The 72,089-nt window shown below is 37.6% G+C and overlaps 3 protein-coding genes across 3 annotated transcripts; 1 reads left to right on the top strand and 2 right to left on the bottom strand.

Moving 5' to 3' along the window:
• The first annotated feature begins 114 nt into the window (after positions 1 to 114).
• On the top strand, positions 115 to 1,625 carry LOC145138104 (histone deacetylase HDT1-like). Its single transcript, XM_079072250.1, has 4 exons — positions 115 to 220; positions 683 to 992; positions 1,098 to 1,155; positions 1,293 to 1,625. Exons 1-4 carry the CDS (start codon positions 208 to 210, stop codon positions 1,353 to 1,355), a joined length of 444 nt encoding a protein of 147 aa, XP_078928376.1. The 5' UTR covers positions 115 to 207; the 3' UTR covers positions 1,356 to 1,625.
• A 51,079-nt stretch (positions 1,626 to 52,704) lies between these two features.
• LOC145138822 (uncharacterized) lies at positions 52,705 to 55,225 on the bottom strand. The gene is made up of 3 exons (XM_079072844.1): positions 54,366 to 55,225; positions 53,358 to 53,461; positions 52,705 to 53,171 (listed from the first exon to the last, which is right to left on the bottom strand). The coding sequence occupies exons 1-3, from the start codon at positions 54,993 to 54,995 to the stop codon at positions 52,892 to 52,894; spliced, it is 1,014 nt and encodes a 337-aa protein (XP_078928970.1). The 5' UTR covers positions 54,996 to 55,225; the 3' UTR covers positions 52,705 to 52,891.
• A 1,408-nt stretch (positions 55,226 to 56,633) lies between these two features.
• LOC145136516 (B3 domain-containing transcription repressor VAL2-like) lies at positions 56,634 to 62,584 on the bottom strand. Its single transcript, XM_079070639.1, has 14 exons — positions 62,039 to 62,584; positions 61,743 to 61,944; positions 60,879 to 60,960; positions 60,675 to 60,791; positions 59,932 to 60,590; positions 59,718 to 59,820; positions 59,463 to 59,637; positions 59,297 to 59,373; positions 59,135 to 59,203; positions 58,800 to 59,054; positions 58,654 to 58,703; positions 57,782 to 57,895; positions 57,639 to 57,706; positions 56,634 to 57,555 (listed from the first exon to the last, which is right to left on the bottom strand). The coding sequence occupies exons 2-14, from the start codon at positions 61,856 to 61,858 to the stop codon at positions 56,837 to 56,839; spliced, it is 2,604 nt and encodes an 867-aa protein (XP_078926765.1). The 5' UTR covers positions 61,859 to 61,944; positions 62,039 to 62,584; the 3' UTR covers positions 56,634 to 56,836.
• Between the last annotated feature and the right edge of the window lie 9,505 nt (positions 62,585 to 72,089).

Below are 72,089 nucleotides of genomic sequence, written 5' to 3'. Positions count from 1 at the left end.
TTTTTTAGGACTGATATTTTTTCAGTGCGATCTCGGTCTTTTTCCGGGTTCGGTCCGAAACCGGTACGGGAAATTTGTATAAAAGATAAGAAAATTTTATGTAATAGGCCATTAGTTTTTTATTGAAGGATTCAAAGGGTGTGGTTCCGTGTAGGGTTTTCCTCCGGTTCGGTCACTTCCTTACAAATCTCTATCTCCTCTGCAACAATGGACGATCCGGGTAACGAATCATCTCTCTCCAATTTTATTTCATTATCTACACGCTCTGTATTTGTCTTCCTTTTCATTTATGTCGTTCGGGTTTGTTTTGGATGAAAATTTGGGCTTCTTTTGGTTTTGATAAGCAAATCTTCACTTTGATTTACCTTGATCGTTTTCTTATTTCTCGTCTCGTGGTTTCGTTCACATGTTTTTTTCGTTTATGTTTTCATGTTGATATTGGATGCATCATAAATATGTGATTTTCAGTTTTATTATATGTGATGTTCTATTGTCGTGGGAATTAACTTGAATGCAGCATTATTGTGGGTGTTTATATATATGCACCAGTGTGGAGTATATTATATCTGCATCCTGAAAACATAATGTGAAAAATGGTTTTTTGTTTTTATATCAATTATTTTTAACACTGAGTTTAGGAGTGTTACCATTTTCTAAGTTGTATATATATATATTTTGGCAGACATATTTGGTGATGATATAGATTATGAGGTTAGTGGTTGTAAAAAATTAAATGTAAAGGTTGATGAAGGCCACGTTATGCGTCTTTCAAAGGCTTGTCTCCTAGACAATACGGAGAAAATAGACGTGGCTGTTTGTTTGCAAATCAGTGTTGAAGGCAAACAACATGTTATTGGACACCTGAACCCTCTTAGCCGGACCCAACAAGATTTGGCCTTGACGATTCACAAGGACTTCAAAATATTTCACACTTGGAGTAATGGCATTGTCTGCTTCTCTGGATACCAAGTTAGAGATGATTATGATCTTAGATATCCTTTTCTTAAACATATTTTTTTTACCATCTTAGATTTTAATATTAAAGTTTTGTGTATTTGACTCCTTGACCTATTTGCGCGTGTGTGTTCCGTGATCACTTCCTGTAAAAGTGATACAGATGTTGATGATAATGAAGAGGAATGGCCAACAAAGAAGGTTAGTTTTGACATTTTCAATTGAGACAGAATTATGTAACGTGAATTTATTGACAGGAAACTCTTTTAAGAATTTTAATTACCTTGTTTTCCATAGAATACTACATCTAGTCAGATAATGATAATCTAATCAATTAGGTACTCTGGTATGGTACGAAATGCAAGAGATTGTTAGATGACATGGCAAAGGAAAGTCACTAGTGACTTGGAGGAACACCACCCCTGTCTTGTGACATAAGGTGGAAGAAGCAAGTCATTGTGTTGCTGAGTCTTCATATATGTTTGACTTTGAATCTAGTGAATAAAATGTATTTTGGGTGTTTGCAGAAACTGAGAGTGAGGTGCAGATTATAATATCATGGTGTTTAGTATGTTTGTACTTTGTTGTTAGTATGAAAAAGACATCATATGGTTATGCTCTATCTACCCATGAGATTTAGATTTATGTATGGTATTTTTGCCTTGGTCATCCTTGCAATTTGTCTTGTGTTTTAAGTTTTAGTTATAACTATTGCTCATTTAGCTTGTGCTTAAAAACTTGTAGTTGTAGAACCATAACATGAAAAATGAAAAATACAATGTTATGTTTGGGTAAAGTTTTAAAATGAAAATACAGTGTTATTATCGGGTGAGTTTTCCAAAGGCAGAGTGGCTTAACGAGAAGAAAAAATTACAATCCTATATTGGGTAAATATTTGACTAAACTGCACAAATGGTCCCTGTGGTTTGCTCAAAATTGTCACTTTGGTCCAAAAAGGTTTTGACTAGCACCAAAGATCCAAAGTTTTCATTTTGTTGATTGTTTGGTCCAATCTGTTTTGATTTTTTTCAAAATGACGAATTTGTCCTTGTTAATATGATTTTCTTTTTTTCTTATTTTTTTTTCTTATTTTCATATTTAAAAAAATAAAAAATAAAAATAAAATAAATCTCTCTCTCTCTCTCTCTCTCTCTCTCTCTTATTTATTTTGCTCTTTTATTTATTTTTCTCTCTCTTATTTATTTTTCTGATCAGATTTAAAAAAAATTAAAAAATAAAAATAAAAATAAATCTCTCTCCCTCTCTCTCTCTCTATACACATCCCAAGAACACATACCACCATCATCTTCTTCAATCTCAGATCTTCAGGTCACACCCTTTCTTGCCCGCATCTTCATATTCTCTCTACTAACTTAATGAAACTAATTTCTCTCGGGATCTTCTCCTTTCTCTCTATTTTGAGTTGGGTAAAAAAAACCAAATCGGGTTCATCTAGAAATGTAAGGAGAAAAGTTCATATCTTCGATTTCCATGAAAAAGAGCTGGAAACAGACGAGCAAACCTATTTGCTAAATCTGTTCACCTGATGCTCTGATGTGTGCCTCCACTCTCAAAGAGAAGTGATTTGAAGAGACGAAATCAACCCCGATTTGAAGAGCTAGAGAAGTGATTCCTAGAAGATTCCCATAGAAATACATAGAGAGAAAGAGATTGTACTCGTTGTTTTTACCTGATTAGGTTTGTTTTGATGTTGCATCGCATCTTCAATTTGGGGATTCCAGCGACCTCTTGACTGTTCCTATTTTGATCTGGAAGAAAACGCGAAGGGAAAGGGAAAGGCAGATCGGAGATAGAACAACAATAGGTGGGGGCATTTGGGTTGCTATGAAGCCAACGATAAACACAAGGAAAATGGGAGGGGGTTGTTGCCCTCCTGATAGCCGAAAACCCCCACCTCTGGTGGAGGGTTTCTCGATTAATACTGAAGAAGAAGAAGAGAGACAGTAACAACAAGTATGGGGGTGTTTGGGTTGCTTGTTATCGAGAAAGAAGACGGATAAATGGTTGGAACGGAGGGTAGCAACCTCCTTTTTGTGCTTGTGTTTTCCAAGAGAGAGAGAGAGAGAGAGAGAGAGAGAGAGAGAGAGAGAGAGAGAGAGAGAGAGAGAGATTTATTTTTTATTTTTTTTAATCTGAAAATCAAAAAAATAAATAAGAGAGAGAGAGAGAGAGATTTATTTTATTTTTATTTTTATTTTTTATTTTTTTAAATCCGAAAATTAGAAAAAAATAAGAAAAAAAAGAAAATCATATTAACAGGGGCAAATTCGTCATTTCGAAAAAAATCAAAACAGATTGGACCAAACAAGCAACAAAATGAAAACTTTGGACATGTGGTGCTAGTCCAAACCTTTTTGGACCAAAGTGACAATTTTGAGCAAACCACAGGAACCATTTATGCAGTTTAGTCTAAATATTTCAAGGGAACTACTATTTTTGTAAATATACAATAAATAATAACATTTCTAAATTTGTTCTAGAACTCAAAATCTTTACTAAAACAATATTCAAACATTCGGATACCTTTTCTGTCAAAATAATAATCATCATGGCAAAATTGAATTTGGCCAGGCTTCGGGGTTGAAACTTAAATTGTCAAAATCAAATTTTTATTCGGTGAATGTTGAGGCTGCTTGTATGGCCAAGGTGGTGAGATGTAGGCTGCTGGATAAATTACTATTTGTTTATCTTGGGATTTGGGCCATGAAAATATCCACAGAAAATAAGGCTTTGGGGAGTGGTCATATCCAACCCACCGAAAAAGTGGTGTCACCTGTACGCCACGTCACCTTCACCACCAACCCACTAAACATTGAAAATGGTTACCACTCCACAAATTCTTTTTTACTTTATTTTTTTTTAACATTATATTAAATAAAAAACAAAATACAAACCATAATTTAAATAAAATCCAAAATTTAAATAAAAAACACACATTACATTAAAATTAAAAACACATTACATTAATATAAAAAACACAAATTAAAATCCTAAAATTCTTAAAAAAAAACATAAAAAAATTAAAATCCTAAATTACTTAAAACAATAAACATTAGAACCTAAATTTCATATTTGTCCCAGACTTGTCGTTGAATTTTAAGAAACGTTGCAAGATTTTTCGGGTCGATATCCGGTTGGGGTTTTGTGTTTATGATTTGAAGATCGGTAAGAACTATATTTTGGCGACGAGCTTCCTCCGTTGATTCATATTTTTTTTTCTAGAAAAACTAGAGCTTTATCTATAGATGTCGCAAGCTCGCATTCGCTAGTTGCCGGTGCTTTTCCGCTTGAAGACGCTCCCTTTATCGCTTTGTCCCTTCCCGGTGGTCGACGAAGTTGGACGTCCGGTGGGCCCTCCCCCTTGGTGGCATCGAAGTCATCGTTGAGGTCGAGTCCACAACCCACGTGTGACTCGGACGTTCTTTCCCTTTTGTTGGAACTGGTGGTAGATCCCGAATGCGCCATTTCCGGATATAGAACCTATTTTTGACCGTTACGACAAACTTCCCACGCTTTTTGGTGGCCGAACGGTTTACCATTGGTGGTAATTTTCTATTCGTAGGTCACGGTTGCTAAAATGTTGAAATCGTTGCTACCACTTCTATGCATGTTTTTAAGTTTGTCCAATATGCCATTGAATTTGGTGCAAGCCGCTCGTAAATCACGCCATTTTGCGTTGATCAAGTCGTACGTCTGCTCCGTTTTCTTTCTTAATAACGCATGGAAATGATCTAAAATACGACACCAAAAACTTTGACCCGTTTGTGAGTTGCCGACATCCCCGTCATGCGATATGAAAATCCAAGCTTTCGCTAAAGCTTCCTCCTCGTCTTCGTTCCATGCGGTAGTTCTTTTTTTCTTGGATCTTTTGTTTTTTTTTTGCCTTCGACGAGTTGGTTGTTGTGTTTTTTCGACCCGTTCGTCGTCGTCGTCATTGTCGAGATTTATAGGTTGAGATTGAGATAATGGGACTTGAGATGGTTGAAATTGTTGAGGTATAAAAGAAGGTTGTTGAAATTGTTGAGAAGGTTGTTGTTGAAAGGCTTGGAATTGGGGTTGATTGAATTGTTGTGGTTGTTGTTGGTAGAAGTTTGGGGGGGGGGGGGGGGGGTTGAAGTGGTGAATAGAGGTTGTTGTTGGATTGGGGAGGTTAACAATTGCATTTGGAGTGTTTGGGGTGTTTGGATTTGAATCCATTTGGAGAGAAAAAAAATATGAGAGAGATGAGTGTTTTTTGTAGATGGTAATAAAATGTAGAGAGTGTTTTTTGAAGTGTAAATTGTAAATAGAATAGTAGGTAATTTATAGGTGAAGTTGAGTGTGTTTAAATTTTAAAAAATAATTTTTTTTATTTGTTAAACGGTCAAAAGACCGTTCCCCACCAAAATCCACCCGTTACAAAAAAGAAGGCTTCTCATTCGTCGTCTCGTCCCGTGTCCGGAGCCACGTCACACGCACCCCACCGGAGTTAGGGGCGGTGTTCACGCGTGGGGAGGCGCGCCACATCAGCCCAAGACGCGTGAAATTAATCCCATACCAAATAGCCTAAACTAATGACAACCTGGATAAAGAATCGGTCTGTAATATTCTTTTTTTTTTTTAATAAAAAATCTAAAAAACTCGATATTCAAGGAATAAATTCCAGAAATACCCGACTTTTTAGAGCAGTGGGTATGGGTCGCCTCCACGGCGTTATTGTCTACGTGGAGGGCCTATAACGCCGTTATAACGAAAAGCACACCGCCCATTTGCTCGTTATGGGGCTTCTCGTGGTAACGACAACCTAGAGCAACGACGTCTTCTTCTTCTTCTTTCTTCCTTTGCTTCTTCTTTTCATTACCTTAACGACGGTATAACATGGAACAACATCCCTTAATCTCGTTGTAGAGATAAGATGGTGATCTGGCTGTGTTATGGGTGGGTATGGGTGTTGCCCATACCCAATGCTCTTAGGGAAGAAGTAAACATCAATATCACCAGCCAACGCCATCCACATCTCCATAGATCAATAAGCAAACGTATGCCAACATTTTCCTGAAATCGACCATTATGCCCGTTGTTTTCTTCTTTACTCTTGCCCTCATTATTACTCCATAAATTTAAAACAATCTGGTCTTTCTCTATATCTAATAACCACCACCAAGTGTTAAGAATTAAAATAAAAAAATAAAAAAGACCAAAATACCCTTATGCATGCAACTTGAAGCAGTTCATGTCTCTATATCTAATAACCACCACCAGTTCATGTTTCTTTTATTTTTAAACTGAGTTTGCTTTCTATGAAACCAAGTAAATAAAGGTATACGAGCCCATAAGAACTTTATTAGTCCACTCCAGCAATTTAAGACCAACCAAATCCATCCATAGTTGTAAACAACAGACAAAATCTAGAAGATTTTACTATCCATCAAAACCGTTGATTTTATATTTTCCACTTCATGTCCTTCTAATTTCATTATCAAATCCCACATATCCATCTTCAAGACCAATGAGTTTGAGTCTAACATCTTCAAAGATATCTAAAATCACCTTGTTAGTAGAGTTACTCGAGCAGCAAAGGAAAGCTTTTTAATAAGATTCAATGAAGTCCGAACATCCACAATTAAGTGCGGGACAGTACCAAAATCAACTTTCGCCTTAACAACATTCCAAACTCCATTCGAAAAAGAGCATTGGAAAAACAGGTGATGATGAGAATCTTGCTGAGACAAAAGATGTAACGTCCCAAATTTCAAACCACAATTTCATTTAAAATCAAAGGAAATCATGCCATTCATTCATAAAAGTAAATGTTCAGTTGTTTCGGAAACATAAATCAAAGTGTTAATATTATAATGCGGAACATCTTGAATACATAACAGTTGATGCGATGCAATCACGTCGTGCTCTTCCCATACTGCCAAAATACCTACAACATTTAAACTTAAAACCTTAAAAACAAAGCTTAGTGAGTTCCCCAAGATACCACATACCATACATAACAGTGGGCCCTGCCATAGGGGTATATTTCAACCCATTTGAATGCTATGATCCAACCATAGTCTTACAGTCACTTTCGTTGCTACAGCCCATGTAACGTCCTGAATTTCAGAGCAAACTTTTAATTTTTATTTATTTTTAAATATAAGTCTTACAACCATTTTATTACAAAATCCATTGTCATACATTTATTACATGAAAAGAGTTTTAGTGGAAGTCTTAAACAAATGCCTTTGATGCGAGTATAGTCTTGCGTGAGCTTTTCCTCGATCCGAAGAACAACCTGAAAATCAATTATTCAACAATTTTAAGCTAAGGCTTAGTGAATTCCCTCAAAATATCACACACCACAACATATATATATATATATATATATATATATATATATATACAATGCATACACATATTGGACTTCAACTTATAGTTGGTCCGGACCTTGGACTTCATTATATAGATGGTCCACCTTATATAGCCTTCAGCAGGTAGCCGAACCGCTTTCCCTTGGCCTTTAGCATAAACCTAGTCCGTCCGAGTCTATTGGCCTTCAAAACAAGGCTGGTCTACCCTCAACTCCATATACATATCAACATACATATAGCAACAATCCACATAACATGCAACCAACTATCCTAGTCTAATTGCCTAAGTGCATACTACATGATAACTATATCCTAACATACAAAGGATACATACTGGAGTATACAATATACTGATATAGTGATAAGAACTCACCTTGGCAGTTTCTCGGATGGTTATCAGGTAACCGGGAAATCCAATTGGCGAGTACACGCCAAACATGTATTACCCTATAATACTAGAGGTTATTAGTCCCTAGGGAAATCTAGTAATATAGGCCAGATATATCACTAATGCCAATAAACACTGATAGTTCTATCAAATAAGGATCAGTCAGGCATGACAGTTGAGAGGCGGGATCACTTCGGCATATAACTTTTTCTGAAATGTAACAACCAAGCCAATGTGAACATTCTAGACACCTCTCCCCTAAGTAGATTAACTTAACTTACCGAGCGTTTCTAGAAAAAAAAATCGGGATTTACGCTGGCATAACTTTGATACCAAGAGCTTCTACTGGTTAAACTTAGATGCCTAGAGCTCCGCTAAGCTAAGATACTTTTGAAATCCCGAAGGAATACCTCAGAAACCGAGTTTATAGGTTGAGAGGGAGATGAGAAAAGTGTATGGGAAGATGGAGACAAGCGCTCTCCAATTACTTGCACCACTTTTTGACATATGTAAATCACCATGCATATCTTTACTTCATTATCCTTCCGTAAAATCTTCATTTCCTTATAGGAACCAATCTCCATCTTAGCTACATTTCTGTTTACATATGCTTCATAAGAGTTAATCCTCAGAAGTCCTCACTTTAGCTGCATCTTAGCAGGTTCTACAAGCTTCAATTTGGTTCTCTGTCGTTCCTGACACAACATCTCTACTCGTGCAATACCATGGGTGTACTGCTACTTCAGCTAGGTACTCTAACTTACTAAACAAGTAAGTTACTCAACTTTTCATCAACCAAAGACTATTTTCACCATTCCGGTCTTGTATTTTAAAGTCAATTTACGTATCAAGGAATTCTCGTAAGGATGTGATAGAAGTGAATCATCACTTAGTAATTCTAATCACTAAGTCAGATATGCAGATTTCTCTTAACACATTACTCCATCCACACTGCATACTACCTCATACATATAAACAAAATCTTGGTCTTTCGGGTCTAGAAACTCTGTAACCCTTAACTATTTTGTCCTTGAATTCTACACAACACCTTATATGACCTCAGCTTTGATACTGTTGGAGTACTCATCACTGTCTTCAGTTCTTCCAAATCCATAAGTATTGACTGTTTCCAATCCAGTCGATGGCAGAATCGCCCGACGATGGAATGATTTCATGGGTTATGCCAAAGTTTTATCATCCTGACAATCGTAAATGTACTTCATACGTACAATACTTCTTGAACGTACTATTGTTTAATTAAACACACTCAAAAGGTACGATACCACTCTATAGGTATTATTTACGATATCACTAGATAAGTATTATTCACTATCGTAAGTCTCCTTATCTCCTTGAAAAGTTATATGCCAGTTCTAATACAATAATTAAACATTTAGAAATTGCACACATAAAATTTCCTTCCTTCAACTCCAGGTCGGCAATAGACCTTAACATATCTTTTAATGATAGCAATCTAGGTAAGCACCTAAGGCATGCTATGCTATATACCAATTAGCACATATCAACATATAAGGCATCTTTCCTACAGTATGCTAGTCCACATCATAGCAAGTAAGGTATTCATCCTAAGTTATGCTATATAATAATTCTCGTTAGTACATAATGTTAATTAAGGCATATACCCTAAAATAACCTAGTGCTTGGGTCTATTTAGGTATATAACCTAAATATTTTAGACACGCCTCACCATCATATCTTAATCTCTAAGTTTAAGTCTAGAAATCCTCGAAATTCCTAGTTCGCATTAACTAATGCTCTGATACCAACTGTTACGTCCCGTATTTTCCAGAATCGAAAAAAAATTCTTTACGCTTTAAAAATTCATAACATCTTTATTTGCGGAAAATACCAGTATATTAAAACATTTTGAATGCAAATGATTGTTTCAAAATATAAAAATTCTATGGATGTCATAATCCATACACAACATATGTTATAGCGTAAAAACCTAACGGTCCTGAACACTATTATATGTCTTCTCTTCAATTACTCAACATCATAATCAAGTCTTCAGTAGTCTTAACACCGCTACCTGTGTTACATATAAATTGAGTGGATCAGATTGGGGAACCTGGTGAGATACATAGGATTTTCAATCCCATAATGTTTTACTATATATAAACCTGCAAAAACCAATTGTCATCAACAACACATATATATCTTTATATCTACTCATAATAAACATCTTATCAATCCTCACATCTTTATCCTACGACAAAGATCTTATGAGATCTAACTCGAGGAATCACTTTAAACTATGAGCTCACGATACTGCTTCGGAGATTCCTTGGCAGCAAACGAGGATCAGTAAAGACATCAAATGAGGGAAATGGAATAAGTCACCGTGAACCTCCAATCACAAAAAAATATATACCGCAAGGCAATTAAGTCAGGGGTGGTCATCTAGATGGTTATGCCTAGCAGTGGTCTGACTCATTGGGGTTTTATTTGAACATATTTCTACCCCCATACCCACTCTATCCGGCAAAACAACCTCAGACATACCTAGTGGCAGTCTACGAAGTTCCCTTAATTACAGCGTGAAAGAAAATGCTGACACCCAAAGCTCATCAAAAGAAAAGAGAGGGGAATACTATTGTAGCACTTTGATATGCTCCCACAACCTTCACACGTAATAGTGTCGAATAAGGACTTTGTACATAGTAGTACTTCTGGCACATTATGGTACCCTAGTACAAGTAGCACATGAGAAACAGAGTTCGACTCTCCGTTCCAAGTTCACACACACCCCAATGAAACTACCCAATGTCCAAACTTAATTAAACTAAGGATTTCCCTTAAGTCTTATTTCATTGCTAGGAAAGACTATAGTGCTTAATAACGACTTTCAGTACCAACTCTGTTAAAGCAACACTTATCCGTAATAATATTATATACATCTTAGCACATATAGAGCCATATCTGGTTCGCACAACATATATAATAAAATATATATCTCAGACAATAAGCATGTAATTCACATATAAATTTTTTACATATATTTAATACATTTAATAAATATTTGTATTAAAATATATCCACTCACATGGCTAGTTAGTGGAGACTACTTATTATCGTGACTTTAAGCGTAGCACTATTTTCAAACTTATTATTTTGTCAACTCGTTCTATTGGTTTATAAATAGGGATGATGTCACTATAGGTCAACGAACTAACTAGTTTTGGTTTAAAAGGTCTCTTATGATATTTTTTGACTTTCTGAAGGAATAAACTGGATTTTTATGTGTTAAAAAGACCATTATTCAAAATGTGAAAGGGTTAACCGGTTATTGGCATCTAGTTGGCATCTTAAACATCATATTTGGTCCACGTGTCTGTTAAGATAACTTTTTTCTTAAATTAAAATCAAAAAAGAAAAATGAAATTCAAACCCATATCTTGAACATATTCAACCTCCACCACCATGGATACGATGGATGAGCGATACAGGCTTTGTCAAATCCTTCTCCTTCACAACTTTGATACAATTAGAAAGAGAAGAAGGAGAAAAAGATTAACAAGAACAAGAACAGATGGTATCATATCACTGATACAATTACAAAGAGAAGGTGAATATGATGAATAAGGAGAAGAACAAAGGAATATATTGTTGAATTCTTGACTTACCTTCTACTCTTCTAGACATAATCCTTGGCTTTTAATAGCCTTACACACTAATAAACAATGAGAAATTAAAGGAAAAATAACTCCCCACAACTGGGTCGCCAGTTTAACAGCAACACAGAAAATACAAAAATCAGGGGAATTGATCCAGTCAACCCTTTCACTTCTGGTACCATGGTGGAGGACGTATCAAACTTCAAATCCAATGGAAGAACATATTGGTTCAGAAACTCGACGGAGAGATTGATGTTATAATCAAGTTGAATCATTAGGTTTGAAAGAAATTGCTTCTTCTTCGTGCATGCATCGGAAAGATGTTGTACCACACACTCACCAAGTTGTATCTTATTACTCTAGAAACTATGAACACATTATATAAACACATCAAAAGGGTGTTTCAAGAAGTGGAGGGATAATTAGAATAGATGAGCTTCTTATTGTTGGAGTAATTCAAAATCTGGGACAGTTTTAGTCCCAGGGGTATTTTGGGAAATTTTGAGATATCTTTCCTAATTTAAGGTTTTAGAATTCCTCATGTCTATTATAAGTAGCGCTATGTTTTTAATGTTTTAGTATGAACTTTATATTCACGTTTATCAATAAAATCTTAGTAATTAAGCAAATTTTCCCAGAAGATATTTTTCCCCTGTTTTGTTCTTCCACTATTCCTCTGTATCACGCTTTTCCCTGTGTTGCTTTGTTCCAGTTCCTGCTGTGATTTGAGTTTGATTATATCACATATACCTTGGTGAACAAGGTGTAATAAAAAACCTACCGTTCTTATTCCCGACTATCTCTAATCATGTTTCTGTCCAAGTTTCTTCTTCTTCACTGTGCAGATTTTTCCTCCTTCCTGTTCTGTTTTTCTTAAGCACTAAGGTATCACCAATTGACACCTTACGCTTCTTGCCCATTCTCCATTTATAAGGGATAATCAGAAAAGAATATTGCTTCTTCTTCGTTTCAGAAAACCTTACTGCCCTTTATGGATGATGTCCCTGCACTTGATCAGAATCGATAAGAACTGAAGAGGTGAAATCGGTGAAACCCTTATCGGAATTGAAGAGAACTGAAGATGTACAACCAAATTTGGAACAATGGAAGAAAGAAACGCAGCAGTCATGGTCCTGTTTAGCATCATCCATGGAGTACTTACTAGAAAGATGATGAGAGAGAAAGAAATATATATATATATAGAGAGAGACGATGCTTTGGCTTGGTTTGGGTGTGAAACTATGAGTTGGATTTTTTCATTAATTTTTTTTTTTTGATACTAAAAGAGAAAGTCATATCACAGGGTATTATAAGTCATGGGTCCTGTTTTCACAGGTGAATATGAAATTTATATGCAAGTGCAAAAAAAATAACATTAAGAATCTTTTAAACCAAAATCGATTAATTCATAGGGCTACAATGACATTTACACAATCTTTTAAACCAAAATCGATTAATTCATAGGGCTACAATGACATTTACCCAAATAACAAAGGAAAAGAATGAAAGATATTAAACTGGTAAAACCTTGATGCCCAAGACCAAAACAAAGGAGGAACAGGAAAAACTATGACAAAGGATTTTATTTCTATAAATCTCTATCTAAACTAAAAAATACATGTCTTTATTTATACTAATGAAAGCAGTAACCTAAACCAATACGTAATACTTGTTAAGCAAGTAGACAACTTCCTAATCTAAATCAAATACTTAAAATAAAAAAGGTTTTTCCCAAAAAAAACCCCTGCACTCATAAATCTGATTAACCCAACAAAGAAAACGAATCCTTAAATCAAAAGAGCTATACATGATGATGGATTTTCCTATGTACTCCCATGGATGGTAGTGTATGTATATGCAGACCTCTAGTACTTTTTATCTTTTTATTTGCTAAATAGGTGTATGTTATGCTTGTTTTATGCAAGTGAAGTCTATAGCAAAGTAAATGATTTGTATGGAACAAAAATTCTTTTTGCTCGTCTTGCTTCTTGGATAGTGTAACATCCATAAAAATCAAGTCAATTCAAAACTTTTTAAATATCCAAAATACCATTAATTATTACAAAGTGTTTTCAAAATAGTTCAAACATCAGAGTTCCCAGAAATCATAATCATCAATCGAGGAAGTGTACGGTCACGCCTTCGCCTTTCCGCGGTCATCCGCTGAACTTGAAACAATAAACTGAAACTGTAAGCTCGAAGGCTTAGTGATTTACCCCCAAATACCCATACATACAACAATACTCATACAATAACAAACAACATACTATGGGTCCAATCATCCATCGGGATGGAATACCCCAGACCCTCAACCATCGGGTTGGAATGCCAACATACTACGAGTCCAATCATCCTCAGGATGGAATACTCTCGGCCCACAACCATCAGGTTGGAATGCCAACACACTACGAGTCCAATCATCCTCGGGATGATATACTCTCGGCCCACAACCATCGGGTTGGAATGCCAACATACTATACATATATAACATATATTATGGGTCCAATCATCCATCGGGATAGAATACCCAAGGCCCTCAACCATCGGGTTGGAATGCCAACATACTATGGGTCCAATCAACCATCGGGTTGGAATATCCCAGGCCCTCAGCCATCGGGTTGGAATGCCAACATAACCAATCAAAGTGTGCACCTATATCAGATAATCATATAACAATCTAAAAAGACAACATACTAGGGTCCTATCATCCTCGGGATGGAATACCCTCAACTACCAATCAATCACGTGCACATATAACAGGTAATTTCCTACCAGCATACAGACAGACAGACCAAATATAGGTCACTAACCACATCCGATCTACCAGGATACCGATCTAACAGATCATACTAGAATATAACCATCCTATCTACCAGGATACCGAGCTAACATATCACAACAGTAAGAATCCCAACAAATCAAAGGGTCGGCCTTGGTGCCTTAGACCCTTGAGTACAGTGAGGATAACTCACCTCGCAACTGTCGACTCGAAAGATAAGCTCAAACTCTCGGATCACCGCCACAAACTCCACCACCTATATTCGCCATAGAACCATACTCATAAATTTCCAATCTCCCAAAATGCCCCATAAGTCAAATAGTCAACCCTTGGTCCAAGTCAAAGTCAACGGTCAAGGTCAACAGTCCATGTTGACCTCAACTCGTCGAGTACAACCAACCACTCGTCGAGTTCCTTGCATAACCCATCAACTCGTCGAGTCACTTGAGTGACTCGTCGAGTTCCCTAATGTTTGCGGCCGTAAACTCTCAACCGCAAACTCCTAACCGAAAACCCATCTAGTCGAAAACCCCTTGGCCGTAAACTCCTTGGCCGGCTCGTCGAGTTTCCCTGCAACTCGCCGAGTCCATGTGTGCCAAAAGTCGTGTAAACCGTAACTGACTCGCCGAGTCTACGACAATCTTCATCGGACTCGCCGAGTTGACCATACAACTCACCGAGTCCCTTCAGTCTATTATCCATTCATATGCTTTTTAAGCCATGATAAGGTCCCATATTGCAGATCCAACTTCCCAAGGCATGTTTATCATGTAAAGTTGCAAACTTTACATGCATGCAAGGCTCATAATGCCAAAACCAAGCTTGCAATGGAGTTTTACACTTAAGGATAGGCTCATATTTGTTAAAGTTGAAAGCTTTATGGAATTAGAGACCAAAGAGAGTTCAGATATGAAGTTACAACTTCAGATATTAGCTCTTACCCAAGAATAGCTTCATAATTTGCTAGAAAAGCCCTAATCTTTAACCAAATGAGATCTAGAGTGAAATGAGGTCAAGGTAACGAATTGATACCTTCCAAAAGATGTTAACTGAGGTAGATATCAGATCCCCACACGTTCCTTGTTTCTAGCCACTTGCTCTCCAAGCTCTTCTTACAAAGATCCACTTTCCAAAGCTTAAAACACACAAGAATGAAGCACACACACGGATTAGGGTTTGCTGGACTCTGAAGAGGGTGTAAGGGGGCTGAAGGAGGCTTATGATCCTTTAAATAGTGTGCAAAACCCCGGAAATTAGGGTTTCATCCTCCAGCTCCTACTCGTCGAGTCCTATCTTGGACTCGGCGAGTAGGTCACTTAAACACGTGGCCCAACCCGCTGCTACTCGACGAGTCAGGCATCCAACTCGAGAATTGGGGTGTTATAATTCTCCCCCACTTGAACTAGACTTCGTCCTCGAAGTCTGCTGCGGTGAACAACTTCGGATAGTGCTCCCGCATTTCTGCCTCCAGCTCCTACGTCCACTCGGACCCTCTTTGGTGCTCCCACTGTACCTTAACCAAAGGTACCTCCTTGTTCCTCAGAACCTTCACCCTTCTCTCCAGAATGGGCATAGGCCTCTCAACGTAATTCAGGCGCTCATCGCCCTGGATGTCATCCAACGATACTACCGCCTCCTGATCCATGATGCACTTTCGCAATTGCGAAACGTGAAAGGTGATGTGAAACCCAACCGAACCTTTTCAAAAGGTCTATCCTACATGCCGCTTTTTTAACTTGACAAAATCTTGATGATCCAAAGTATCGGAAACGCAACTTTCCCTCTTCCTGAAGCGAACCCTTTGTGCTGACAGGATAATGCATCCTTCAGCTCCCAAAATATCATACAAAATCAATCCATTAATAAACACGAACACTCATGCCTAGCCCAATCAGCCTCGGGCTGGAATACCAGGCATGTCTACGATGGGTCCAGTCATCCCTAGGATGGAATACCCTCGTATCCCACGCATGTTTGGCCCAATCAACCCTCGGGTTGGAATACCAAACATATCCGGTCCAGTCAATCATAGGGTCCGGTCATCCTCAGGATGGAATACCCTAGATTGGAATACCTCTATAAACATAACTCAGGTCTACTCATAATTTGAGATCCAAGGATCTATCCTTGCGTCACATCCACAATCCTCTTATTTGTCGCAACCGAGTGCAACTCCCCTGAATCTCAACAATACATCCAATCCGAACGCGCTCCTACCAGAGACATAACCAACACAATCTCTATGCCCACAGCCTATGACTGGAATACCCTCACATGGTCCTCAGCATAGGTCTGGATTGCCTCTGAGCCCACAGCATGAGTCTGGTATGCCCTCTCCGGCCTTCAGCTCATGACTGGAATGCTCCCGATAACCTATCGACACCGTTGTCGTCACTTCAGATGTCCATCACTCCATCCTGGACGTACTTACCTCCTCCATTGCCCAAGAAGGCCAAATCAATGTCCTTCACAACACCAACAAGTGTCATAGTGCTAAAACCTCACCCTACACTATCCGCTTGTAGAACAAGTTGCTACCGCATAACACATATATACTCAGAACCTGATCATATAACTAATAAAACCCATATAAAGTCTTCAGCATACTCCATCAGCATGTTCAATACTTGGGGACAGACCTTCTGATTGCTATAGCATAGCAGGATACTCAATACCCACACATAGATCCACAAACACATACAGAGTCTCCAGCATGACTGGACCGCCTCACCAGGCCTTCAGCCTGTCCGGACCACTATAAACTGTTGAGCATCCCCCTGGACCACCCCTCATGGTGATCTCTCCCATGCAGACTGTTCTCACCCACTTGGGGTTCCGAACTCCTGATCCATTCTGTGGACTTTATAACCCCGGCCTAAACCTAGGCCTCATGCCAATCGTCCACCCTCTCAGAAAATCGTAGTCTAATCCCTGACCCGCGTATCTACCACATACGCCAAATAACCTGCACACCCATGCTGAATGTACTGCCGAGCCCTGGCAGCTAACAAAACCCTCGATCTATCAATCCAAAAACCCTCAGAGTCGAGCACACCCTCGACCGAACACTCGAAATGAACTCAATTCATGACTAGAACTGCAATCTGGTTCCCCAAATTCTGCTATCAAGCACCAAGAGGACGTGTTTCTTATGTTGGGGAGTTTTACCGAACCCCCAACCAACACAACCCTCAAACCAAGCAGCCACTGGGGCCTCCATTCTCCCTGTCGGGTTGTGAAACTTATCCCCGTTTCAAAACCTCTCCCGCTTCTGCATCCCGGGGTAACTCTCCCCCACTTAGATTTTATTAAGCCTTCACAATACATGATAATTGGAGGATTCCCAATCCTTCTCACTTCCCAACGATCGATCCGATGACAACCAACTCTTTCCAATTAGTTCTCCATCATTAGCCAATCCTAATTGATCGCACACTTCTAAGAACCATATGAACACTTCCTGAATCCCAAAAGATAGATGCTCCAACTAATACCTTGGCGACGAGCTACTTCCCTTGGTGCTTTCGTCTGTCAATCACGAACGGTTGCTAAAAGCACTGAATCCTGATAACACTGAATAACCCTTCTGTGGGACCCTATCCGCAGACCTCCCACATAATACCCCTTTTCCAAAGGTGTTCCAAGCAAGTTTCCCGCTCTCAGGCTCTAGGAATCCTTCTCTTCAAGGTTCGCACCCTGACTCACTTACTAGCTCAAACGTCCACAGCTGAACTGCAGCAGCTGAAGCAACATCTGCCCTAAATCGGGCTACAAACTACTCCCAAGACATAGTCTCCAATCCCGAAAGCGCAAAAGATCGTACCATCAATCCTGATCTCCTGATACAAAAGATGCAAAGCGAATCAGATCTCACAAGATACTTATACTACATTGACCCACCCGCGCTCACTAGCGCCGACATGCTGTCGCCAACCATGGTATCCAACCATGATACCTTCCCTGACAAGCCTTTAAAATCCCCTGACAATAAATTCTCTTGACACTTCTAGTGACCTAACAACTCATGAGCTCTGCGACACATAGACCAGACTAAACAGGCAACCAACCCGAATTTACTGTTTATCCATACTCAACAATATTCCAAGACAAAATAAATACTGATCACAGATGATTTGACCATAATATTATTAAAGAATGGGGGTTTCCAATTACATACCAGAGACTTCTTGCGGCTCGACTTTGACCTCCTGAGGAACGATGAACGCTGGAATCTGAATTCCTTCCGTCCTCAACGCAGGACAGCTAGACCTGAAATGACCTGGTTGGTGACAATGAAAGCATATCTCCTGTTGCACATTCCCTCTCTCCCGCACTTGTAGCACCTGAATTTGTGACAAGCGAATCTGTGGGTTCCCCCACACTTTCCACACACCTCCTGACCCTCCTGACTTCCAGTACCCAGGTCAACAGCCTCCAACCCTTCGTCCTCTACTGAAAAGTCCCTCCTCCTCTTTCCTAGTTGTGACCTCACCACCGACACTCCCCCAGTAGTCATCCCGGTAGCAACATCTCTCACAGATTGCAACGCTGTAACTTGCTCCTCGAACTTGGCGATCACCCTGGCGGTTACCCGGTCCACGACACCGAACAATTCTTCTTGCAAAATCTGAGAAACCTCCATGAAAATCATCTCCCGTATCTGATCGACGGACAATACTGGCCTATCCTGGCCACTCGCTCCCGATCCTGATCCGGATCCCGCCTCAAATCGATTCGCCATCACCATACTGAACATATTCCAGGAAGATATCAGATAATCCACATAAACGACGGGGAACCTACTCCCGACCAAACCCTAGGGGTTGTGACTTCCTTGATACGCGTATGAGTCCTGTGCTTTCAGTAGTACGGGCCCATACTACCTTCCACACCTACCCATATTTGTCTCAAGTATCACCACAACACCCTAACAATATACATATACATAGCAAGCGCTCAATCCTCACTCCTAGAGGAATTCTAAATATCTCATAACTGGCCTCCCGGCCTCTCACTACCCACCCATCCACCAACTGCTACACGACCCTCCATTGGTGCCAGTTAACTATTGCATGAATACAATCACATACCGCACGGCTTAAACAATCTTAGACTAAAAGATTTAATCTCACAACGGTTGGACTCAGACAAGAGCTGCGCATCAGGACCAAATCCTTTACCCTAAGATCATTTAACCCATGTAGCATGTGACTTGAAGTATTCACCCAATAGTTATTTCACACACGAAAGAGTCATACAACAATCAATGAGGTACTCTTCATAAGATAAGGCATCAAAGATCAGACAATTATATCATAATGTTCCCAAAGATCCCTATCTTATTACTAGTATGTTGTTCTAACATATCATATAATCAAATAACTGCAGGGTATTTTGGGGTCTACTTACTGTCTCCGGCTGATCGTACACTTCGCATCCTCTTTTACTTATTTTGAAAACCATTAAAAAAATCATTTTGAAAATCTTTCCTTGATTTGAGACTGGATTCACACTAGTGTTCCTCCAATTCACTTAAACCAAGGCTCTGATACCAACTTGTAACATCCATAAAAATAAAGCCAATTCAAAACTTTTTAAATATCCAAAATACCATTAATTATTACAAAGTGTTTTCAAAATAGTTCAAACATTAGAGTTCCCAGAAATCATAATCATCAATCGAGGAAGTGTACGGTCACGCCTTCGCCTTTCCGCGGTCATCCGCTGAACCTAAAACAATAAACTGAAATTGTAAGCTCGAAGGCTTAGTGAGTTACCCCCAAATACTCATACATACAACAATACTCATACAATAACAAACAACATACTATGGGTCCAATCATCCATCGGGATGGAATACCCCAGGCCCTCAACCATCGGGTTGGAATGCCAACATACTACGAGTCCAATCATCCTCGAAATGGAATACTCTCGGCCCACAACCATCGGGTTGGAATGCCAACATACTACGAGTCCAATCATCCTCGGGATGGAATACTCTCGGCCCACAACCATCGGGTTGGAATGCCAACATACTATACATATATAACATATACTATGGGTCCAATCATCCATCGGGATGGAATACCCCATGCCCTCAACCATTGGGTTGGAATGCCAACATACTATGTGTCCAATCAACCATCGGGTTGGAATAACCCAGGCCCTCAACCATCAGGTTGGAATGCCAACATAACCAATCAACATGTGCACCTATATTAGATAATCATATAACAGTCTAAAAAGACAACATACTAGGGTCCTATCATCCTCGAGATGGAATACCCTCAACTACCAATCAATCATGTGCACATATAACATGTAATTTCCTACCAGCATACAGACAGACAGACTAACTATATGTCACTAACCACATCCGATCTACCAGGATACCGATCTAACAGATCATACTAGCATATAACCATCCTATCTACCAGGATACCGAGCTAACATATTGTAACAACCCAAATTTTGAAAGGAAATTTTTAATTTTTAATTAACCAAACCGTTTCCATAAACCCTGAAATCCCAGAACAAATGTTTTCAAATTCATTACAACTTTATTCGAAAACATCAGAGTGTCCCGTAAAAGGTTGATGAGAGAGTGCACACCGCGCCATCAAGCCTTTCCCTTGCCCTTGGGCTCAGATGTACCTGAAACAAATCCACAAACTGTAAGCTAATGCTTAGTGAGTTCCCCAGAGCATACACATACAACTCACATACAACATATCATGCTAGCTATAGTAGCTACGCATATCACATAATCCATGCATACAACAGATAGGGATGTCGTGGGCTCGTCCACAGGGTCTTACTCCAGGATGTCATGGGCTCTCCACATGGTCTTGTTGGATAAGGTGTCTAAGTCCATAACTTATTTGGTATATACTTGACCCGACCCGACATGGTCCATTTGGGTTGCACTTCACCCGAACTATTTATATGGATAACATTATGAGAAGAGTATATTTGCGGCTTATTAATATATTATAAGTTATAATATATTAATATGAAATTGTATTATTTAATTAGTATTCGTCTTAAATTAATTATGAATTAATTTAGTGATCAAATGGTGACTAATTAAACATCGGCTATTATATTTATATAGTGTGGGCTAACACTCATTATGGTAATGGGCTAAGCTTATATGGGAGTCCATGGATGATCCATGGAGCTCTTAACCCATGGATCCTTGGAAAGGAAAAGACATGGGTTATTAGGGTTTACCCTAATCATGTGCACTATATAAACAAGCTTGTGATGCATGAAATGACACCCTAGTGTGTGTGAAGAAAGGTGGCCGATTTCTAGAGCATAGATATACTCTCTCATAAGTTTTCCAAGTTTGTGGTGATTTGTGATTTCCATTTGAGGCATTCACATTATTGGTGCTTGGCTCTCAAACTCCTAAGGAATCAATTCACAAACAAAGGTATGTAATTCATCTAGTTCTTTTATGTTTAAAAGTTCCCCATGCCATGCTAGATAAGTTATAAACCTTGGAAAACAAATTTTGCATGTATTTTAGACAAACATAGATCCAAGGTTTATTAGGGTTGCATGTACACTTAGGAAGTGTTAGAATGCTCAAAACCCAACAGTGGTATCAGAGCCTAGGCTTGTTTGTTGATACTTGATGCAAAATGGTGTTAAAAATCGAAATTGTTTGCTGTCTGAACAGTGGACTCGCCGAGTCCATGGGGGGACTCGACGAGTCCAAGTGAAAATTCATCCTACTCGTCGAGTAGGTTCGTGCACTCGACGAGTAGAATGAACTGACAGCAGATTTTCGACGAGTCCAAGTGAAAATGGACTAGAAACATTACCCTAAACTGTTTTGGTGTTTTAAAACCTGTTTTAGATGGTGTAATGTTTATGCTAATCCATTTACAATGACTTATATCAAAATTCCATGATTTTATGTGCTCATATAATTCTTGAAATCTTGATGATCATGTTCATGTTCTTATGAGTTTAGAAAAATGATAGGAATTATTTGCTGAATTGTTTATCATTAATTCTTGATCATTTATGTGTTTTAATGGAGTCCATAATTTGTCCTCAAGTTATGGATATCCAAAGGTCACTTTCTTTTAAACACACATTTAAACACATAAGTTACATAAAAATGAAGAGTCTTCATTTTTATGAACCATTAACTCATAAGTTATGAAATGAAAAGTTTTGAAAAGTTTCAAAACTTGCCCACAAGTTTTGGAATTTGTAAAGTTACACACACTTTAATATACTTTAATTCCAACCCTTAGAGTTTTAAAAGTTAAAATTCAACCCTTATACTATTTATAACATTAATGGTTAATTATTATATATATGTATAAGATCAAGTCGTTTTACCGTTAGTAGGCCTCATTCACGAAGCCGGTCTATAAGGGGGGTATAAGGTTGTTGCCTATAAAATGGCAACTTAATGGGTGTCCATTCTCACCCACCGCTTCCTTGATCGGTGGAGGGTCGTTAGCCGAACGGGTAGGACAATGACTTTAAATTCTCATTAAAAGTATAATGAATATTATAAAGTAACTAAACCTTTTATAAATTCCCAATCTTAGTTACTTTAGGAAAATGTGAATATGGTGCTAACCCATGAAATTCACACTTTATACCTTACCAAGTCGTTGGTGGAGCGTGTGTGGTTAACCTGCACACTAACTTGGACTAGTAAGGATCACGAAGGGTAACTTAATGTTTATCATAGATCGGTGGAGCGTGTGTGGTTAACCGGCACATCGATTAGGTGATAATATTAAGGGTACCAAGTGAGTTTGCATGGTTATTCACACCTTGTTTTGTGATCCTCGGCATCCCAGTCACAAAACCTGAAGGGCACAATCGAGATTGAAACATGCCATTGAAAGTTCAATGAATCTCAAAAGATCTAGGAGTTTCAAATCCAATTAAAACTTAATAATTTATTTCATTTTTCATGGTAGAAATTGGTGAATCGTCATTCACCTACCTTCAAATATTTTATAGCTTGGATTACAACATCCCTCTTCCAAGTTATAAAATATTGTGTTGGGTCCTAGCCTTAATATTTCATATTGGGTGTTATATTAAGGACTTAAAATCAACTAACTTGAATATCTCCCATTGTAGATGTCTGGTTTAGACAACTGTGATCTTCCCAAATCTCATGGAAATCATACTTCTCTACCTCCACCTCCTCCATTTATTCTCCCTGACCCACAAGCTCGAAGACTTGAAAAATTCAAGGTCACTCAAGCCCTACTAGCAATGAAACATAAAGATGGAAGACCTGTGTGCACTCAAGTCTTAGGAATGAAGTCACACTTTGACAGGTTGAGAATGTTGGGTGTCGTTGTCCCAAGGAAGTTGGCTATTGACTGGGTTCTTCAGTCACTTCCAGAGTCATATAGTGAGTTCATTCAGAACTACTATGTGATAAATCACGACATGAACCTAATAGATCTATCTTATTTGCTTGTTGTTGCTGAGTCAGAAATGATGTGGCGCAATGGTCAAGCAAATATGGGTGGAAGGTCTATTTCTCAAACTTCCATGGACATGGACAATGGTAACATTGGAAGTCCAGAAAAGCCTTTTCTTCCCAATGGAAAGGGATCGGCCTTGGTCGACCCTGTTGACCAAAAGGCAAAGGGAAAGGCTAAGTCTGTGATAATCTCGTGTACCATTCCCAAAGAGTCTATATGTTTTTATTGTCATGAGAAGGGTCATTGGAAGCGAAGCTGCCCTGAATACCTAAAAGATCTAAAAGCAAGTAGAAACAAAAGGTTTGACTCTGCTTCAGGTAAGTCCACTATCTAACTCTGTTAAGTTCCTTATTGATGATTCTTAATACAAAATGTGACTCGGTTACATTTTGGTGTCTGGCAGGATCAAGCAAAGGGAAGGACACTTAATAAAAGGAGTATGTTGAATCTGATAGCGAATATGGATGGTTCGAAGATCGGATTCTTGAGCTGCTACATAAGATTTATGATAGATTGCTAGAAGATATGTAATAGCATAGTTTTCATTTAAAGTTGCATTGTAAGGAAAAAGTTTTTCCGTATTTATAAATAAATAAAATTTTGGTTTATTTTATTATATCTCCTTGCAATGGCATTTTATGAAAAATTGATGTTTGTATGGTTCTAGCAATAATGGAAATGTGCATTTGATTCTTTCATTAGTGGTAGTGTTTAAATTTATCAAATAAGGACAGATTCTCATCACCCAAGGTTTCAATTGGACTGAAACTTGGAATCATGCAGGTTGTATTGCATGATGAATGAGAATTTTCATTTTTGGAAAGTTAAGACTAATTCCCTGACCACATGTATATGTGAGACAGGTGAAAGACTAAAGGATCGGGTACACTGGGTGTGTGCAAGTCAAAGTCCACCACAAAGATCGATAAGACTATTCGTCATGATTTACTAAAGTTTAGTAAATATGGTTGTACCTACAAGTTGAAGTACAATTCTGAAACATTGGAAAAGTTTCAATGTATGGCAGGACGAATGGGAAGAATCAAATTGGGCAGAAAGATAAAAGTTTCTCAAATCTAAAAAGATGGGAGAGTACTTTAGTATCTTGTTTTATGATCATCTTAATGATTAAGAAACCATGTCACAATTCATCCTCTAAGGACATCTTAGTGAATTTTATGGCTAAGAAGAGGATTCATGAATTGTTGGAATGGTTAAAATCAAGAAGATGAATCATACTTCGTTCCAAAAACAAGTCTTAGAGTCATACTCCAAGATTGTAACTTGAGTGACACATCTTGAATAAGGTTTATAACACTTGTCAAATGTAAGAGTAAAATGTTTTCTACTCTTGCACATTTGAAATTGGTAAGTTGTGATGTTTTGGATAAAACAAAGACCAATTGACACCAATTGTGTGAAGTGTTTATCTTGATAAGGATCCGCACTGACTCTTGAATATTTGTTTGGTTGTCAAGGAATGGTTCTTGACAAAGAGAAACTTATATGTCAAGAGGACAGTGGGAGTCTTAAAGGTCTTGAAAGTTTCAAGAGCTAATCAAGGATAAAACCTATAGTTTATCACTAGCACACAGCTTGAGGTTTGTAACCTATCGTGTTGACATAATTCTTGTTTATGTGCCTATTCCGGTAAAGTTGACTATGTTTGTGAGTTCTGTGAGTTCTCAATTGTATGCATAACAACTTGGAAGAAATGGTGGGCCCTTGGGCGACCAAGAGGTAAGAAATCAAGATTGAACAAGTTCAATCCATATGATTTTGAGTTTGTCACTAACCTTGTCTTGTGATTAAGGTTTTGAGAAATTCACATGGATAGGAACACATACATCATAAAATCTAAGTGTCATAAGGTTTCTTTCCGATTCATGAAAATGATGGTGAGGAAACGCTTTCACTAAGTAGATTTTAAGTAGATAGCAATTGTGTTGTTTGCATTCTCAAAGTCATTAGTGGAGCATGTGTGGTTAACCGGCACATTAACATGGACTTGTGAGAAATGGCAAACAGGTCTAAACATTATGATTACGGCATCCCTCTTCATAATTGTTTAGACACACATGTGGGCCATCTAAAGAAAGATATATGAGTCTGAGAAGCTTAGATAAAGTCTTGTCGAAGCATCTCGTATCAAAAGTCTGAACTTTGGTGATGAAAGTCAATAAAGTATTGATTTCTAGAAGTCGATTTCTGAGTACATGTCAAAGCTAGTGGGAGCATAATTGTTGTGCTAAATAATTATTATGCTAGTGGGAGCATAATCAATTATGATGAGTATTGTTAATTATAGAAAACAAGAATTTCACCTGGAAAAAGGTTGTTTTGCTATAATTAAGGGAGAGGAGATTATACTTCATTTCAATCCTAAAAGTTTAGATTGGGATTTCAATCATCTTTAGTCAAGGATATATATATGAATTTTATGGTTCAGCATAAGGAAATTCTATATATATTGCGTTCTCAAATTCGATTATGATTACGACATCCCTCTTCATAGTCGATTTTTGAAAACATGGAAAATAAAAAAAATATTGTAGCAAAAGACTGATCTAGTATCAGGTCTTTATGTGAGACATCGTGAATCGTGTCCCATATGCTTCAGGTATAGGATCGGTCACATGTGCTATAATATTCATCCTTTCTAAATTTTCCAAATGCTCAGAGCATTAAGAAGGGAAAAGTCTAGAATTGGAAAAGACTAAAATGATTAAGCAATTGTCGAGGACAATCTAAGGTTCACCAAAGATTGGTTGCTCAGGGACAGTTGGAAGTATAGTGTTAAATTTTGGAAGGACCATATGGATATATTCTGAAAAGAGGTAGCTCTTGTTCAGATATGATAATCAAAATGGGAATATGGAAATTTTCCATGTTGGGAGTTGGATATTAAGAATCTATGAGAAAGTTAGAAACTTTTATGCAAGAAGGATGTTCAAAGCAATGTAATTTGAATATGAGACTTCGTTTCCATAGAAGTGATCTCCTTTGGAATACTCTGTAATGACTGTTGACAAGTTTTGTGACTTTTGTGCATATTCATTGCAAGAGGATCAATGCATATAAGTTTGGAATCTAACAGATTACAGTAAATGACAAGAATTTGGTATTCTTTCATTTACGGTAAGGATTTGGGACTGTGAAATGAGCATCATTGGAATCATGTTCAATTGATCTACTTCACAAAGTAAAGATCATAGACAAACATAGTGTGCACACTTGGTGTATGGCATGACTATTGTTTAGAAAACATAGTGTACATGCTTGGAGCATGGGACAACTATTGTTTTAATTCAAGTGTTAAGTTGATAAATCGAAACAGAATAATGTGGAATCAATATGGTGATGAATAAAAGGTGTTTTATTTATATTCATAAGGGCTGAGACCATATTGGATTCAATTATTCTTGTGTTTCACTTTGCATGTTTTGACTTCCATAATAACTAGGTTATTCTTTCCGAATGATTAAGTTATTCAAACCATCCACAGTCGGTCATATGTTGGAAGTAGATATGAATCAAGACTGTCATGAGTTGGTTGTAGAGGTCTAAGATGTTGGACATGGCTACAACACTCATGAGTGCTCATAAGTTATGAGTATTGGATTCAACCCACGCTCACTTGCATCACTTCATGGAATTTATCTCGAGTGATCGTGAGACGGTAATATCATATAAGTCTTCAAACCTAGAGATATGAGTTGTTACCTATGAGTTGGTTGTACATTGATTGCACGAAAACGCATCAGTAACTTGATGTTATAAAACGTGCCTTTGTGTACAATTCAATAAGTAGTAGAACAAGTATATGAGTCGAAGTTTATCTGTTCCTTCTAGTCCTTGGAGGATTAGAAGCGATATCTGGGCCCCTCGATGATTTTGTTTTGACCTATGTACCGGGCCCGGTCAGAACTAAATTGATGTGTTCGATTAAGTTCTTTGTCAAACAAATCGGAAATCGGGAAACAAACTGCTGGACAATAAGTAAGACATTGTTCCATGTATTTGTCCGGCTGATATCATGAGAGCAGAGGATTATATGATCACTTATCTAAAATGGCGCTTCATAGTTCAACAGAGTTTTCGAGAGCTACGATTGCCGGTTGGTTCCTGAAGTCATATAGGCAAATATAGTTATTACACTTATCCAAGTGGGAGACTGTTGGATAAGGTGTCTAAGTCCATAACTTATTTGGTATATACTTGAACCGACCCGGCATGGTCCATTTGGGTTGCACTTCACCCGAACTATTTATATGGATAACATTATGAGAAGAGTATATTTGCGGCTTATTAATATATTATAAGTTATAATATATTAATATGAAATTGTATTATTTAATTAGTATTCGTCTTAAATTAATTATGAATTAATTTAGCGATCAAATGGTGACTAATTAAACATGGGCTATTATATTTATTTAGTGTGGGCTAACACTCATTATGGTAATGGGCTAAGCTTATATGGGAGTCCATGGATGATCCATGGAGCTCTTAACCCATGGATCCTTGGAAAGGAAAAGACATGGGTTATTAGGGTTTACCCTAATCATGTGCACTATATAAACAAGCTTGTGATGCATGAAATGACACCCTAGTGTGTGTGAAGAAAGGTGGCCGATTTCTAGAGCATAGATATACTCTCTCATAAGTTTTCCAAGTTTGTGGTGATTTGTGATTTCCATTTGAGGCATTCACATTATTGGTGCTTGGCTCTCAAACTCCTAAGGAATCAATTCACAAACAAAGGTATGTAATTCATCTAGTTCTTTTATGTTTAAAAGTTCCCCATGCCATGCTAGATAAGTTATAAACCTTGGAAAACAAATTTTGCATGTATTTTAGACAAACATAGATCCAAGGTTTATTAGGGTTGCATGTACACTTAGGAAGTGTTAGAATGCTCAAAACCCAACAGGTCTTACACCTAAGTGTCATGGGCTCTCCCATGGTCTTTGATAGGAAAGCCATGGGCTCTCCCATGGTCTTCCATACAACATACCACATACATCAATAGCATACTTCCTAGTTTATACCAACTAACAAGTCACATAATACAATCTCAGCTAGGATACTACACATCATTAATGGGCCGGCCTTGGTGCCTTAGACCCATTGGTATGGTGAGGAGACTCACCTCACAAAGTTGAACCGACAACCGAATTTTGGTATGTCCTACGCTGCTCCTCCCAAAATGACTATAACCAAAAGTAAATAATCTTAATTCAGCCCCTAAGGCTCCTCTGAGTCAAACCTGGTTAAAGTCTAGGTTTGTAGTCAAGGTCATCAGTCCATATTTACCTTGCCTCGTCGAGTGCAATCAGCCACTCATCAGGTTCCCTGGTAACTCATCGACTCGCCGAGTTATCCGAGAGACTCGTCGAGTTCCTTGATGTTTACGGCCGTAAACTCCCAACCGAACACCCTTGACCGTGAACCCTTCACTGTGAACGAGGAAGCCCTCTCGACTCGCCGAGTCTCTTGCACGACTCACCGAGTCCCCTTAGTCCATTATGTTTACAGCCTTTTCCAGTGGGACTCAAGGTCCCAAACTTCATATTTATCCTCTACTAGTGTAGATAACACGTAAAGTTGCAAACTTTACGTGCATGCAACGCCTCACATGGCTATAACAATACCCGAACCAGGTGTTTACACATATCACAACAGTAACAATCCCAAATAACAAATCAAAGGGCCAGCCTTGGTGCCTTAGACCCTTGAGTACAGTGAGGATAACTCACCTCACAACTGTCAACTCGAAAGATAAGCTCAAACTCTCGGATCACCACCACAAACTCCACCACCTATATTCGCCATAGAACCATACTCATAAATTTCTAATCTACCAAAATGCCCCAAAAGTCAAATAGTCAACCCTTGGTCCAAGTCAAAGTCAACGGTCAAGCTCAACAGTCCATGTTGACCTCAACTCGTCGAGTACAACCAACCACTCGTCGAGTTTCTTGCATAACCCATCAACTCGCCGAGTCACTTGAGTGACTCGTCGAGTTCCCTAATGTTTGCGGCCGTAAACTCTCAACCGCAAACTCCTGACCGGAAACCCATCCGGTCGAAATCCCCTTGGCCGTAAACTCCTTGGCCGACTCGTCGAGTTTCCCTGCAACTCGCCGAGTCCATGTGTGCCAAAAGTCGGGTAAACCCTAACTGACTCGCCGAGTCACCCTACTGACTCGCCGAGTCTACGACAATCTTCATCGGACTCGCCGAGTTGACCATGCAACTTGCCGAGTCCCTTCAGTCTATTATCCATTCAGATGCTTTTTAAGCCATGATAAGGTCCCATATTGCAGATCCAGCTTCCCAAGGCATGTTTATCACGTAAAGTTGCAAACTTTACGTGCATGCAAGGCTCATAATGCCAAAACCAAGCTTGCAATGGAGTTTTACACTTAAGGAGAGGCTCATATTTGCTAAAGCTAAAAGCTTTATGGACTTAGAGACCAAAGAGAGTTCAGATATGAAGTTACAACTTCAGATCTTAGCTCTTACCCAAAAATAGCTTCATAATTTGCTAGAAAATCCCTAATCTTTAACCAAATGAGATCTAGAGTGAAATGAGGTCAAGGTAACGACTTGATACCTTCCAAAAGATGCCAATTGAGGTAGATATCAGATCCCCACACGTTCCTTGCTTCTACCCATTTGCTCTCCAAGCTCTTCTTACAAAGATCCACTTTCCAAAGCTTAAAACACACAAGAATGAAGCACACACACGGATTAGGGTTTGCTAGACTCTGAAGAGGGTGTAAGGGGGCTGAAGGAGGCTTATGATCCTTTAAATAGTGTGCAAAACCCCGGAAATTAGGGTTTCATCCTCCAGCTCCTACTCGTCGAGTCCTATCTTGGACTCGGCGAGTAGGTCACTTAAACATGTGGTCCAACCCGCTGCTACTCGACGAGTCAGGCATCCAACTCGTCGAGTAGACCTTGAATTATGAAAATTAAAACCATAAATTAATACTTGAGAATCGGGGCGTTACAGATAGAAATGTAACCCTTGAATCTGTGTGATAAGAAGCTAATAGAATGTTGTGTGGGATTTATTATTTAAAGCTTCTGCTAATTTGTACATTGAACTTGTAGTATAGGCATTTAACCTTGAGGGACATAGCTCAATGCTATTGACATAATATTATCCTTTTTGTAGAAGAAGATACTTGAAGCTATGATTGCTAGGAGTGTATTAAACTAATAATGATGTTTATATGTTTGGGTGCAGTTTTAAGTTTAGAGATTTGGGTATCAAAATCTCTATATAGTAGCTTCCTTATGCTACTTGATCGACATATTGTTTAAGTTAGAAATTTCAACTGATGATTATAGTATGGTTTTAGGTTTTAAAGCATCAATTGCATGTAATTGCATACAAGTGTACAACATTGAACTTTCAAGTGCACAAGTTTGTAATGCTATGTAGCTAATTTTCCTTCTTATAGCAGTTACAGGTGTAGGGTAAGGGTAGATTCAGGGATGATCTTTTATAGCTGCTTCGAGTGCTTTTCAACATTGAAGTTTCAAGTGCACAAGTCTGTAACCGTTATTATATTTTTTTACCGTGATAACTGCATAGGTTGGAAGGTAAAGGTGATTATGAAAGGTGACAAGGCAAAGGTGAAACATTAGGTTTTTATTTTATTTTTCTTTCTATTTACATATTTGGGCTGTGTTTGTTTTTTGTCTGTAGATTTTTTTGACCTTTTTTGTCTGTGTCGTGCAGAACACGCACAGACATTAGCCTTCACAAACTGTTTGATTTTTAGAAAACCGCAGACTTAAAAAGATTTGCACGTCCTCTTCTTGGCGTAAATGTGGACTAAAGTCTTCTAATATCCTTAGACATTTTCTAACCTAAAAAAACATCATTTCCATTTGTATATATATTTTTTCGAATACCTCTTTTTATTTTTCGAATGCCTTTTTTTGTAACCTCTGCAGACATTAATATTTTTGTTCCAATGCCTCTTTTTTTTGTAACCTCTTCAGAGAATAATATTTTTTGTTCGAATGCCTATTTTTTGTAATATTTCTTTATTTCAACTACAACTAAATACGATAAATATCAAATATATCCATTAATTCATACCTTTTTACTTTCATTATTTTTTATATTACAACATATTGTTTAAAAAATGGAAAATGACACCGTAGCCCAACAATATATTTGGAATTTGTCGAATCAGTCCCTTAACTTTTTTTTGCGCTTATGGGGGCATAAAGTGGCTTTTTTCGGGTTTAATTAGTCCTTTTGTAAATTCTGAAGGGCTAATCCAGTTACCCCTTGCCACATACTTCTCTTGATCCACTTCCCTTGACCCACTTCTCCTCTCCTTCCATACTGCCAACTTCTCCTCCTCATATTCCCCCTTTCTATTCTCTATTGAATTTCTGTAGTCGGGCAATTCATCAAGCTATCACCGTCTTTCATCAGATAAGGAGAATCGGCGACACTGCCTTTTGGTTTGGAGTATATCATTAGGTTTGGGGTAACTGATGGTGGAGTTCGCGTCGGAGTCGTGAGTTGTCTTTACCTCGTTGGAATCCTTGATCAAGATGACAGTGGTGTCAGCGTGTTGAGATCCTTAAACGAAAAGTTGCTTTGTTTGAAGATACTCGATTGAGGACGTGGGCTTGTTTCCTGATCAAGATTTGGTCGTCGTGATGTAGGTGTTAATTTAGGGTTTCGGTTCATAATCGGTGCTTTATCGTCTGGAAGTTGACGTTCTAACCAGTTCCAACACCACAGAAATCCGTCGGATCGGATGTTTGACAGATCTGTTATAGTTGATTTTGGTTTCGCTTTCCATAATTGTTAAAATCGTGTTAAGATCTTCAATTTTCAAGAACTGAGATTCTGAAACACCATTAGAGTGGGTAAAAAATTACTTGGCTCTTTCTCTTTTAATCACTGCTTTTATTTTTCTCTACAATATTGCTTTTCTTCTTTTGGTGGTATTAAACACTCGTCCAAGTGTTCATCACCTATTTCCAACTATAATACACAATCCCCTAATTTAATAAATTTAACATTACTCGATTTATGATATATAAGAGGAAATCATAGTAGGTTACCGAAGTTCCGTTTTTTCATTTGAGAAATGCAAGTTTTTGGTATTGAGCAGTGGTGGTGATGGTGATCATGGAGACAGGCCAAAAATATATTTGAAAAAGCATGTATGATCCAAAATCAAGAATTTCCGGTGAATTTGGTCCCAAAATCATGAATTTCCTGTGAATTTGGTCCATGAAGCGCTTGAAAGGACCGTTTTGCCCTTCTAATTTTTTTTTTGTATTTTTCTATATTTATTTTCATTACTTTCGATCCATATCCACTAGAGATCCATCTCCATTATCGACGACGAATTGGGGGTGAGGGTCACCATCAGTGGTGGCGTCATTTAAGGCTTGTCGATTGAGAGAGAGGGAGAAAGAGAGAGAGAGGTTTTGGGTTTTATTTTATTTTCTATTTTTCTATAATTATTTAAATACTAAAACAAATAAAAAATGTAAAAAAAATAATAATAAGGACAAAATAGTCTTTTCAACTTTTTCATTACCAAAACCAAAGGAAATTTTTTATTTTGGACCATGGAAGTTAGAAACTTTTTGGATCCTATCCAAAGTTTTTTGAAATATAAAAGGGACCAATTTTGCAGTTTTGTCATAAGTTTATAACTTTACATCCTAATAATATTATGAATTTTGTTTTATGTGTTATATTATTGTGTAATGCAAAAATCAATTTTATATTTGAAAACATGTGTATTGTGGAAATTGGATTTTTGTTCGGAAGGTCTTAAGGATTGTATGATTTGATAGAAGTGTAGGGCTTCTCGTTACCTTTCCGTGGATATAAGGATCGTCGGAAACTGGCTTATAACGAAGAAGTTATGGCTTTCGGAAGTTTGATGGTTTTAAGGTTTAGTCGGGTACGCAGGGCATACATAAAGCGTACGCGGGGCGTACTAGTGAAGAGAGTTGTACGCGGTACGTACCTTGGCGTACATTGGGCGTACTGACCAATATGGTCGCGGGTGCTCTTCGGAGTACGCTGGGCGTACCATATGTACGTTCGGCGTACTCCAATCAGACCTAAACCCTATTTTAGGGTCTTGGACCCTATTTAAGCTCCTTATCTTATAACCTAACCCTAATATCTTCAGCCTCCATCCCTCTAAACCTTAGAAATCGACCCTTAGCCCCCATTTGAGTGATTTTAGAGGTTCAAAGTGGTTTATGTGTGTTTTGGTGCTTGAGGAGGAAGAAGGAACTTCTTGAAGAGTCATTGCTTGACTTAGAGCTTTTGGATCCAGACTTTGTGCACCTAGATTTAACTTATGGAGGTATAAAGTCTCAACCTTGACAACTCTTTCTTGTATATCTAGCTAGGTGGAACTTTGTTATGATTTTGGTCCCTTTGTGGTGGTTCTTGTGAGTAGAAGTTACTCCAAAACCTTTGAGCTTCATATTTGGACTTTGTTGGGGTTATGGAGTCATAAAGTTTGGATCTTGATGAGTATAAACCTTCCATGCATGATTTGGTAGTCTTTTGGTGAAGCTTGGGACTTAGGGTTTTGATTTGGGTCCCATTCAGTCATGCTAAGTCATAATGTCAGGAACTTTATGACTTAAGAAGTCCCTTTGAATCAGATCTGGAAGTTTGGACTAAGGTCTTAAGGTATTAAGAGGTTTTTAAGACATTTTGGAGTGATTTTGACCTTTGGAATTCATCTTTGGTGTTTGGCCTTCATTAAGCCATGCAAAGGCTTAAAGCATTCGACTTTATGGATCAAGTCACTTATATTTAGCTATTTTGAGGTTTTGGACATCCCGACTTAATGGATTAAGAGCTAGAATTGAGAGTTGGTCAAACAGGAGGAGTACGTTGGGCGTACAAGCTCTTAAGCCAGTACGCTTAGCGTACAAGCTGAGTACGCCTCGCGTACTCAGTAGAGTGGGATTTCGGTTTTTGGGCTTCGGTTTGGGCCATCATTTGGGCTTTGTTGTTTTGGGCCCTGTTGGGCCATCAAGTTTTGGGTTGATATTTATTTGAGGAGGCCCACGACGGATTTGGGACCAATTTGGAAAATTGGTCCATGGATTGAGCCTTGGGTAGTTTTGGGTATTTGGGCCTTGTGGACTATTAGGTTTGGGCCTAAGTCTTGGTCCAAAGTATGTAAGGGGTAAATTGGTCATTTACCATAGTAATGGATTTATGGTTATGGATTGGAACCCAATTTTTGATTGGGTTTTGTTTTGACTTCGATAGTTCGGGGATCTGTCAGCCAGCAGCCATGGATTTTATGTTTGATTCGACAGTGCGAGGTGAGTCTTCTCACTATATTCATGGGTCGAAGGCACCAATATCGGCTCATTAAGTGTTATGTGGAATGTTAGTTGTCTCTGTGATACTTGCATGAAAGACCATGGGGGAGCTTATGACACTTGGATATTAGACCATGGGGGAGCCTATGGCATTCCACGTAAAGACCATGGGGGGAGCCCATGGCATTCCAGATAAAGACCATGGAGGGAGCCCATGGCAACTATATGTATGTTGCATGATAATCTGTGGTTGTATGTTGTGTGGTATTTTGGGGAACTCACTAAGCTTTGTGCTTACGGTCTTCAGTTTATGTTTCAGGTATTGGGGAACTCACTAAGCTCGGGATGATTGCAAAGCACACACCACATGTTTCCGCATTCTGTGAAATACTTTGATTTAACGATGTTTTGCTAAGACTCAGTTACCTTGGTTTTATGGGAAAGCTATGTATTAACGATTTATTAATCTAAAAACAATTTTTTTATGTCATGATTTTCGGGACGTTACAAGTTGGTATCAAAGCCTTGGTTTGAGGGATTCAGACGTACTCTCGGGTGTGTCTGAACTCAAACTGAGGATTTGGTGAAGTTTTCAAAAGAAAAGTATATTTTTTAGAAAGGAAATTCCTAAGATAAGAAAAGGGTGTGGTGCATGAAATCAGCCGAGCTCAAGTAAGTTTCTCCCAAAATACCCATACATGTTATTTGATATGATTTGATTTATGAATCTGTGAATCGCATGCTAGTTAGGGATAAGAATATGCTTAGTTTTTGCATAATAGAATGCTAGTAGAGATGCCTTTGTATGTCTATTGTATGAGCTGGTAGACTTGCATGCTAGAGTTGATTAGTCCGGGATAGATTGGCTTGATTTGTGTGATGGTTTGTAGTCTTGGGAGTATTTAATGCTATGTTGTAATGGAAATATCTATTAGTATCAGTAACTGCTAAGTGTATGCTTTAACAATTGTATACGGTTAGGATCTCATAACCCTAGAATAATTCATTTGGCCTTATTTCCTGTTCCTTATCTGGTTGTGGTCATAGGGTAGAGTCTATTATTCGACAATCTATTTGATCATGTTCTGTGTATAATTTGCATGCATAAGGCAGCCAGTAGTGAGGGTGGGAATATTTAGCATGAGTTGTGGTATGTGGGTTGAATGCCCTATGATCGTTCTATGGATTAGAGTGTTACTGCATGAATGCTGCTTGCTTTGTGCTTTGTGGAACTCCTAGGTAATGGGAGTTAGCTACTAAGTGAATATGAAAGTATTCATGAGGTGGGTGACTGGCATTATGGGGAGTTCTTCAGCAGCTGATGGAAGGGTGAGTTCGGGAACCTAGGAGACCCTAGGAATTGCTTCAGTGGGTTTTGTGGTGCTGTTTAGTGAATTTTTGGTGCATCAGTTTGAGTAGGCGACTTAGAGGATTCAGGATGATTCTTTAGGAAAGTATGGATAGGTGTGGAAGGTAGTATTTGGCCCATACTACTGAAAGCACAGGATCCATACTCGAATCAGGAGAGTCTTGGAGAATCTAAGAAGTTTGTGGGAGGAGGATCTTTGGGTGTGCTCTGATCATTGGCATGTTGTATTTTAGTTTGGTGATGAGCACTCAAGGAGGAGGTTCAGGTTCTGGTTCCGGATCAGGTGTAGGTACTGAGCCGATTAGCAAGCAGATACGGGAATTTATCTTGTCGGAGGTTACCCGCGGTATTCTAGAGCAGACTCTTGTGATCTTTGGTTCGGTTAAGGAGGAGATTCTGGAGATCTTGGATGAGTGCTTCGGCGCGATCCGCACTGAGGTTATGGCTATCGTTGGAGCCCGCACTTTTTCATGTTGTGAGCGAGAGACCGATTTGGAGCACCTGGGAAAGAGGGGGCCAGATCAGGTGCAGGCAAGGGAGGGTCCCAGGAAAATACCCAAGACTTCGGATTAGCGATTAGGAGGCTAGCGAGGCCGGGGTCAGTGCGACATGTGCGGGAAACTGCACGATGGAGCTTATCATTCCAGGGGTATGGGTTGTTACAAGTGTAGCAAGATTGGTCATGTCAGCAGGGATTGTCCTAGGGGCAAGCCAATTATGTTTTCTCTGCGACCAAGTGGGCCACAAGAGGGTCGTCTGTCCGATGAGGAGGGGAGGAGCAGTGAGTGCACCTGCTCCGGCTACTTTGCGGATCTCTGATAGTCGTGAGGGTAGGGCAGGAGCCCCAGCAGAGAGGAGCCGGTCATTGCAGTGTCAGTCAGGGGATGCATGTGCTCCGGCAGGTGATTTTGCGGGTATGTTATCTTTTGCGTTCTTTTTGGTTATTATCAGTATTCATGTTGCTTGAAATTTTATATTGGTTTGGGTAAGCGTTATTTTTGGTTTAATTCTCTGTTATTGTTGGGATATATCTTCGAGAATTGTTTTATGTCATTTGCATGCCTTGAATCGTTAGTGGGTTATTGAGGGGTTGTATCTCGTGTAGTGGGTTCCAATGTGTTCGATTGTTATCTTTGAAGGGTTTTGAGCATTCTAACACTCCTATGGTGTACATGCAACCCTAGAAACCTTGGATCTATGTTTTATCTATGATACATACAAAATTGATTTTCCAAGGTTCATAACCTATCTAGCATACATGGGGAACTTTTCAATATAAAAGTTAGTAGGAAATACATACCTTGTAGTAGTTTGGATTCCTTGAAAACCTTGTGAGCCTAGCACCTCAAGTGTGATACCTCAAATGTCTCACACAACACCAAATGCACTTGGACTAACATAGAGAGAAATGAAGAACACTTAGAAATCGGCTAGCCCTCACTTGTATATTTAGTGGCCGATTTTGGTGAACATAAGGATGCTTATATAGTGTGTTACCATTAGGGTTACACCATGTAAACCCTAATTGTCATGACTTTTCATTTCCATGACCCATGGGTTCTATAACCACCATGGAGCATCCATGGAGCATCCTATGGGTTTTAGCCCAACTTGATAATCCATGAAGCATTAGCCCACTATATAAGTATGGATGATTTACACAATCAACCCATATATTTAATTAGTCTTCTTTTGATCACTTAATTAATTCCAAATTAATTCTTGATCGATACTAACTAAATAATACTATTAATATATTAGAACTTATAATATATTAATAAACCTTAAGTGTTATTTCTCTCATTTTAGTCTATCCAAATGCATGATTCCATGCAACCCAAATGGACTATGCTAATCGGGTCAAGTACATTCCAGAAATAATTATGAACTTAGACACCTAATCCAACAGTCTCCCACTTGGATAAGTCTAATAACTATAACTGCAAGAATGACTTCAGGAACCGATCAGCAATTGTAGCTCTTTCAAGGTCTCTCGGAACTGAGATGATGATGACACGCCATTTAAGATAAGTGATCATATAATCCTCTGTTCTAGATATCAGCCGGACAAATACATGGAACAATGTCTTACTTATTGTCCATCAGTTTGTTTCCCGATTTCCGATTTGTTTGACATAGAACTTAATTGAACACATCAACTTAGTTCTGACCGGGCCCGGTACATGGGTCAACACAAAATCATCGAGGGGCCCAGATATCGCTTCTAATCCAAGAAGGAACATATAAACTTCGACTCATATGCTTGTTATACTACTTGTTGAATCATACACAAATGCACGTTTTATAACATCGAGTTACCAATGCGTTTTCGTACAATCAATGCATAACCAACTCATAGGCAACAAGTCATATCTCTAGGTTTGAAGACTTATATGATATTACCATCTTGCGATCACTCGAGATAAATTCCATGAAGTGATACCAGCGAGCGTGGGTTGAATCCAATACTCAGAACTTATGAGCACTCATGAGTGTTGTAGCCATGTCCAACATCTTAGACCTCTACAACCAACTCATGACAGTCTTGATTCATACCTACTTCCAACATATGACCGACTGTGGAGAATTCGAATAATATGATATACCAAACATAATTATTCTAGAAGTCAAAACATGCAAAATGAAATGATAGTAAACGATTGACAAAAGATAGCAACACTTTACTCATAAATAAATACAACTTTTATTCATCATCAGATGTCAATTACACTTTACACATTTCAAAGCTATCTAACTACTAAAACTAATATCATCCTTCAGCCCTATGCGCCTCGCATGCTGGAGATGCTTAGCCCTGCCCAGTCCCTTCGTGAGGGGATCTGCCGGGTTCTCATCCGATGATACCCTCTTTGCCACGAGGAGTCCTTCTTCTATTCGATGTCTGATGAAATGATATTTTCTGTCGATGTGTCTGGATCTCCCGTGATCCCTTGGTTCCTTGGCTAAGGCAACTGCACTTTCACTATCACAGAAAATCTCTATAGGCTCCTTTATAGCTGGTACAACCCCAAGGTCTCCAATGAAGTTCTTTAGCCATATAGCCTCCTTTGTTGCCTCGCTTGCCGCTATATACTCTGATTCGCAAGTTGAATCAGCCACTGTCTCATGTTTGGAACTTTTCCAAGAAATTGCTCCTCCGTTTAAGGTAAAGACCCAGCCTGACTGAGAGCGGAAATTATCCCTATCAGTCTGGAAGCTAGCATCACTATACCCTAATACTCTCAAGTCATCACTCCCACCAAGGGTAAGGACCCAGTCCTTAGTCCTCCGCAGGTACTTGAGAATGTTCTTTACTGCAGTCCAGTGAGCCTTGCCAGGGTTCCCCTGATATCTTCTGACCATGCTCAATGCAAAGGCCACATCAGGACGAGTACAAGTCATAGCATACATGATCGAGCCTATAGCGGAAGCATAAGGTACTCGACTCATCTTGGCTATCTCAGTCTAGCGTTACTCTGGATCGGTAACTCTCCTTTCTTGGAATTCTGCATGCTGAATCTATTCAGCACCTTATCCAAGTAGGTACTCTGACTAAGTCCAATTAGTCTTTTACTCCTGTCTCTCAGAATCCTTATCCCTAGGATATAGGCAGCTTCTCCAAGGTCCTTCATATCGAAACACTTCCCAAGCCAGGACTTCACTTCCTGCAGAGTTGGGATGTCATTTCCTATGAGTAGTATGTCATCCACATACAATACCAAAAAGCTGACTATACTCCCACTAGCCTTGACATATACACAGGACTCATCTTCACTCCCCGAAAAGCCAAACTCTTTGACTTTCTCATCAAAACAAAGATTCCATCTACGAGGTGCTTGTTTCAATCCATAGATGGATTTCTCAAGCTTACACACTCTATTAGGGTACTCTGCACTGACAAAACCCTCTGGTTGACTCATGTAAACATCCTCAGCCAACTTTCCATTAAGGAAAGCGGTTTTGACATCCATTTTCCATATTTCATAGTCATGAAATGCAGCAATGGCTAGCATAACCCTAATAGACTTAATCTTGGCTACTAGTGAAAAGGTCTCATCATAATCAACTCTCGGAGTTTGAGAAAAGCCCTTTGCAACCAGTCGCGCCTTATAAGTGTGTACATTACCATCCATGTCGGTCTTTTTCTTGAAGATCCATTTGCACCCGACTGTCTTGCGACCTGGTACATTGTCAACCAAGTTCCAAACTTGATTGTCATACATGGATTGTATCTCGCTGTCCATAGCCTCTTTCCATTTAGCAGCCTCAGGGCCTGCCATGGCTTCCTTGTAGCTGTTAGGTTCATCCAGATTTACCAGTGTGTTATCACTGATAAGTGTATTACCTTCCGCAGTAATATGGAAACCATAGTAATGCTCAGGTGCATTCCTAACTCTCGTGGAACGCCTCAAAGGTACAAACTCTTCTATCGGATCAACGGGAGTTTCCTCCTCAGGTTGTTTGCTAGGGTTTGAGGTTCCTTCACCACTTGGCTCTTGAATTTCTTCAAGGTCAATTTGCCTCCCACTGTTTCCTTGGCTTATAAATTCTCTCTCTCGAAAGACTCCTCTCCTTGCTACAAATACCACATTATCACTGGGTCTATAGAAGAGGTAACCAAAGGATCTCTGCGGGTAGCCGATGAAAATACACCTCTCACTTCGAGGTTCGAGCTTATCGTGAGACTCACGCCTCACAAAAGCCTCGCAACCCCAAATCTTGATGTGGTCCAGATTGGGAACTTTCTTGGTCCACATCTCATGAGGTGTTTTGGCAACCTTCTTTGTAGGGACTAGATTAAGAATATGGGCGGCAGTCTCTAAGGCATACCCCCAGAATGAGATTGGTAGCGAAGCTCGACTCATCATGGAACGAACCATATCCAACAAGGTTCGATTGCGCCTCTCAGCCACACTATCCAACTGCGGTGTCCTGGGAGGTGTCAATTGTGAGACAATCCCACATTCCTTAAGATAGTCAAGGAACTCTGTACTAAGATACTCACCACCTCGATCGGATCGAAGCATCTTAATGTTCCTACCCAATTGATTCTCTACTTCCTGTTTAAACTCTTTAAACCTTTCAAAAGTCTCTGACTTATGCTTGATTAGGTAGACATAACCATATCTACTATAATCATCAGTAAAAGTCACATAATAACGATTAGCATCCCTTGTGGCAGTTTTGAAGGGTCCACACACATCAGTGTGTACAAGATCCAACAAACCTTCATCCCTAGCACATGTACCAGTGAAGGGTGACTTTGTCATTTTCCCAAGCAAACAAGATTCACAACTATCATCTGATTTTAGGTCAAATGACTCCAAGACTCCATCCTTTTGGAGTTGGCCTATGTGTTTCTTGCTTACATGTCCAAGACGACAATGCCATAATGATGCTTTATCCAAGTTATTATTAGAAGAATCAATACACAACATATTATTCCTAGATTGTCTACAACCGACACAGCTTCATACACACCATCACAAGGTAATGCTTTAAAATAAAGAACATTATTAAAGAAAGCATAAATACCACCACTATCATTATCAAATGAAAAGGTAAAACCTTGTTTGTACAAAGCATGAAAGGAAATAATATTTCTTGCCATTTCAGGCGAGTAACAACATTTATTCAAATCTAATGTAAACCCACTACTTAGCAACAAAGAATAAACTCCACTCTTGGTAACATGTGAAGCTTTCCTATTCCCCATGATCAAGGTTATCTTTCCATGCTCCACATTCTCACTTCTTCCTAGTCCCTGCAAATCAGAACAAATATGAATACCACAACCGGTATCAAGGACCCAAGAGTTAGAATAGGGTGAGTTATTAGACAATATAGTGTAAATACCTGCATGGTTGGGTTTTACTTTCCCATCCTTAACATCTTGTTGGTACTTTGGGCAGTTTCACTTCCAGTGCGACTTTTCATGGCAATAGAAGCATTCAGCCTCTTTAGGGTTAGCAGAAGGAGTGACGAAACTTTTCTTGGTTCCACTTGAAGAGGAGCCATCAAGGGACTTTCCCTTGGTACCCTTCGAAGGGCTCTTCCTCTTCTTTCCTTTGCCTTGCCTGATTGCCAAGACAGGGGCCGCGGTAGGAGTAGGAGTAGTAGCAACCGACTTACCTTTAAGACTACTTCCGCGGTCTTCAAAAGTCCTTGAAGTTTGCTGAGTGTAACTTCCTCTTTGTTCATGTGGTATGTCATGCGGAATTAATCATAACACGAAGGTAAGGAGTGCAAAATGATATCTATTGCCAACTCCTCTGGGAAGTTCACATTCAGTTTCAGCAAACGGTCCACATACCTTTGCATTTTCTGCATGTGGCCTGTGATGGGTTCACCATCCTTCATCCTGGTTGTTATCATGGAGGAGATGATCTCATATCGCTCTTGACGAGCACTCTGATGGTAGCGGTCCATCAAATCCTGGTGCATCTCAAAAGGATAGTAGTTCTCATAGGACTTTTGGAGCTTGGCAGTCATAATGGCCAACATGATGCATGCCACTTTGGTAGCATCTCTTTCATGGGCCTGATATTCAGCGACCTCCTCAGAAGTAGCAGTCGGCTCGAGTTCTTTAAGCTCCTTGTCGAGGACATATTCCTTGTCCTCATACCGAGTGACCATTCTGATGTTCCTTATCCAATCCATAAAGTTGGATCCATCAAAGATGACTCTCCCACAAAGGTTCATGAGAGAGAAGGAGCCTGTAGGGTTTGAGCCAGAAGCAGCATTGTTGGAAGACATCTGAAAAGAAGAAAGACAAGTTTAGATTAGATATAAAGATAGTCCTTAATAAAACACCCAAATGTAATATTAAGGCTAGGACCTAACACAATATTTTATAACTTAGAAGAAGGATTCCGTAATCCAAGCTATAAAATATTTGAAGGTAGGTGAATGACGATTCACCAATTTCCACCATGAAAACGAAATGAATTATTAGGTTTTAATTGGTTTTTGAAACTCCTAGATTCATTGACATTCATTGAACTTTTCAATGGCATGTTTCAATCTCGAGTGTACCCTTCAGGTTTCGTGACTGGGATGCCGAAGATCACAAAATAAGGTGTGAAGTAACCATGCAAATTACTTGATACCCTTAATATTTACCCCTCAATCGATGTGCCGGTTAACCACACGCGCTCCATCGATACTATGATAAATATTAAGTTACCCTTTGCCTACCTTGTTAAGTCCAGGTTAGTGTGCCGGTTAACCACACACGCTCCACTAACGACTTAATCAAAGTGCAAAGTGTAACTTCATGGGTTAGCACCTTATTCACATTTTCCTAAAGTAACTAAGATTGGGAATTTATAAAAACATTTAGTTACTTTATATTCATCATACTTTTAATGAGAATTTAAAGTCCTTGTCTTACCCGTTCGGCTAACGACCCTCCACCAGTCAAGGAAGCGGTGGGTGAGAGTGGACACCCATTAAGCTGCCATTTTATAGGCAACAACCTTATACCCCCCTTATAGATCGGCTTCGTGAATGAGGCCTACTAACGGTAAAACGACTTGTTCTTATACATATATAATTATTATTAAACTTATAATAATATAAAGTATAAGGGTTGAATTTTAACTTTTAAAATTCTAGGGGTTGGAACTAAAGTATTTAAAGTGATTTTACATGTTCCAAAACTTGAGTGCAAGTTTTGTAACTGTCAAAACTTTTCATCTTTCATAACTTATGAGTTAATGATGTAATAAAATGAGTGACTTTTCATTTTATGTAACCTATGTGTTTAATAATGGACTTTAAAAGAATGACTTTTGGTAATCCATAACTTGAGGACAAATTATGGATTCCATTAAAACACATAATGATCATGAATTAAACATTAAACAATTTAACAAATAATTCCTATGATCTATCAAGAACTCATAAGAACATGAATATTCATATCAAAATTTCAAGAACATATGAACACATACAAACATGGAATTTTGATATTAGCCATTGTAAATGGATTAGCACAAACATTACACCATCTAAAACAAGTTTTAAACACCAAAACAGTTTAGGGTAATGTTTTTAGTCCATTTCCAGCAGCAAAACTCGAAAAACTGCACTCAGGGGCTCCTACTCGTCGAGTGCAAGAACCTACTCGCCGAGTAGGATGAATTTGGTCATGGACTCGTCGAGTCCCCCCATGGACTCGGCGAGTTCATGCTTCAGAGTGCAGAAAAACTGAGTTTTTTCACAATTTTACATCAAGTATCAAACAAACAAGCGTAGGCTCTGATACCACTGAAGGGTTTTGAGCATTCTAACACTCCTATGGTGTACATGCAACCCTAGAAACCTTGGATCTATGTTTTATCTATGATACATGCAAAATTGACTTTCCAAGGTTCATAACCTATCTAGCATACATGGGGAACTTTTCAATATAAAAGTTAGTAGGAAATACATACCTTGTAGTAGTTTGGATTCCTTGAAAATCTTGTGAGCCTAGCACCTCAAGTGTGATGCCTCAAATGTCTCACACAACACCAAATGCACTTGGACTAACTTAGAGAGAAATGAAGAACACTTAGAAATCGGCTAGCCCTCACTTGTATATTTAGTGGCCGATTTTGGTGAACATAAGGATGCTTATATAGTGTGTTACAATTAGGGTTACACCATGTAAACCCTAATTGTAATGACTTTTCATTTCCATGACCCATGGGTTCTATAACCACCATGGAGCATCCATGGAGCATCCTATGGGTTTTAGCCCAACTTGATAATCCATGAAGCATTAGCCCACTATATAAGTATGGATAATTTACACAATCAACCCATATATTTAATTAGTCTTCTTTTGATCACTTAATTAATTTCAAATTAATTCTTGATCAATACTAACTAAATAATACTATTAATATATTAGAACTTATAATATATTAATAAACCTGAAGTGTTATTTCTCTCATTTTAGTCTATCCAAATGCATGATGTCATGCAACCCAAATGGACCATGCTAATCGGGTCAAGTACATTCCAGAAATAGTTATGAACTTAGACACCTAATCAAACAATTCTGGGTTTGGTCGAGATCGGTTCAGGGTTATTGTGTGGAAGGTCTATGGTCAGGATTCAACGGGTTAGTTCTCCAGTAATCGCCAGGGTTCAATGGTTTTAGTATTTGTTCTGGTAGGAGCGGCGGTTGCCTATGGAAGAACTTTTGGGTTCAAGCACTGTTGTTGCTAGGAGGGGAGCGGTAGCAGGAAAATGGTAGTATCAGTTGCATGAGTTGTTTGGTCATCGGAAGTGTTAGAGGATTTTTATATTCGCATGGGTTGTAGTCAGTTAGAATTCAATGATTCTTTGAGAATGGAAGTTGGGATAAAGATTCGTCGGTTCAGGGCAAGGGTTATAGTTTTAGTCGCCAACATAAGAACTCAGAAATTGGTATCATGGGAGGTGATTTGGAATATCATACTGTTTATGGTTTCAATAGTATTCTTCAGGGTTTCAGGATTTGGGTGATCATGGAGTTGGCTAACAATGGAAAGCTAGTATTGATTAACGCAGGTCATAGGCGGTTCGTACTATATAAGGTTGATGAGTTGGGAAATTCATCGGGATTTAAGAGATGAAAGAGCTTTATCAAATCCAAGTGGGGAAGAATTGGTCTAAGATTTCCGGGAGTTAGGAATTGAAGGGTGTAGAACTAGGGCAAGTTTCACATCCTGTCCAGGAGGAGAGATGACCCCCGAGTGGCCGTTTAGATTGAGGTTGTGTAAGTGGGAATTCAGGAAACTTCCAACCGCTGGTTGGCGCCTCCTTTATTATGCATAGCAGGCTTGTGGTTGAGTCTAGTTTGAGGGCTTCGGAATTCGAAGTATGTCCCAAACATTTGACGGGATGCAGTTAGATGCAGGTTTCAGCTCACGATGCGTGGGGTTGTAATGGTTATGGTGTGGTAAGGCCATGGGTGGTAACCATGGTTGGTTATAAGTGTTGTAAGACTACGATGGGATCGTAGCATTCACCAGTTCAAGGTAGACTATCGTTGGAGGTTGTCATGAGTGCAAAGGGGAAATCAGTTCGTGCCTTATGCACATAGGTCAGGATTGTCGAGGGGTATTGCTCTGTTCTAGATTGAGGACCATTAGGGTCCGAGGCGGAGTCAGACCCATGTAGCTCTTGTTGGGTGGAACCCGTGGGCGAGGCCCATGTGATTATGGCAACACAGGTGGGATCTGGTGGAGACCGTTGGATCAAGGTTTTGGATCTTGAGTTATAGGGTTAAGTGGGTGTTCAGTGTGTGGCGCAGAGGGGTTTATAGGCTGGGTGGCCTCATTATTTGGACTCTTGGGAACCTGGTGGTTGGACCAGGTGCGAGACTGGTAGCCTCAGCGATGGTTTGGGAAAATCCTTTTACTACAATTCTTGCTTTAAATGTGTATGGTTATCCATGTAATTTATTGTTTCTAGAAGAATTATTTACTCCTTCTAGCCATGCTATAGGGATAAATTTTAATCAAGCTCATACTTGATTCTCATACATGGATTATATCTCATGTTCATGACTCTAAGTCATTTATCAGATTCGGGATCTGACATACCATCTTGGTATATGATGGATTTTCCAGAAACCATCAATAAAATCTCATCAATAATAGATTCCAAATTTCTCAAGTCATAGATGATTTCTACGACTAATGCGAACAATTTGTGTTTGTGAATAGCTATTATTCAAGTTTAACAATCATTGTTAAAACTAGTGCCAACTATTACTACATAAGGTTATGGTTCTTGAGCTGCTTCAAGTTCCATGTACCTCCCACTCTCTTTTTCATTAGAAGCTTGCTTTCTACTAACTTAGCTTTCACAATAATGAGAGAACTTATTTTTGGTGGGTTTGCATATAATAATCTAAGCCACGTGTAGAGTATTATATACAAATATGTATTTAGTAGATTTTCGGTTTAGAAGCTTTAGTCCAACATCAGCTTCAAATCCACAAAACATTAAGTAAGATGAGGATGGAGCATTTCCATACTAAATCTTATAAAGTGTTTAATCTACTTATTAGTTGGTATTTGTATTCAAGATACAATTAATAGTTATTGAAGTATTGTCCCAAAAAGATTAAAGGAGGATATCTCTACCGATTAGAAAGTAAATCATACCAAGTAAGATTTAATTCATCATTTATTATCATTAAGGCCTTAGATAGTTCTTACCAGCTTGTATCTTGTGCTTAATCTCAGACATTCATTAGAAAGGAAGTTACACACCAAAGCGTATAGTTCCTTAATAATTATTTTTCTCTACACTTTAGTGAAAATATCATTAGGAATCCTTTATATATAAATAAGATTCACATATGTCAAATAAACTACATTATTTTCCTTCAAGGATCCCTTTCTTAAAGTTGGAATATGTAAATGCCATTTATATAATAAAGATAACAATGTCAAAGATAAGTTTGATTTAAAACAAGTTTAAGTCAAAAGTGCTTGCATATAGAACTTGGTTTTATTTATAAAATGTTGATATTTACTTTATAATTCTATTAAGATATCTAGTCTCATAAATAGAAGTTAATCATTTCAGAATATGAATATTATCGTTATGAAAAACGATTAAGTAAATGATCAAACATTTGAATAAAATAACTGAGACATAAAGTTAGACATGCTAAATTAAAACATACATTGTTCCAAAACAAATATTGTTTTACATTACAAGTACTTTATGTTCTAAGCATAAATAATAAACTAAACTCTGAGAGTGTAGTTCTAACTTGGTTGTGCTCAACTTGATTACTCTTCAGTAAATATCTGCAAGCCATTTACAAATATTAGATTAACATTTAAGTACCAAGTACCTAAGTATTATATGAAAAGTATGAGTTTTATCTAGAAGATACTAGAAGTACTAGTCTCTTCCAGACTTTCTTTCCAAATAAGAGGAGTAAATCCTCTTCCAGTGTCCAGTTTCTCCACAAAAGAAACAAGATCTATCTATGTGAGCTTTAGTAGATTTCTTGAGCTTAAGGGTGTTCAGTCCATAAAACATTGGGCCTCCTGGATCACACAAGGTGATTCTTTTTGGACTTGTACCTTTCCTAGTTTGATGTTAGAGACATCTTTAGCATCACAGTGATGTCTTTACTAGGTATCGTGTTTAGGCTTATTGCTCAAAGCGAACAGTTTAGGATTAGGGTCTTTAAGTCTATACAATTTCATATCTCTCACGAGATTGTGTCTTAAGACAAGAACTCATTCATTGAAGTTGTATCTAGTGAATGTTATTGTTTCACTAAGTCATCAAAGAAGATGACAATTCATGATAATGAGAATGGATTATTTAACTACAAAATTTTAACAAAATTCATTTAATATTTTCAATATTTAATCTTCAATAATTAATACCCTTTTAGTTTCCAAAAACATTAATTATCAAAGTCTAGGATCCAAGTTGCAAAACAAATAAATGGTTAGGTGTCCTTTATCCCATTCATTTGAATCCAACCCGGTAGATATTGATTATCAATTATATCTTACTATATAATTCCTAGATTTATGGGATCGCTAATAAAAAATTTAATTAGACATGTTTGATCCTATCTATGCCGCGGAACTCTCTTGCTTAGGTATCCTTTATCACAAAAGATTTCCGATCAAATCATCCAATTTGAAAAACCAATGTAATCGGCCTATAACTTGGTTATACAAATCGCGAACACACCCCGACCATCAAAAGATAACACTAAGCGGTTAGGTATTCTTTATCCCACTAATGCATCAAGAGATGTGCGAGTGTCTTAAAAAAAGTATTGCATATATTTGAGGTTTGGTAAGGGGTCTTTTATATGTTTTATAATTCTAGTTTAAAAACATAGGATATCATGGTTATTACATGCATATAATAAACCATGGTATCAATTTTCAAAAATAAAATAACTTTTGAGGTTCTATATAAAAAGCTAGTTTTTATATAATTTGACGCAATTCAATTTTAATAACCGGTATTAAGTTTGAGTGCATTTGAACCTTTTATATCTTTAATAAAACTTTATTTTATTACTTATATATTTGGAGTTTGTATAAGTTACAAAAATCACCATTTTAAAACTTATAATTGAGTATTTCAAAAAATTTCGTTATTAACATTTTTATAAAACCGAGTTTTATTTTAAAACAATAACTTGTTACATCTTATGTCTAATTTTGAAAACCAAGTTCCATGTGATGTTTATTTTGTCCAAAATTATTTTAGCATGTGAAAAACTAATTTATCAACAACATAAAATAATGCATAAAATAAACAACACCAACATGCATAAAAAGAAATGTGCATAAACATAACCAACTAATGACATTTTTGTGAGCCAACACAAAAGATGTCAAGTTCATTCCTAAAGGGACATTTAAGGGGACCAAAAATCTTCTTGTAATGTTGTTGTAGAAGCTCTCACTTGAGTAAACATTCATTGCTTGCAAAAGATTGGAAAATCTTCTTTAAAGGAAAAATTCAGCCACATGTAACACTTTTCAGAAAAAGGTTGCAGAAAGTGTTGCATTAGGTCAACAACCCTTCAAGGAAAAAGCTACTGTTGACAGCATTCATGACACTTTTTAGAAAATGTCATCTTTCTGTCCAGCACTTATGAAGACACGAAAATTGCCCATTTGTCTTCAAAAAATGGCTCTAACTTCATTTCTTGTTACATCTTTGTACAAATAAATTATTTCTAAAAACTAATCTATTACTTTACAAAAATAACCAAGAAAACTAATCTATTTAATTATTACATACCATATTAATAAATAAATTATTACAACCATTTTTATAACAAAAACAACAAACACAACAACACAACAATCATAATGGTCATTGGCTAGTTTATGCACATTATACAAATCAACATACACATAAAACAATATTTGTTTTTCTAAGACAACTTTAAATGACACAAGATGCATGAAAACTTTTGTAACATAAAAAAATAACAATTATGAAGTTGTCATAGATAATATGTATGAACTTATTTTTATACAAAAACAAGTTATCCATATTCTCCAAAAACTAAGATTTCCAAAAATCAAAAAATCTAACCAAAATTGCAAGGTGGCTCTTGATACCAATTGTTGGATTTTAGTTAAAAAATAGTTTCATAAACTAGAAAATATGGCAAACGGAAGACTTTAATTTAGAACATAACATAAACATTTTATACCCACCAAGGATCTTTTTGCAAGTTATAGAAAGATTAAACACCAACCATAGAAAGGATGAAGAAATAACAACCTTTGTTGTTCTTTGGGTCCTCTTGGGAGGCTTGGAAGTTGATGAAGAATGATGAACTCTAGAGACACCAACAATGACTCAACTTGATGTAGAGTGCTAGTTCTTTGATTAACTCTTAAGCTTGAAAATAAAATACCCAAGTTTTTATCCAAGAGAGCAAAAGATATGCAAGTAATCTTCAAAAAATGAACCAAAAGAGAGAGAACCCTTGCACTATGCAAGTTACGGTTTTGGCTTGAAGAAGCCAAGAATGAGTGCAAACCTCATTTATATGTGCATAAAGTGGATCCTTGGACCATAAGTCCTTAACACTTTAAGCACATTATGTCTCTTAAAGCCTACTTGCCTCCCATGTCCCTTAAGCCATGTGTTCTTTTCCTTTAAATAATGAAAAAGCCATCACTTGCATCATAGAAGCATGCCCATGGTTTTTACATATAATAAGAAGTCAAACTTGGTAACTTTATAAACTCTTTTATAAAATATAAACCTTAACCTTTTGGTAAAAGACAAAAAATCATTATGGTCCAAAATGTTATACATGACTTAATAAATCATACTATATGATATATTATGTTACTTGCTAATGAAAATTATGATTTCCATGAAATAAATAATTTCCAATTTGATTATAAGAGTTTATTGAACATTTATTAAAATCAGTTTCTAATAAATAATCAATTATATCAAGTTGTTGTTAGTGTGACTCATTAGTATCATATATTAATTAGCAATATCACTTTAATATGATTCTTGAGCATACTAGATCTTTCAAACGCTTCAACAACTAACGAATGAAAGCTTTTTTTTAATGGAGTTCCAGCATAATCATTCAACTCAAGTCTTCTCTTGGCATATGAATCCATTTTCTTATGTGATCGTTGGAAACAAGATTTTCGGGGACTTAAAGCATGGTTATGTTCAAGAAAAACACTAGAGATAACGCATCTTCCGTCACCATATGCAATTACACTAGTTTTTGCTTTACAATTTGTTTTAGAAGACTTTTGATATGGTTTGTTTGTCTTAGACACATATACACCTCCTTTGGCACATCCAAGTGAATAGTATGTTTTAGCACAATTTTTTTTTTGTTCTTGTACTACTTTTCCATATACCAAAACCATTCTGGAATGCATATGCTTTAAAGTAATCGTAAATGTCGTCTTCTGAATCAAACTCCATTCCATCTTTAGGAATGTGTTGATGTTCAGGATTGAGAACTATATGCCCTTCAACTGAATTTACAGCCTCTTCAACTGAAATTGCAGATTCTTCAACTGAATTTATAGCCTCTTCAACTGAATTTGTAGCCTCCATCCTGATTACGTTAAGAATGAGAAACAGAAACAGTAGTGAGGAACTTTGTTATTCTGATTATAAGAATGAGAAAACTAATTATTTTAAGAAAGTATGGATTTCATCTCATTCTTTCTTGTTATCTGTACAAGAAATGCGATCAGGTATTTCAATTTATGTTACCGAAAAATATCTTAATACTTTACACGTGGTTTTGTTTTATGATTAGTGCTTGATAGATAATTTTCATTATCTTAATACTGATTTTGTTGTTGTGGTAGTGGTAGAACATGGTTACAGTGTCGTTATTCCATAGAAATCGAATAAAAAAATTACACAGAAACAGTAATGAGAAAATTCTTGATTATTAACGAAGTTCTTGATTAAAACAGTTACCTCTGATGATGGGGGTTGCTGCTGGCGCTAGGGATAACTATTTTCGGTGTGCAACAGTAGACGAGAAGAAGGGTTTGAGAAGGAATCGGGATTGAGAAGAAGGGTTTGAGAAGGAAGCGATAGTCGCACACGTTCATTAGATCATCATTGTACGTGATGTTTTTTTTTTCTTCTTTTTTTATTAATTTACTCATTAAGGGTAGTTTTGGGATATGAAGTTAAATTGAATGACATGGAAAATAGTGACAAATTTCTTGATATTAGTGGGTAGAAATTTATGTAGGCACAAAAGATAGAAGGGAAATTAATTTCTCTTTGCGATTATATATTTTTTCTTTTGTTTCACAAGAGATATGGAATGAATAATTAATGGTATTATGAAAACAACACAAGACTCACGTTATAATATCACATAATTATTCGAAGTTTACATAATGATAAAACGGTCAAATTACAAAATACACTGCTACAATTGATAAAAGAATAAGTTTTCATAAACTGTAAAAATATGAAAATAAGTTGTTATCTTACACGATCAACCCAAATCAAAAAACAAAAAAATATTCCAAATTTATGAGTAATTTTATATCTTTTTTTAGAAAGGAAGGTGATGACGTGAAGGGGTGCCATAAGGAGAATACTCGGGAGTAGTAACAAAAGAAGGTGGGCCGCTTGTAAAATGAGCCCGATTTGGAGTTCTTGGGGTCCCCAATGGGCTTTTTTGAGTGGACATCATTGCACTCTTGTTATACATATTTTGTCCAGATCTTCTAGGTCCTCTTTCGGCCCATTTAAGCTCTTGTATTTTCACACTATTTGGGTACCCATTGAAACAGCTTGACCAGCACCCTACATTCCCTGCCCTATGTATATACCTACATTATATTAAAAAGGCATTATTATAGTTAAACCCAGTAATTTAATCTCACATATATAAACTTATACGATAAATACGTAACAATATTTTTAATTTTCTCATTTAAATCACTGTATTTTCTCAATAAACCTAGTTTTTGCTTTTGTTTAAACCATTTGACTTTCCAATTTTGACTTATACTTACCGTTGACTGAATTTTCTTCCAACACAATCAACACACTTTCTTCCTTCAGTCATCTCTCCCATTCCGATATTCAAACATTGTTTACAATATACTCTTCCACAAACCTGCAAAATAAACATGTCAAAACATATGAACTTTTATGATTGGTTTGAGGATACTAAAATTTTGGTAATAACTGGTTAATGGGTTGAAGAAACAAGAATATGTTTGAATCAAAACGGATAAATTTTCAAGGCATGTAAAAACTAAAAACGGCTTGCTTCAGGTCGACCAACAAATATTATTTTATTTTATTTATATTTTCATAATAGTATTAATATTAATTTACTGATTTATGTGTTTGAATAAAGTAATATTAGGACGTTGTAAACACCGTAATATAGTTTGCACTTATCTTTTAGCCTCTTTTTCCTTATAATTCTCCCAATTGACTCGTTATCAATGAATTTTAATTTTAAATTGTTCTGTTTCACATAAATAAGTTGATTTTCTTCCTGTTATTATGAAATATATTAACAAATTGTTCGGAAAATAAACGTATTTTCAATCAATTTTTATTACATAGTTTCAATGTTAATTAGTAATCTATGTTTAATCAAATAAAAAACTCTATTTGAAACTACGAATAAGGGTTATATATCACCAAGTCAATTTCTATGTAAGATAATCCATAGTCACTTATTTTATTATGAACTTATAAATATAATGTCAGACGTTTAGAATAAAAGTTTAATGAATGTTCACTTTCAAGTTTGTTGGATAAAGAAAGCTATCTATCATGTTATGAACAATTAAGTACAATTCGTACCAATTTAAAGTTGTTTGATCTATTTCTTTCTATTTTAAACTTTTATTTAGATTAGTTGTATATATCCATTAGAAACCAAACACAACCATATTAACTGTTTTAACATTATGTTGGTCGAAATTGGCCCTCTAGATTTAAATTTTTTGTGACGACAAATTTAAACCCGTCGCTAAAGAAAGAGATAGAGAGAATTGGCTTACAAGGCAACGGTTACGAAACATATAGATATAGACACTGCAGACAGTGCAAATATTGGAGTGAGGGATTCCAGGACGACGTCGTGCGCTCTTTTCTTGATACATGGATGTCATGCTCATCTCATCATACGCCATGCTTTTCTCCATAACATGCCCATGATGTCCATGTCCATGGCCATGACTCTTCATCGCATGATGCTCGTGTGATCCAGCAGCATAATTATCATGATGATCACCATGGCTATACCCATGTTGCACTACCTCCTCCACTCGGTGGTGGTGCCTGTAATTTCTCCCCGGCGGCACCGCAAGCGCCGGCGAATGGAGATGTGGCGGAGCGGTGGAGGACGCTTCTAAGGCTCTACTGAAATCAAGACTGGGAAGTTTGGCCAGATGTTGTGGCGGAAAGTGATCGTGTTTTGGGGTGGATAATTCAGATATTGAATCCATTTTTTTGGTGGGTTGCGGTGGAGGTGGGGTTGGTTTCTTTTTGCCGCCGGCTGCCGTGGATACATGATTCTGTGACACTTGTGCAAAATCTTGAAAAGTTAGGTTTACAGAATCATCAGGGACACCAAGATACAATTCTTCGAGCTCTCTTCTAGCCTTGGCCAACGTTGCTCGATCACTCATTATATTGTTATAAATGTTAATCTGATGTTCTGGTTCTAGAGAGAGAGAGAGAGATCTAGTGAGAGATTAGTAAGAATTGCAGGGGAGGAGATTTCATATATGTAATGAAGATCCGACGATCGGCCGTTAAAAGCCAAACCTTCGGCCGGTCGATCGTATAAACATGTTGTTTATTGAGTAGAGATATGTGTGTGACTTGTGACATAAGGAGTCGGCAGGTTTGTAACTGTTAGAACAGAACAGCTTGTGTTTGATCGATTCGAAAAAGACAGTCAAAATTTTAAAATTAATTTTAGCAATAAAGAATAATGGCCGGACAATTTTAATAATATGTTTTGACCATTGGAGTTGTCTTGGAAAAATCGATAACCTTTTTAGATTTAATTTTTGCTTTTTAAGTAATTCAATTTCAACAATGAACACGGCCAACATTTAATTTTGTTATAAGATAGATCAGTTTTACCAGATCAGTAGACAAACCCACCCGTGCATTCTTTATTTTTTTTATCCTTTATTTTTATTGTTTAAAATTGCTCAAACATAGTATTTATCGATAGGTTGTCGTTTTTACAAATGGTTGGAATACAAGTAGGATGTGAATGTGATCGTATTATATATTTTGTGGGATTTTGATTTACGTTATTTAATATCACTGTATGCATTTATATATGATTTGAGTTTGTTCATTAAAACTAAAGAGAACACTATTCATCATTTCAAAAACATTAAACTATTACAAAGGTCAATGAAAATAATTAACTAGAAACAAAATAACCAACACAACTACCACACGTTTTTAAATTGAGCATCTTCCTATTCATTTGGTCCAATTCTTTTCTAACATTCAAAGCTTCATGATCAGTCTCATCTTGTACATGTTCATCTCTTTTTCAAATATTGTAAGCTAGAGTTCAAAATGATCTGCTTCCATTTCATATTTCTTCTTCTTTCCAAAATGGTAAGCTTGAGTTCAAAATAAGCTGCTTCCATGTTATCTTTCTTCTTCTTCTTTGTTGGTTCATAATCAACCCATTACCAAAAATGACATTTTTTCTTTAGATTTTTCATAATGTAAACAAATTAGATGAGGAAATTATTGGATCAAGATAAAACTCACTTACCAAAGAGTTATGGGAATCCTATTTTAAAACAAATTGGAGAATGGAACCCATATTTTAAACAACATTTTGCCTAAATGGCCTATTTGAGTTGGCAGGGTTAGAGGATGGTGAGTGGACGTCCAACTCAATGAATATATGCCAAATCAGCTTGAACAAATTATTAATCTCATAGGCTAATCACCATTGAGTAAATATGCATTATACAATGGTTACAAAAAAATGAAAAATGAAGAAAAAAAATACCATTTAACCAGGCAAAATTAAACCACAAAAACAGAATGTATTTTGTTTTATCCCTTTTTCTGTTGCCCGGTTTTGTATCATTTCAATTTTCAAATAATTTAAAAAGTTTTATAGCAAGTAATGTATTTCCAAATAAAGAATGTCTGAATTTTATGATATTGGGTAGAGTCTTGAGCTTTGAGTGTTGATGCATATTTTGAGAATTGAGCCCTTGTGAAACTTGTAGCCCATCATCACTATGCAAATGAATTTTGAGCGAATCAGAAGAGGAGACTAAACCAAACCAAACCGTAATTGATATTATAATCACATATTCGCCTCATCTCGCCACAAAGAAAAAAAAAACATGTCTAAGAAGAGTCACAAGTCAAAACCAGTACCCTCACCTCACCTCACCTCACCAAGTCAAAATCACAAACTTACTTACCTTTATATCAGAAAACAGAATACAATTACATCCTCCAGTTTTAAGATGACCTACCTGTCTTCTTCAACAAGCTTCTCCTCCATCTGAACCTCAACCTCAACCACATCTACCATGGGGACAGGGGTTTCATCCGTAGCTGCCAAAGATGAAGGTTGTCCTTCAACTTTAATCTCAACCGGAGGACACACTTCCATTTCAGTTGTAGCTTTAGGAGGAGGCTGCGAACAAGGTACAAGTGCTGCAAGCACGCGTTCCCACTCTAAAGGAATCACAGAAGCACCACCAACCGGAGTCATTTCTTCTTCTTTATCCGGATCACAATTCAGATCCAACTGCTGTCCTCCTCCTCCTTTGCTGCTACTCTCTCCCACCTCTACCTCCACTTCAATTCCATTCCCATTCCCATTCCGGTCGCTGATTCCGATTCCGTTGTTGAGGGAGGCCGCCAAGGCTTTCTGTGCGACTTCGGCCTCCCTATCGGACAAGCGTTTCTTCTTACGAAGCATTAATGTTTTGAAGCGACGTTTGACTGTGAGACAGACATTACAGAAGCAATTGGGTTTGTGTTTTCCCTTTCCACTGGGAGGCTGAATACAAACGATACATGTGCACCCCGGCCGGTGTCGCGGGTGTCTTGTTGTGGGCCCCGCTGCTGATGACTCACCAAATTCGCTTTCTCCCAACACTGCAGCTGTAGCTAATGCGTCTAGCCCAGATGGTTCCTGTTCTTCAACCGCCCTTCCTTCCGGATGTTTCCGCTTCTTCAAATCTAAAATTAATTATTACGTATAAACTATTAATTAAATTCAAAATCCAAAAAAAAAAAAAATTTTAAATATTGGGGATTCATACCTTTGCCGAATTTGAAGATACGTTCCAGATCGCGTGTGTTTATTTCATCCGGAACAGAACATGAACACCTGGTAAAAATAAAATATTATTTATTAGACTAAATAGTTTTTAAATTTGTAATATATATTTATATGATTGATTACCTATCGGGATCCCAAACATTATCAGAGCATGTCCATTTTGAAGGAAGAAGAACATCAGGAGGCAACTTCCTCCATTTTGAGCAACTGTCACATTGACCCCACTGTTCTTGTGACCTGGAACCACAATAGGATAAGTTTTAAAAGATTTTTCCAATATCAGTAATAATTCAGAGGCTAAATTGATAAAATGATGAAACTACGTTCACCTTTTTTGTATTTTGCCCTTTTTACCAGGAAAAAAATGATTTTTTGTTTTTTAATATGGTAAAGAAGAATATAACGGTGAAGCCATTTTAGTAGCTAAATCGATAAAATAGTAAAAGTACAAGTGCTTTTTCTTTATTTTGCCCTAGAAAAATAAAAAGGATTTATGTCATAATTTAGCAACCAACTATTTTGTATGTTCTTATTTAGCCGCTTTAGTCATTTAGCGTCCATGTGACGTTCTTATTTAGTCACCTCAGTCGTTTTATTATTTATTTTTAATATTTACTACGTAATATTTAACAAATTATTATATATTATTTGAATGAAGCTTTCAGACTTTCAGTGTAAAACTGTAAATGAACATATCGATCTATTTTTGTCTTCTACACATGTTAAATCAAACAGAAGCAAGTGATGGTTGTGATTTTGGATTGAACCCCGATTTAAATGGTGGTGTTCAGTGCTTTAGATTTTGAGCAACTATAGTGATTAAATGAGTCGGTTGGTTGCTAAATTATGACATAAACCCTAGAAAAAATGATTAAAAGCTCGGTAACTAATTCATACAAGAATAATATAAAGTGTCTTGATGATTAAATGATTTAGTACGATATACAAGCAATGCCAATAATATCATTAACAGGTGAAAAGAAGTGTTGTCTTACCCAGATGCATGCGATGTGAATACAGTCTTCTTGCCAAACACTGGTGGTTCCTGAATGAAGACAGAAAGATGAGAAGTATAAAATGAAAATGAAAGAATAATTTATATTATTTTTTTGGGGGGAGGGGGAGGGGGAGGGGGGCTTACATCATATTCTTCAAATTCACAATTTTCAATCATGGAAAGGGTTGGTTTAGAAGTAGGAGGTGGGCGAAGCAGCTCGTGTGCTTCTTCCCAAGTGACCTTCAGTTCCATGGCATCTTCATTATGCATCAGCAACCTCTTGTTTTTTGATCCTATATTACGCGTCTTCTTATTCTTTTCTTGATTCACATTCACTACTGCTCCTCTCTGTACTTGTGCTGAATCCCCATTACCCATGCCTTCTTGCTCCATATTCTTCTGCCAAATCAGCCAAACTGGAATTAACAGGTCAAAAAAAAAAAACAAATAAAAAGCTTTCAACAGATGAAACCACATACTGTGGCCACGTTTCCATTCCCACCAGATGTCCCACCACCAACACCATTCACAGCTGCCGTTTCACCTTCCTGCTTTTGTTTTTTCATACATTCACTCATTAACATAATACATGCATAAATGTATGTATGTATGTGTGTGTGTGTGTGTGAAAAGAATTATACCTGTATTTCAGCAGAAATTGTTGCTTTTCGACAACCTATAACGAGTTTTTCTCCTGGATCCAGTCGACTAAATATAACTGCAGAAAGTTTTAAGAAAGAAAGAAAAGTTCATAAAAAATATATATCATTAAACATGTAAAAAAAAAAAAAAAAAAAAAAAAGATACCCGTGTCCCCAGCTTGAAGTTGCATATTTTGTATGCAAGGAGTTACGCCCTCTAAAACATACATACGGCTGTTATTATTGGGCCAAAATCGGAACTGAAAAGTCCACTCTTTCCCCTTTATGTCCTGAATTCTTATTGGTAAACCTTCCGATTGATTAATAGCAGGGAAATACGCCTGCACAAATATAAAATATTTCACCATCATAAAATTAGACCATGGAACACGATAGAAAAAAAGAAAAAAGAAAAACCTACTTCGGCACATGCTTTAGGCAAGACCAACCGCCCAATTCTACCAGCATCACTAGCACTCAGAACCTTCTCAAATAATGGAGTAATAGTGCAATTGGAATTCAAGCTACAAGAAGATACAGTTAAGAAAAAAAAAAAACAAATTGTTTTTCTTTCACCTATATGATGATATTATAATGGTGGAAGGGTAGAAATGAGTATAACAAAAAAAGGATACTCCCCAGATATTTGCAACAGTTCTTGATCAGTTATCTTTGGCCAGTACCTCGGGAGTAACTGATTCCGACCTCTACCTTCAGCAGGTGGTCTGGCAACTCTGTTTTCCGAAACTGCCCCTTTGTTTGACTGTGAGCGTTGACTATTACTACTCCCAGTCCCAGTTTTAGATGGTTTTGGAAACGTGACACGCGATCTTTGACCTTGTTTAAAACCTGCAACTTTCTCTGCTTCTCTTCCATCACTACTACTAGCATTAGCATTAGCATTAACATTAGGAGGCTTGGTAGTGGTGGTCAATGCATTGTTATTATTACCAAGAGAATAACTTAAAGATGGTTGAGGAGGGATTGCTTCATATAATGCTTTCAGACCTAAATCTGTTCTTCCACTATTATTATGATGATCTGGTGTACCAAATAAAGATGATGCACTTGGAAAGATTGTGCTGAGTTCTTTACGGTTTTCATCTTGTTTGATTTGATGAGTAAGGGATGGAGTTGAAGGAGAGGGTTGATGATGTTTCTCTATGGATTCGCTTAACTGTGTCAGTTTTCCCTTTTCAAGGCTGGCCCCACCATTTATTCGATTACCAATCACAGATGAATGCCAAGTGGCAGAAAATGGAATGAAGCCATTAGGAATGTCGGTTGGGTAGCTCTGCGTTTAACAAATATAATTGATTAGAAAAAGGAATCAATCAGCAAATGATTAGAAAAAAGATTGAAATAGATAACTGATTACCTGTATTGGTTTTAGGGCTTGTGTTCCCCTTGCTCTTATGCATTTTATACATGATATTCCTCCCAAATCAAGACATTCGTGAAGATACTTTGAAACAACACATCCACAGTGAACAGGCTGTAATAATTTAAAACAAAGAAGACTTGGTGAGCAGAAAAGATTATAACTTATTGGAGATTTCAAGAATATCAGATTTGAGATTACCTTCTCACAGAATTTGCATTCCCTCCAACCAGGTTCGTTCAGGTGGAATCTTTCACAGTATGTTACATTTTCATAGGCGATTCTACAAATAGAGTTAAAGAAAAAAATTCTTACTGAGTTAGATACATAACAGATAAAAATGGAGGATGTAAAAACTGTGAACCAATCTCCCTACTAATCAGCACCTCAACACCCATGAGGTTGTTAGATTTGAATGACCATCAATCTCCTAAGATTGTAACCCCGCCAACAATACATGATAAATGTGATGCACATGACATTGTATCACACAATATTATGAGATAATGGTTTATGTTACATGTGAGTGTGTTGTGATGTTATGTCATTTAGTCATTGTTTGCTTAGAATTTTAAGATCCATGGAATGCATGAGGTCTAGAGCAAACAGGTTCATTTGCATTATAGATGAAAATCAAAGTTTATCAGCATCAATGGTTGGAAAGGGTGTTCCTGACAAGTAACATGATAATATGATACGATCCTTCCAATTCTCATAATTTACACAAACATACATTTTGGGGAAGATAATAGACAGACGCAATCCTTAAATTGCAATCTCTGTTAGATTGAATTGTATCCCATGCAGTACCAATTGTAAATTTGCAAAAGGATAAGTAAAGGTCAAACTTTAGATATTATCACAAATGCAAGAACCCAAATATTACCAAAATCAAGAGATAATCGTAATCGTGAAGTATTTATTACAGGGAAATCCTCAGGAGTTAAATTAGGGATCCCAAAATCAGAATCCCGAAATGCCCTTGCTACAAATACCGATCTATGCAGCTGATTACGTAAAATTCCCAAAAAGGAAAGGGTAAAATTGAGATAAGTAGATACATACCCGCAAGTGTAGCAGAGAGTCGCGAAACCGCCGGCCTTCATGGGCCAACCTCTCTTCCATTGAGGAGTCGTCTTCGCCCCACACAATCCATTCATGCAAACCTTCGACGACGACATTTGACCCCCAAATTTATCTAATCTAAATCTCCAGATCTTTCAATCTTAAACCATGCATATCAAAGCAAAAACCCCAAATCAAAACCCTAACAGAAAACACAAATCGAACGACAGTATTGTTCATTACAACGATCAAATCGATCACGAAATTGATAAAACGCATCAAATCCTGAAACTTACCAAAAACACAATCGAAGCTGCTAATCCACCAAACTGTTATTGTTCGGATCGAAATCAACTAAATTGAACACATCGAAATGCACCCATGCACACACCCATCGAAAAACAAAGTAGAAACACACATATAACATAAACAACAACCCAATACTGACTGATTGTACAAAAAACAAGAGTGTGTACTCCTGAATCTAGCCGGAATTTGGGTGCGGTGACGGTGGGAAGTGGTGGATAACTTGTAGCGGCGGTGGTTATGTTGTACAGGTGGAGTTTATTTTGATGATTGATTGATGAGTGAAGCTATATTGAGAAAAAAAAAATAGGAATTTAATAGATGTAGAGAGAGAAAGAAAGCGTGTGTGCATGCGAAGAGAAGAGAAGAGAGATGAGAGATGAGAGATGCACAAAATGCATGCACGACAACACTTGAACAACACACACCCGAATGAGGGTCAAGATGAGTTCCATCAATGGAAGAAACCCTTTCTTTCTTTGTGTTCTTTTGTAAGAGATTTCAAGATATCGGATAATAAAATTATTAAATTTATTTTAGTGAACAAAAAAAAAAAGTGCATCCATTTAACATAATAATACTATTTATTTTTCATATTCTTTCAAAATAGTCATTTTATTTTGTAATGATAAGATTCTGAAATCACTTTACGCTGTGATTTTTTTTACCGAAACATTTATCACAATCACATTGTTGTGAAATACATATATACATTGCGATTTGCGATTTTGTTTTTTTTTTTTTAAATCTTGTTTATTGTTTTGTTATTTAATGTAATTTGGTTGCAAAATATTTTTTCAAAAACTATTGACTATTACTTTGTTATTTAATGTAATTTGGCTTTGCAATAGCCACCGCAAAATAACCAAAAATGTTATAAAATGACTTATTTTGTATCTATAAAATACTTAATTAAAAATATTTTTTTAACTTTTTAATTTATAGCGGTGTCAAAACGGCGTTTTAAAAAAGTGTCTGGACTAAGGCTATGTTTGCCGTACTAGCTAAAAAGCTAGCTGATAGCTGAAAAGCTAGCTGTTAAATAAAAAGCTAGCTGATAGCTGAAAAGCTAGCTGATAAAAAATAACGTTTGGTAAAACTAGCTGAAAAGCTAGCTGAAATATATAAAATTACATAAAAGGACATGTATGAGTATGTGTTTCTATAATTAATTAAGGGGTGTATTTGGAAAATTTTAAAAAAGCTCCTAGAAAGCTAGTCTAAGTAGTTTTTCAAAAAGCTAGCTTAAAAACTACTTTTTGGCTTACCAAACACGACAACATAAAAAAACTCGAAATATAAGCTAGTTTATCAGCTAGCTGTGGCACGCCAAACACAGCCTAAACATATTTAAAAATGTTTTTTAACTTTTTGATTATAACTTTTTAAATTATAGCGGTGCCAAAACGGCGTTTTAAAAAAGTGTCTAGATTATCTAATCCAGTGTGAAAACGCTATAAGTTGATAAACAATTTTAAGTGTTTGGCAAAATAACAAAAAAGAAGGTTTCCTGGAGATGTTGAACAACTATAAATTATAAATAATTTTGATAAGTTAGGGGTTAGTAGCTTATCAAAAATGACTTATTTGTACTTCCACATCACTATAAACTGTTTTTAAAAAACAATCTATCCAAACACTCATTTGAACTTATAACGGTGTGGAACAGGTAATAAGTTAAAAAACTTTTTTTAAGCTTAGTCAAACACCATCTTAGAAGTTTAATGGTTAATTCATACCAAACTCAACTTCCATTCTTGAAATATCTTTTTTTTTAAATGTCATTTAGGTCATAGAATAATATCGACAAAGGTAAACAGTTGCAAACTCCTTCAATACCAACACATGTAAATATTGCTGTGAAAACCATATTTGTTATTGTTTGATTCACAATATTGTTGCTACGTAGCCTCTTGGATGTATGATAGTTGATTGAGAATGTTCTTTTCTAATGCACAAACAGGAAGGCACGTTACAAAAGGAAGAAAAATGCAAGGTTAGAAAACGATACTGAAGGATGGACCCCAATATTGCTTTATGTAAGTTAGATGTCGATTAGGAGTGTTGCAAAATTGCTTAAAGTAAGAAAGTTCTACCTCTTTTCTTTCCCAATGTTTCTAACTTCTCATCTCTATATGACACTTGGTCATTACATCATCTATTACGACTCTACATCTAACCTTAGTCTCTTCTCACAAGTACACTTTCTTCTTACTTCCCCATGCCACTTCACACTCTATTGCTAATTGTCCCTTATTACACATAAGGTCTAATCTTTCTTCTTTCTCTAACAGTTACTTGCAAGTGAAGTGATACATATACACACATATCTACATAATCTCATAGGTCAATTTTTCCTCACCCTGGAAGCTACCCTTCTTTTTCTTTCTCTCTTGTAGACACACTACCAAAGTGTCCTCTTACTCTATATATTCTATATCTTACTTCCACAGGAGGATTTACCCGTCTTCTCATGTTCCTTAGTTCCTACATGGCAACATGGAACATTCTCTCTAAATTTTCTCATAAGTGTCAATCATGACCCTTGTTGCACCAACTTTCTATCTATAAAAAGATATCATTCCTTTTCTAATCTATCTTTAACCAGTGTTATCACCATGGCATCTAACAACATGGTTCAAGCTTTATTCTTCATATCTCATACACTTTTCAGTCGACAGGGCTCGACAGTATCTATAGCATGGGTGTCTGGGTTATCTCGCATATGTGGTGGACACTCGGGTGGAGAAGGGGGTTTCGGTTTTCAGATCTGATTATAGTCAGAGATTTTCCATATGTATTCTCAGAGGATTTACCTAGCGTGCCTCCCGCGAGGCAAGTTGAGTTCAGGATCGATCTGATCGCCGGTGCAATGCGGATTTCTAAGGCGTCATACCAATTAGCACCACCAGAGATACAGGAGTTGTCCTCTCAGCTTTAGGAGTTGTTGGGAAAGTAGTTTATCAGACCGAGCAGTTCTCCATCGGGAGCACCGATTTTATTTGTGAAAAAAGAAGGATGGTTCACACCGGATGTGTATTGATTACCGAGAGTTGAACAAGTTAACGGTGAAGAATCGTTACCCACTGCCATGGATTAATGATCCCTTCGATTAGTTGCAGGGTGCATCTTGGTTTTCCAAGATCGATTTGAGGTCAGGGTTCCATAAAATGGGGTTCAAAGAGGAGGACGTGGAGAAGACAACATTTTCGACTCGTTATGGTCATTACGAGTTCGTGATGATGCCTTTTGGGCTCACCAATGCACCGATGATATTTATGGATTTGATGAATTGATTATGCAGGCTGATGCTTGATCGATTGGTTATTGTTTTCATCGATGACATCCTGGTTTATTCCAAGACCAGGGAGCAACATGAGGAGCACCTTCGAGAGCTGCTGGGATTTTTGAGGAGGGAGAGGCTTTATGCCAAGTTCTCGAAGTGTGATTTTTGGTTACGGGAGGTCCATTTCTTGGGACACCTCGTTAACCAGAACAGGATTCTGGTCGACCTGGCAAAGATTGAGGCAGTTATGCAGCGGGAGGTTTCGAAGTCTCCTTCGGAGATCAGGAGTTTTCTGGGTTTAGCAGGGTATTATCGGAGGTTTATTCATGATTTCTCCAAGGTTGTTGTACCTCTCACTCGTCTGATGAGGAAGGGCATAGATTTTCGATGGGGACCTGAGCAGCGGACTGCATTCAATACGTTGAGACATAAATTATGCGAGGCCCCGATGTTAACCCTTTCTGAAGGCATGGAGGATTTTGTCGTACATTGTGATGCTTCCATCACCGGTTTGGAGGCAGTACTCATGCAAAGAGGGAGAGTTATTGTGTATGCTTCCACACAGCTGAATACGCACGAGGTTCGATATCCAACGCATGATCTGGAGTTGGGGCGGTGGTGTTTTCCCTCAAGATTTGGCGGCATTATCTTTATAGGGTCCGTTTGTAACATCCCCCTCCGGCACGTATCACAATATTGTCCGCTTTGGGCTCCCAACGCGAAAACTTCCCAGGGGGTCACCCATCAGAAGGTGGGTTGCACCTGATCCTACATCGGCTGGGAATGAGAACTAAACATTCCTTATAAAGGATATGGATACCTTCCCTAACACAATGCGTTTTAAAGTCGTGAGGGCAGCAAATCCGATAAGAACTCTACAGTTAAGCGTGCCCGGGCGAGAGCAATTCAGGGATGGGTGATCCACTGGGAAGTTTTTGCGCCGGGATCCCAAAGCGAACAATATTGTAATACGTGCCAGAGGGGGATGTTACAAATGGTATCAGAGCTGGGGCACGGGTCGATGTGTTCGACAGGGACGTCGAAACCTATAATGGGGGTGAAGGTGGGTTGCACCTAATCCTACATCGGCTGGGAAGGAGAACTAAACATTCCTTATAAAGGATGTGGATACTTTCCCTAACACAACGCGTTTTAAAGTCGTGAAGGCAGCATATCCCATAAGAACTCTGCAGTTAAGCGTGCCCGGGCGAGAGCAATTCAGGGTTGGGTGACCCCCTGGGAAGTTTTCATGCCGGGAGCCAAAACGGATAATATTGTGATACATGCCATAGGGGGATGTTACACCGTTGCACTATCTACATGGATCACAAGAGTCTGAGATACCTTATGGACCAGCCGGATCTGAACATGCAACAAAATAGATGGCTTGAGGTGGTTAAGGATTATGACTGCGCAATTATGTATCATCCCGGGAAAGCGAATGTGGTCGCTGATGCTTTGAGCCGCAAGTCGGCTAGAACTGCTACTGGGGAACTATGTATGAGGATTTATATCATTTTTCCGCTTCTAGATTTGATTAGGGAGGCTATGGACGAGGGATTTAAGAAGGAAAATGTTGGATTAGGTGTCTAAGCCCATAACTATAATTGGTATATACTTGAATTGATAGTAGCACAATCCTTTTGGATTTCCCTCAAAACTAGCAACTGGACAGGATGACTTTTGGAGAGAGATGTTGAATTTATTATTTGATTAATAAATCAAAATAAATGATTTTGTTAATATATTATGAAAATAATATATTAATTAGAAATAACAATATTTAATTAATATTTGATCAGAAATTGATTGGAATTAATTTTGGGATTAAATGAATTAATTAAAAATGTAGGGGCTAATGTGCAATTGTTCAATAGTTGAGCAAGAGGCTCCAGAAGCTTCCTAGGGAAGGCTTGGACGGTTTCATAAGAATATTTTAGGGTTTCTAAAATATCCCATGTGGATAAATAAGGAGGTGAATAATTACCTAATTTGAATTAATAATATTATATTCAAATTGGGGTTATCCAGGGCATCCTATCTGCACTATAAATAGACCCCTTAGCCTGATGAATTTCGGCTAATAGAAACCCTAAAGGTGCCGAAATTCCTAGCATTCCTCTCCTCTCTCCTCTCTCATCCTCTTGCTTGTATTAGGTGTGAACCACTAGAGGCGTGACACTTGTGACGCTTGCTCTCAAGGTTTCAAGAAGACTAGGTTTCATTGTTATTGCTACATAACAATCAAAGGTATGTTTACTAAGCCTAGTTATGATTTTCGAAAATAATATAGATCTCCAAGGGTTTCCTAATTTATGTTCAAATGTTGTATGTTCAATTAGAGAAAACATAAATCTTTAATTAGGGTTGCGTGCACACATAGGTTTTTGTTTGTTATGCTCAAAATCCATAAGAAAATTAGAAGCAGGAAAGAATCAGGGGCGAGATTGACAGGTTTTCTACTGATAGTCGTGGGCTATTGACTTGGTGCGGTCGGGTTTGGGTTCCAAATTTTGGTGGGGTCAGGGAAACCGTGATGGAGGAGGCATATAAGTCCAGATCTTCAATACACCCCGGAGCCACAAAGATTTATCTGGATTTGAGACTTAGTTTCTGGTGGGCATGTATGAAGAGGGAGATAACATGGTATGTTGAGAGGTGCTTGACCTGTCGGATGGTCAAGGCCGAGCACTAGAGACCACACAACAAACTTCAGTGCTTGGAGGTTCCCATATGCAAATGAGAATAGATCACCATGGATTTTATCACCAAATTACCCAATACGGCTAATGGATTTGATGTGATATGGGTTATTGTGGATCTCCTGACCAAGAGTGCTTACTTTCTAGCTATTCGGGAGAGTTCCTTCGCCGAGAAATTGGCCGATGTGTATGTGCGCGAGATTGTCACTCGACATGGTGTTCCAGTTTCCATTGTAGCAGATCGGTATGTTTGGTTTACTTCTCGAATTTGACAAAGATTCCACGAGGAACTGGGTACGAGACTACACTTCGGCACTGCTTATCATCCAAAGACTGATGGCCAGAGTGAGCGAACCATCTAGACACTTGAGGATATGTTGAGAGCCTACATTATTGATTTCAGTGGGAGTTGGGACTCCTACCTTCCCCTAGCTGAGTTTTCATATAATAACAACTATTACTCTAGTATTGGTGCGCCGCCTTTTTTAGCTTCCTTATGGGAGGAAGTGTCGTATACCAGTCTGTTGGGGGGAGGTCGGTCACATGGTTATGGGAAAGACCGAGGTAGTCCTTTAGACGGTAGAGCTTATCTAGTAAACCAAGCATAGGTTACAGACAGCTCAGAGTCGACAAAGAGTTATGCTGACAGACGTCGATCCGAGTTGGAATTACAGGTTGGCGATAAGGTTTTACTGAAGGTATCCCCCATGGAAGGGTGTAATACACTTCAGAAGAGGGGCAAGTTGGGATCCCGACTCATTGAGGAGCTAAGCCAGATTCATAACACATTCCATGTCTCTCAGCTTCGAAAGTGTGTAGCTGATGATTCGGCAGTGGTTCCTTTGGACGATATACAGGTTGATTATTGCCTAAACTATGTTGTGAGGCCAATGAAAATTTTGGATAAGAAGACGAAGGCCTTGCACAATAAGGAGGTATCATTGGTCAAGGTTGAGTGACAACATTGGAAGGGTTCCGAATGGACTTGGGAAGCCTAGGCAAAAAGGCGAGAGCATTACCCGAAGCTTTTCATAGCTGTAGACTTCAAGGACGAAGCCTGATTCAAGTGGGGGAGAATTGTAACGCCAAGTTTCGAGTATGTTCCTTTTTAAAGTAAATTTAATAATTTGAAGTTGGATTTTTGGTGGCCACGACGTGGTGAGGGAATCCCACGGCGTGGCCAAGACAAGATTTCTGTGGCCTTTAAGTTGGCGCCACGACGTTGCCACTATTTAATGACAAACCCTAATCCAGGTTCTGAGCCTCCATTTAATGAATGTGATGGCTAGGGTTGCCCACCCTCATCCTTATTCACTCTCATTCAACCTCCAATAGAAAACCCTAGCCTATTTTGCTTACCCTTGAGTTTATGTGTGTCTTGGTTGTGTTTGAAGAAGAAGGCCGTCTTGAGCTTAGTTCCAGCAAGCAACTCTCCTCTTATATCTTGAGCACATTTCTAGACTCTTGTAAGTCCTGAAAATCGAATATTTATGCTTTATATGTCTAGATTTAGCTATTTTATCCCCACATCTTCATGATGAGAGAAAATTGAAGGTCAAATCTCATAAAGTTGGCAACTTTATGGATCCATGGGATCATTCTTATGTCTTATGTTCCAGATATGAAGATCTAGGTAGTTTTTGCTCCCTTGCTCAAGTTTAAGCCTTTATTTCCATGATTTTGACCTAAAATGGAAATGACATGGATGTCCATAAAGCTGTGATTTTTAAGGCTTGTTGAGATGTTTTGATGAATAAAGTTGGAAACTTTATCCATCCAAATCATGGAAAGGACCAGATCTGAGCTTTGGAGCTCCTGAAGTCGTGGGAAAATGACTCAATGGATTTAGCTGTCCAGACCAGTCCCTACGGCGTGACCTGACGTGGTCACGACGTGGCGACCAGCTGGAGTTGACTTTGACGTTGACCAAGTTTGACTCTAGGTCATTTGGGATATTTTGAGTAGTAGACTGAAGCTTGAGTCCCTGTTAAATTTTATATGTGATCTGTAGAGTGTTGGATTAGTGTCTAAGTCCATAACTATAATTGGTATGTACTTGACCCGATTTGGCATGGTCCATTTGGGTTGCATGGCATCGGAACAATTTGGATAGACTTTTGTGAGAAAAGGATATTTATGATTTGCTAATATATTATAAGTTCTAATATATTAATATGAAATCATAGTATTTAATTAGTATTGATCAAGAATTAATTTGGAATTAATATTGTGATCAAAAGGAGACTAATTAAATATATGGGGATTGATTGTGTAAATCATTCATTCTTATATATGTGGGCTTATGATCCATAGTTCCTCATGTTGGGCTAAACCCATGGATACTCCATGGAGGTTTTAACCCATGGAGCATGGAGAATATGGAAAGACATGAGTTACATGGTGTAACCCTAATAGCCACCATATATAAGGACCCCATGGCTCAAGAAATTGGCACTAGTGTGTGTACACATGAGGGCTAGCCGATTTGAGCATAGGAACCTTTTCTCTCAAGTCATTCCAAGATGTTGGTGATGTTGTGTGAACCATTTGAGGTGTCACACTTGAGGCACTAGGCTCTTAAGCTCCATGGAATCAAGCTACAACAAAGAGGTATGTAATTCTACTAGAAGTTATATTATATGTTCTTCATAATATGCTAGTTAGAACAATACCTTGGAATATTGATATGTGCATGTATAATAGAGAAAACATAGATCAAAGGTATTTAGGGTTGCATGTACACCTTAGGAGTGTTAGAATGCTCAAATCCCAACAGTGGTATCAGAGCCAAGGCTTGTTTTCAATTATACTTGATGCAAATTGCTGAAAAAGCTGAAAAAATCGATTTTTTGGCTGTCTGGGCACTAGACTCGCCGAGTCCACTGATGGACTCGCCGAGTCCATGAAGAAATTCATCCTACTCGTCGAGTAGGTTCATGCACTCGACGAGTAAGAGCCCCTGCCAGCATATTTTCGAGTTTTTTGGCTGGAATTGGACTAGGAACATTACCCTAAGCTGTTTTTGAACTTGTAAACCTGTTTTTGATGTGGTAATGTTCATGCTAATCCAATTTCAAAGATAATTGTCAATAGATTCATGTTTTGTATTAGTTTAATGATTAGGCTAATTACATGAAAATTGTTTGATTTGAATTATCTTGTTCTTATGAGTTTGCTTAGATTAATAGAAAAATTATGTGATAATGTGTTTTCAATCCAAATTGATCTAAGAGTTATTCATAAAATGTGTTTTTGTAACTTGTCCTCAAGTTATATGAAAAGTCACATTTATGTTGTTTAAAACTCATAAGATTTCCATAAGTTATGAAAATGGAGAGTCTCATTTTTAAATGTTTTAAAGTCTTCCATAACTTGTCCTCAAGTTATGGAACTTGAAGAGTTTTTCCATTAAAACTACTTTAAACACATAAGTTATGGAATTGAAAAGTTTTTGAATAGTTCAAAACTTGACCTCAAGTTTTGAAATTTGAAAAGTTTTCCCTCACGAATACTTTAATTCCAAGTTAAGCCCTTAGAGTTTTAAAAGTTAAAATTCAATCCTTATACTTTATAGTATTATAAGTTAATAATATATATATATATATATATATATATATATATATATATATATATATATATATATATATATATATATATATATATAAGAGCAAGTCAGTCTTACCGTTAATAGACCCCATTCACGAAGTCGGTCTATAAGGGGGGTATAAGGTTGTTGCCTATAAAATGGCAGCTTAATGGGTGTCCACTCTCACCCACCGCTTCCTTGACTGGTGGAGGGTCGTTATCCGAACGGGTAGGACAAGGACTGGAATTCTCCCTTCATTAAAAGTTTTAATGATAAATACTAAGTAACTAAACCTTTTATAAATTCCCAATCTTAGTTACTTAGGAAAATGTGAATTTGGTGCTAACCCATGAAATTACACTTTGCACTTTGCTTAAGTCGTTAGTGGAGCACATGTGGTTAACCGGCACACTAACCTGGATTTAACAAGGTAGACAAAGGGTAACTTAATGTTTATCATAGTATCG

The sequence above is a fragment of the Lactuca virosa genome, chromosome 9, assembly GCF_052849685.1.
Source record: "Lactuca virosa cultivar CGN04683 chromosome 9, Lactuca_virosa_CGN04683_v6, whole genome shotgun sequence".
In the NCBI taxonomy this organism is placed as follows: domain Eukaryota; kingdom Viridiplantae; phylum Streptophyta; class Magnoliopsida; order Asterales; family Asteraceae; genus Lactuca; species Lactuca virosa.
Note: the sequence above shows the minus strand (reverse complement) of the source record. Positions and strands in the feature narration are given on the sequence as shown.

What these genes read in the sequence shown, in the direction of transcription:
- LOC145138822 (XM_079072844.1), bottom strand. Translation starts at nt 54,995, where the DNA reads ATGAGTGATCGAGCAACGTTGGCCAAGGCTAGAAGAGAGCTCGAAGAA. An exon ending in TGTTTCGTAACCGTTGCCTT is followed by an intron (nt 53,462 to 54,365) that starts GTAAGCCAATTC and finishes TTTATTTTGCAG; the next exon opens with GTTTGTGGAAGAGTATATTG. An exon ending in GGAAGAAAATTCAGTCAACG is followed by an intron (nt 53,172 to 53,357) that starts GTAAGTATAAGT and finishes AATATAATGTAG; the next exon opens with GTATATACATAGGGCAGGGA.
- LOC145136516 (XM_079070639.1), bottom strand. Translation starts at nt 61,858, where the DNA reads ATGTCGTCGTCGAAGGTTTGCATGAATGGATTGTGTGGGGCGAAGACG. An exon ending in GTGAATTTGAAGAATATGAT is followed by an intron (nt 58,704 to 58,799) that starts GTAAGCCCCCCT and finishes GTCTTCATTCAG; the next exon opens with GAACCACCAGTGTTTGGCAA. An exon ending in AATGTTTGGGATCCCGATAG is followed by an intron (nt 57,707 to 57,781) that starts GTAATCAATCAT and finishes TATTTTTACCAG; the next exon opens with GTGTTCATGTTCTGTTCCGG.
- LOC145138104 (XM_079072250.1), top strand. An exon ending in AGAGATGATTATGATCTTAG is followed by an intron (nt 993 to 1,097) that starts ATATCCTTTTCT and finishes TTCCGTGATCAC; the next exon opens with TTCCTGTAAAAGTGATACAG. An exon ending in AGGAATGGCCAACAAAGAAG is followed by an intron (nt 1,156 to 1,292) that starts GTTAGTTTTGAC and finishes CTAATCAATTAG; the next exon opens with GTACTCTGGTATGGTACGAA.